The sequence below is a fragment of the Schistocerca serialis genome, chromosome 6 (genome assembly GCF_023864345.2).
Source record: "Schistocerca serialis cubense isolate TAMUIC-IGC-003099 chromosome 6, iqSchSeri2.2, whole genome shotgun sequence".
Taxonomy (NCBI): domain Eukaryota; kingdom Metazoa; phylum Arthropoda; class Insecta; order Orthoptera; family Acrididae; genus Schistocerca; species Schistocerca serialis.
In genome coordinates, this window is record NC_064643.1 from 394563116 (window position 1) to 394635204 (window position 72089).

Genomic DNA, 72089 nt, shown 5'->3' on the forward strand with positions numbered 1-72089 from the left:
TGAAAGCGGTCGTTTTTCGTTGTAACACTTCGCAGACGACTAGTTTACAATAGGATAGGGATTTGGGAAGGTATGTCGTCTATTCTTCACCCATCTTCTTTCTTGGTCTCAATCTTGCGAATCTTCAACTTCTGTTCTTCCTGCTTTTTCTCTGCTTCTTACTTGCTTCTTGGTTCTTCTCTGGGCAGGATATTGAAATATTTATTGATAACTAGTCGCTTTGAAGTTCTCCTCTTAGTAACAGTTTGATAAATTGTTTGGGCGTGTCATTTTTACTTTGTGGAAGTTTTCTTCAGTTTTGTGCATCAGCGTGCTGTTTAATAGCGGTAGTGTGACATTTACACATATTATTTTGCCAGGGGTGGCTTGCCCAAGCGGTCTTCTCGTCGGGCCGCTGAGTGGGGGCATTCTGGGTTTTACGAGCGGTGAAAGTCTGGTGTTTGCTAGTCAGTCCCAGCACCGGTCCCTTCTGGCGTTCAGAGTCCTGTCGTGTCTCTGCAGGGTTCCGCCGCTGTGTGGTTCCGCGTCCTGTCGCAGCGGGGTTCTGCTTAGCGGGCAGATTTACGGCCCACTTCCGATACAAGGGCCTTCTGTTGGTCTCGCTGTCCTTTCCCTTCTCTCGACGCTTCTGCCTTGTAGGAATCATGTCTTGCTAATTATGTCCTTTTCTTTCTTGATACTTCTCACGTTGAAACTTGTGGGTCGTTGCCTCTCGTCCTTGTGGGAGTTTTTACAATGGTTCTTACAAAAAGTTTTACTTATAATCATCTAACATATGTCTAGTATCTACATTGTTTTACGCCTTCCTAAAAGCTTTACAAATTTCGGCGCCCTTTCCATGTTACAATTCTAAGATATTTTGAGTCTTAACATCTACAAGAAAACTCAAATTGGTTTTTTATTTTCGTGTAGTGTCGTGGTGTAAAGCATTTTAGTATTTCATGCTGTTAGACTATCTACGCTTTATCCCTTCAACTTAATCCATGGTACTATTGGTGTTATTTTTGTTTTTGATTTTATTGAAACTACTTTCTTTTTCCCACCTTCCTCTTTCTTCATTCTTCTTTCTCCTGACGATCTTATCTGCAACATAATCTTGAAATATTGTGCTGATTATTTACCAGTAATAAAATTAATCTTCAAACTTTTAGATATAGCTCACATGGTGAAGTCCTAAGGTTTTGCCTGTTTTTGGGTTCATTAGTTCCACAGAATTATCATGAGCAATTCGGCTAATTATGACAGGTCCTTTGTATGCAGCATAAAACTTATGTATTTTATGTTTCTGTTTGCTGCAGAGATGGTGTGTTTTTACAAATACTTTCTGGACTACTGAGAATGTTCTTTTAATTGCTGTTCTATCTCCTCTTTCTTTTCTTTTAATGGCTGCCTTTCTGATGTTGGAGAGTGCTGTTGCTATGATTTGTTTGTGCTGTCTACGTGGTACAATAGGAAATCTAACATTTTCTCTGGTTATGTTTGGGGGTTCAATATTTTTAAATACAGTAACTGGAGGTAGTAGTGTAGTGCTATGTGGCATTTCATTTATTACTTCTTGAAAATCTTTAAGGTATATATCCCAAGTGTTGTGTCTTTTGCCTGCATATAATCGGCATAAAGTGCCTATGTCCTTCATAGGTCGTGCTGCTGGATTTCCGCTAGGTTTGTACTTAGATATGATGGGTTTCATTTTGTGTTGTTTTAACGTGTTCTGCCATTGCACTGATTTGTATTGTAGGCCATTATCCGAAATTATTCGTTCCACTCGACCTACTTGTCTGAGAAAATCTTGTCTAAATGCTTTACTTATAGTAAACCTGTTGCCCATTTTAATGGTGTCAAGGTAACATATTTAGAAGTAAGTTCGAAAACAACAAATATGAAAATATATCCAGTTTTTGTGCATGGGAGGGGCCCCATCAAATCTGTTGCAGCTATTTGTTTTAATCTTTTAGGGATTATTGGAAACATAGGAGGCTTGGTTTGGAAAGTGACGTGTTTAGCCCTCATACATTTTTTGCATTTGACTAATACTGTTCTAATTCGTCTTAATGGGATTGTATAGGGTAGCACTCTAAATGGTTTGTGCTGTTTTACTTCAAACTTGTACTGAAAGTGTTTAATACTGCCAGTCATAGGTAAAAAAACCTCTGCTTTATCTTGTAAAATACCCTCTAATTCTCTTTTACTATGTTCTGAAATGCCTTGAACTTCTTGCAATTTTTCGTCGATTTCTTTATGGACTTCTAACATGAGTTGAGGCGATTCCCACTTTTGTGCATACTATTCTAATTCTTCATCCTCTTTATCTCGCATCATTCTTTATTGTTTGTTTATGGCTGGTATTTCTTCTAATTTTAGCTTTTGCTCAAAGAGAAGTGTGACATTCCTGAATGTTACGCTACCTATTATCGCTCGTCTCTCATTTAAAAAATCTGCACCTATAATCAAATCTACAGTTAGTTTAGGTATAATCACGAAGTTGGCTTCGATCTTTTGACCTTGACATGAAAGAGTTAACCTTGTTTGTCTCGTAACTTCCGCAGCATTGTTTCTAATAGGACCTCTTACTTTAATCTTACATGTTTTCAGAACTGGCAATTCCTCATTGGCCTTACACTGCATGAATAAATTTTCTGAAATCGCAGTCAGTTCACTTCCGCTATCAATTACAATATTGACTGGGATATGCTTTACCATGGCCTTCACAACTGGTTGAATTTGAAAGGGTTGGTTCTGTTCTTCTTCTTCTTGCATCAACGAATCCTCCACTGAATCATACATGAGTCTTTTTAGGAATTTCCCTTGTGAATTCGAACTTTCTGTAGGATAAACTTCGACTGCTACTTCTCTCTCTTTTATTTCCTCTTCTCTATTTCTTCCTTCATTTACGCTTTCTTCAACATCCTCTACTTTTTTCTCATCCTCGTCTATCTTCTCCTTCTTCGTCGCTACTTCCACATAATCGCATCTAAATGCTCTAATTATCGCTTCATAACTTCCTTCATTATATACGTTGGGTTGTGTGCCCACTAGTAACTTATTTTCAACTTCTGTCGACTGCGCATTATCCTCATTGAATTCGCTTTCCCTGGTTTCCATCTCAAATAGCTCTGCAATACTCTCTACTTCGTCCTTTCCCCCTACATTCGTTGTGCATGCCTCTGGTAATTCACCTTCCTCGTCAGTATTCTCCCAATTAATTTCGTCCCAACACGATATTGTTATTTTCTTGTCTTCGTTTTCATCTGGTCCCTGCGGATTTGTTTCTTCCTTCTTCTCTTCTCGTGATAAGATTTTTACTTCTCTGTTCAAGGTGCTGCAATTGTCCTGGGTCGGTGCGTCATTCTCTTTGGCATGGGCGTTTAGCTGTCAATTTGAACGTTTATCGCGGTTTGGTGGTCTTACCTCCACCTCTTCTATCTGTATTCTCTTTTATTGTTCAGCTTGTTGATAGTGGTTTCTTTGTTGATGATTTGTCGGTCTATTGGTTCTCCAGTACCCGTTCCGGTTGTCGTTATTCCCTCTGTGATAGTTGTTGCCGTTCCTGGGTGAATTTAGTTATTGCCATATTCTCTTGTAAATCCATAACCGGTTCTTTGTTGAAATCTATTGTCGTTTCTTGGTGCGAAGTTATCACATGGTTCGTAATTATTGTTTTTTCGTACTGTGTCGGTTTCACGTGCGCTTCGTCTTTTTCTTGCGTCATCTGCCGAAAATATGAACTCTAGTTCCCTTAGAATACCTTTAAATGCTTCGACGTCATTGCCTCCGCGACCTACTAGTGATTGCTGGTATTTCAATGGTAGTTTCATCGCGCATAATTTAATCAACTCTCCGTCACTGTATGGTACATCTAAGCATTGACTTTTCTTTGCCATTAATTCGAAAAATTTCACGGGACTCTTCTCTCCTGAATTTTCAAAACATGGGTTCTGTAATAATTCGTACTTCACTCTGTTCTGTGCTTCGCTGGACCAATATCGTGAGAGAATCTTCTCTCTGAAATCTTCGTACGATCGGCATGTCGCTGCAAGATTCTGCATGGTTTCTGCGACTGTTCCCGACATGTGTGCACATATAAAGTCTAATTTATGTGCTAGCGTCCATTGTTCTGGTAATCCTACTCGGAATTCATCAATAAAAGTTCGTGGATGTAATGAGTTTCCTTCTCGAAAGTGTTGAAGTTTTCTGACTGTGAGGAAATGATCGTTGTCGTACTTCGTCATAGTTCCATTTGAAATTCGCGATTCTTCGCCACTTTTGTTTCTTATCATTTCTCCCGTCGTTCTCTCCGGTTGTGGTAGATCCATTGGATATTGTCCACTGTAACTTTCGCCTACCCTTGTGTAGTATCGTTGGAGTGGTACGCAATAATTTTCTTCCATCGGTTGTGAACGTGTAGCTGAATGCATTGCACTGTACTCTTCGCTACCTGGCTTTCAATTGTCAGGTATTGGGCCGGTATCTTGTCTGGCTAACCTTGGTGCTTCATTGCACGATCCAAACTGTCTTGAAACATACATTTGTGGTTCCGCATGTGTTTGCGATGACGTTTGTTCATCAAGAATTTCGAAACGTGTTTGTTGCTGTGCAGGCTGTCTGATTTCACGTATGTTACTTTCCGCCTGTGATTGGAATCACAAATGCGTAATATCTTCGTTAATTGCTTGTTTTTCCGGTGCTGTTACAGATACGGATGTGGTTGCAGACTCTGTGCTTGTTCGATCCTGTTCACTACGCTCTTCAATGGTTTGCAACAACTCTGTTCGCAATTTCTGAAATTGTCGCTTCGTTTGCGCTTCTATTTTGACTATGCGGTTATCATATCTTTTCAGCGCTGCTTTTGTGATACGTTTGTGTAACGCACTGTTTTCAATAATTTCACGCGCTGTACCTGCTGCTTGTCTAGTAATTACGTTTATCTGTTTCTCTAGTTTCTTGACTTCTCTCTGGGTGTTGTTACGTAATGTTTTGATCTCGTCCTGAATGTCATTACGCAATGTTTGTACATCCACTTGTACCTTGTCAATGTCTGTTCTCAATTGATTGTGACCTGTTATTAAGTTTCCTATCACTTCTCGAGATTCTTTTGCCTCGTCTTCAATATGACTTAGTTGTAACTGAACTTTTTTGTTTTGTTCTTTAATCTCACGCCTTTGTCTCGTGGTTTCTGCAATTTGGTTCGTCGTTTCTGCATTCTGAATTTTAATTTGTTTCGTAATTTCTTTATTTTGTCTTGTCATAGTTTCCGTCATTAGTTGTAATAATTCTGCCAGATTGGTGTGTCCTATTGCGTTTTCTTCCGACGTCCTACGCTCTGTGTTTTCGCCCAAGTGTTGGTTTCCAACCGATTGCATTGAACGAACTGTGCGGTGACACGTTTCTGCTCGAATTCCTTGTACTCTGTGGTGAGGGAGCTCGGATTACTTGTACTATGGTTTCTTTCAAGACGCAAGTTAGAATCCTCATCGACTGTCTCTCTACTTTCCTGCTCCTCTGTCGTATGCTGACTTACGTTTTCTATCCCTTGACGTACATTATCCTCGTTATGGTGCGTTATATGTCCTATTTCTCGCGATACTGCATCGTCTGTTGTACTGTCCTCAATTCTCTGTCCATTTTCACGCTGGGTCTCGATCGGCCATTGCTAATCTTTCCGAATCCCTTATTTTCTGTTTTAAAAGCAATTCACGCGCCCTACTTCGAGTCAACATGCGCTCATACGATCTCACGCGTTTGATAAACTTTCTGCACACACGACTTGATAATCCATTCACTTACTTGTTGGGTCAGAACCAACTTGTCAACGATGTATCCGCCACCTGTGCGCTTGCATTGAGGATAAAACTTAATTCCAACAATTTTTAAAATTCATAACTTAATTATGCTATTGTCTCTGCTAGAATGTCTCACTATCTATCGCTGCATCTACTGTTTTCGACTATGTATAACTTTAAGAAAAAAATTTGTTACTACGAAAATTTTTCAACAGGATATTTTTCTGACCTAGTTAGGCATGTGGTCGACCTTCAATCACGGTATTTTACCATCCTGGCAGGGTCGCCATTTTCTAACATTCTGCGTGGTGTCTGTTTGTTCTATATCGTGACTCCCTGCCACTTTCGCGCAACGACGCTCTGAGTGTGTTTTTTAGGGAATTAAATAGTTTGAACCTGGGACCTGTTGCTGGTACGGAGACGCCAGACCACACATGATATGTAGAGTTCAGAAGAGTTCAGTGAGACTAGCGATGATATAACCAAATACTTAATGATTTCAGCGTCAGCTCCGCTGCACTCCCTGTAAAAGAATCATAATACTAACTAAATTTAGTGGAAGGGGTTCAAGGCTTTCCTATTTTTAGCTAGCTGGTAAAATAACATCGAAAAAGCAGTTAAGTTTACCATTGGAAATTTTATTCTACTCACAAAACTTTGTATATAAATTGCACTATTGATAAAAACAAATGTTTTAATACAGGATGATAAAAACCAACTGCGTTCAACAAAAGTGTGAACGAATACATCCTGAGTGGGTTTCCAAGTTCTACAATGGATCGAAGGATGACCTATGCCACATCACATCTATAATCTAGGTTTAAATTAAGTTTCACAAGAGAGAAAACGATCAAAATGGTCTACAGTCACCCTCAATTATCTTTAATTACTTATCTAACTTGTCGTAAATTACAGTGGCTGATGTGGCTTCTCAATAACTATATAACAGAAAAATCATCGCGTTTCAAATATTTACTTCAAGTGCCAAATGTGAACACCATGAGCTTTAATTGACGATCGACACTAGTATTACGTAAATGGGGATGTAACAGATGAGACTTCTGCAGTTCTGAGTGAAGCCCTATGTGCACAAAAATGTGGCATCACGTGCGTTCATTACCTTGTCTTAACATGGGCTGGGGGGGTGGTTCTGATGTAACAGAGACGCGAAAAAGTCTCACGCTAAAACTTGCGGGTGGTGTGGCCCTTCTTGTGTTTTCGTAAGATCTATACTGTTCTTCTGGTGGGTTCTAGCTTTTAACATGGGCTGGGGGGTGGTCCTAGCGGTTAGCTGGTGCCGTGGGTGTCCATCCGTCCCTTATCGTAGGGCCTTCTAGCTTAACACGGTTCTGCTCTCGGCTTCTGTTCTCGTTTCTCCCCTCGGAACTGCGTCTGTCTCACGGTGGGAAGGTATGACATGCATTTAGGCATTCTTGTGTTAGTCTGTGGTATTCCATTTGCTCACTCGTTACTCGTATTACTTTGGTTAATTTAATGTCACGATTTATTCGGAGCTATGAGACGTACTACCGGATTTGCTTCTCATGTCAGGGTTTTCATGGAAGGTGTTGGATTTGCCTGACACCTTACATAGTGTTCATTTGATGTTCTTGCAATCGAGGGAAATGTTTGAGAACTGTGGCGTGGCAAGAGCGGTTGGTTGTATTAGTTATGATAGCAGCAGAGTCAGAGTTTGACCGTTCATTAGATTATGCCAGGATTATAAAAGAATGTGGTAAGATGTTCCAGTGTCTCTGTGCATTAAAAAAAAAACAAAAAACGATGCAATGTTCCTTTGGTCAAGCATGCATGTCCGAAAGAACAGGCTTCGTGGCGTTTACAGCCGTTATGAAATTCATGAAATGTGTTCGCCGTTGCGAATATGAATAACGATCAGCAATATTAAAGAATGACGACAGTGCAAATCTGTCCCGGACCGGGACTCGAACCATGATTTCCTGCTTCATGCGAGCGGTCGCCTTGACTGCTTTGCCTATGCATTCACGACTCACGGCCAGACCCTGACTTCCATGTATCGTCATTCCTGTGTCACAAGCTGCACTCGTACACACACTACATAATTCCCATACAGGGGAGGACATTGTAACTGAAAGTCGCTTCCTGGTATCGGCGAATAAATACGATGTAGCAGTGCGTGTGTTTTTAAGAAGAATGATGCAACGTTCCTTCGGACTCGCATGTCCTCCGCTGTAATGGAATTACATCTCTGTGACGCAGGAACCACGATATATGTACGTTTGTGTATGCTGTGAGCCTTGCATGGACAGACAAACTGCTCACATAAAGCGGGAAATCCAGGTTCGAGTGTCACTCTGGTTCAGATTTTCATTGTCGTCATTCCCTTATACATTTGATGTAAAAAGAAGTTTGTCTCTCAAAAAGCGAGAGAGAAAGTGGTATTTTGTAAAGTATCGAATCAATCAAAACTGCGGGGATCAAAAATATTTCTTAAGAAAAGGCGTTGTTTGACTTTTTTGCATTAACATATTCTGACTTAATCAAAAAAGTGTAAAATAAAGAATTCGGGGGAAGGGGCCTACAAACGCTTACTGGCGGCTCGAAAATCCTCGCACCAGCCCTGATTGTACATCATGTGCGTGACGATTTAGAGAACACGAACATTTGCTTTCTTATTTCACACCCCCAGTCATCTGATATACCCAATTTCCTGTACCCTCTCATGCATGTCTGGGAGCAAATCTTCCTAAGGAGTATCTGCAAACAGAACAGCAAAAGACAGAGGACGATAAATGTGGTAAGATCTTTCCGATGCACTGACAGCTGTAACCAGCGGAGCACTGATAAAAGAGAAGAATTATTACGGTCACAAACTGAAAGGTGTGTCATCTAAGTAAGTGTTGGCGCAGTTTAAACTTCAGGGACCCAGTTGCGGGAATAGTCGTCTGGTCAACAACAGAAGATTGCATATGGTTAAAGCAGTCCGCAAATCTGGCGACCACGGGACAAACAGCATCAGCAAACAAACCGGGCAGGTAAATTATACACGGACGCTCCGCGTGCTTCGGTGTGTGCAGCTCTGAAAACAAAAGCCGGGAGCGAGAGCGGAACGAGCCGGGGAACTGGCGAAGAGCGGAGTAGCGGCAAATGAAACTAATCCTGCGGAGGCTTACACTGCACCGCCGCTAGGGGGCTCCGTCCACTGCGAGAAAACAGAGGCGGGTTCCAGGGCTGGACCCTGCAAGGCAGCATGATTCTCATCTGCCTACTTCCTCCGCATCGTTCAGGTTATCGGTTTCTTCTATTCTTACTTCTCCACTCAGTTACTATACAGGCTGAACCAGATGACAACCAACAAATTTATTTTGGTTATTCAAGTATTTTGGCGTGAGGGACCCAGTGTTTCCCGTGGCTAGTTACAGATTACTAACAAAGTTATGAATTATATCACATTGACTCACTTATTAAGTGCCATACAGTGGTCAAAAAGTTTCGGGTTCGATCCCTAGTGAATAATAGGTTGCTTTTCTGTCATTTACCACTTCTTACCCCTCTATAATTGTACCGCTCTGTAAAACGTAAGGATAAGACAGATAAAGTGACATAACATACTAAAAACTCCGTGGAAAGTAATAAAAGCGTGGGAGAAGCCTCCCCGTCTTGCACAGAAAACTGAGGGTTACGCGGCATGAGATCAACGTTGGGCAAAATGGGGCGGGCTCCACAACACTAGGCAGTTGACGGATTAAGAACAGTCAGTGGGAGTCAATCAACGAGCGGTTATTGCGTACTGTGCTGGTGTATTTCATTAAAACACGATCCAGAGACCACACTTTGTGACTTCATATGGGGAGGTTCCATCGGGAAACTTGAACAAGAACCAAGTGTTAGGAGTACAACCCAGGAGTTTGGAACTGCTCACAGCATCGTTTCACGTACATAGGGAGCATCTCGAACCGCACTGCTGCCCGAACACTAAAGGAGGGGGAAGGGAGGGTGGTCGACAACGGTCAGCTACAGCAGCCGAGCAGATGGTCATTACTTTGTGCACAGGACCCACGCCAAGCAGCGGATACAAGTGCAACCACATTTAACAGCACTGGAAGGCCCACAATATCTCACTCCACAGTGGTATGGCTACAACATTGGATTGATTCTTTTTTTTCCTGGGCCCTTTGCCCGGCCATCTGTACGTTATGTTCCGTTGACGTCCGCACTTCGGCGACATTGTTTGCGGTGATACCCATAGCATATGGACTGAACCAACGAGAAGTGGCCTCCCGTGCTTCTCTCTGATGATACTGGATTCAGAGTAGTGACTCTGAACGTACCCTCGTATGGAACAGGCGCGAACACGTAATGCACCCAGGAAAATTGTTGAACGCGATCATTTTGGTACAACAACTGTTGTGGTGTAGGGAGGAATAATGCTGTATGGGTGTACTGAACTCCAAGTCCTGAACACGATACACTCGCCGGTCATTGTTAAAGTGACACTCTACTCCTTCTGCATACCGAGCGAGGTGGCGCAGTGGTTAGCACACTGGACTCGCATTCGGGAGGACGACGGTTCAATCCCGTCTCCGGCCATCCTGATTTAGGTTTTCCGTGATTTCCCTAAATCGCTTCAGGCAAATGCCGGGATGGTTCCTTTGAAAGGACACGACCGACTTCCTTTCCCATCCTTCCCTCACCCGAGCTTGCGCTCCGTCTCTAATGACCTCGTTGTCGACGGGACGTTAAACACTACTCCTCCTTCTGCATGTGCGTCTTTTCACGGGCTCGCTGAGACCGGAATTCAGTTGTAAGGATCAACAGGACCCTATTAAGTAGAGGACGATGGTTTTCAAACAAATTACAGCTTGAGCTTCATCTTTTCTTGCACCAGTTAACGTCGTTTCTGTCAATTATACTTTCAAAACACAGGAAATGACTGTACTATGCCACCATCAAAGAACGCAATATTAATCAGAGAGTAAGGCAGTAACCTTCAGACGAGACACGCACACTTTTTTTACAGTGTATTAATTCTGTACAGTACATTACAAAAGCAGATCTGTTCCCTTACATGATTTCTTCAAATTTGTCCACTGCCATGAAGGCCACATGCTGCACAGCAAAGTACCAGGGACTCTCTCAGACGCTCAAGTACTGCGATGTAGTCCCTATCGCTGGCAGAATAGATCCGCACTGCGGCGTTGTACTGCTCTTCAGTTGCATTCATACACCAGGTACGCATTTCCCCAGATTTCATCAGTGAATCTATTCAACTTGTAGAGTCTCACTATACGTCATCCACTGTTACAATCAGAGTTTAACGCGGTTCAGGTAAACCTGCGAACATAAAACGCTGACGGTATAGAAATGTGTGCAATCACAGGGCTAGTGTCAATCAAACGACTGTTCAGCATGGTGTACAATGTGTCAAAAGTATGCGTCTGGGGACATACAGTCAAACTTTCGGAGGCAGCGCGGGATAGCCGTCCTCCCTCGGGTATGGGTGTGTGTGATATCCGTAGTGTAAGTTAGATTAAGTTGGATTAAGTAGCGCGTAAGCTTAGGGACCCGAGACCTCAGCAGTGTCGTCCCATAAGACCTTACGACAAATTTCCAAACAAAAAAAATTTCGGAAAAAACATCATCCACCCAATCCCGAAGGTGACAAGGGTAGATAAGTACGAAAACTATTGCACATTAAGTTTAATGCTTATGGATCCCATCTGTTGACAGGAATAATATCCAGAGGAATGGAAACGAAAACAGAGGGTCTATCAGATGACTATCACTTTTGCTTACGGAAAAGTAGGGGTAGCATGGAAACTAGACTGGAGAAAAAGCATGACACCCTCGTAGGATATGTCAAATTGGGAAAAACGTTCGACAGTGTATAATGGTGCAAGGTGTTCAGGGCTTCAAGGAAAGATACATATGAAGCAATATGTACAAGAAACAAGAGGGAAAGCTGCTAGTGGAAGACCAAGAAAGATGTACTCGGAGTAAAAAGGGTGTAAGACAAGGGTGTGATCCTCCACTCCCACTGTTAAATCCATACATCGAAGAGTAAATGACGGAAATAAAAGATTGGTTCAAGAATGGAATTAAAAGTGAAGATTATAGAATACTAATGTAAAAATTCGCTGAGAATACTGCTATGAAGAAGAATTGCAGAACGTGTTAGAGGTAATGAACATTCTAATGAGTACAGACTGTTGATTCAGTGTAAAGTTAGGAAATCCGAAAGTAGCAAAGAGTAACAGAAATGAGACTATCGACAAATTTACCATAAAAACTTGGGAGAACTAAGTAGGTGAAGTTACGGAATTCTTTTACCTGTTCTACTGTTCTGACTATTTACGTTTATTCTGTGAAACTACTAATGCACTAGCTGCTTCATCATGAGTGGTGTCTGTTTGTCACAATTGCCGGACGGAACGCCGCACCCACCATGCAAATTTATTCTATAGGTTTGTTACTTTCAACTAACGAAGTGTTGGCCGGTGTGATCGAGCTTTTCTAGGCGCTATAGTCTGGAACCACGCGACCGCTACGGTCGCAGGTTCGAATCCTGCCTCGGGCATAGATGTGAGTGATCTTCTTTAAGTAGTTCTAAGTTCTAGGGGACTGATGACCTTAGAAGTTAAGTCCCATAGTGCTCAGAGCCATTTGAACCATTTTGAACTAACGAAGTGAAAGCAGATTGCCATAATAACATTGCTACAAACTCTCAAAACTACATTTAAATGCCCGGAAAATGTTCTCCCGTATAACAGTTTTACGCCTAAACAGTTAAAAGGAATTGTCATCCATGTAGTTTGGACGCGTGACCTACCAACTCACTCACATAATATCCGCGAACCCATCCCTCACAGATACGCTTATCCTTTGCTCCGTAGTTCTGTTGTTACTTTTCATTACTGTTTACGCATGTTTTACTGGGGACAGCAAATAGCACGGACTAAATCGCTGATTTGGTTGATACTCTATCGACTCACAACGTTTGGCCCCAATCTGAGTGTCTGGCATCTGGAGGTTTGGGTGTTGGAAAATATTTCGGCAAGGTAGGTAACGTGTGAACTCATGACAGAATAATTCACAGTAGGTGAACGGGATAGCATTCTATGCATTTCCACTGTTATTCGTGATTGATTTGAACTTGTCGTTTTGAACGATCAGTCAATGGGAAATTTAAATTTTATATGATATGCCGATAGGCATTGAGCTCTTTTACAGATTTCCGGTGTTGACGTGTCAGTTAACATTGACGCTGCTCGGTTTTTCTTTTATTTTAAAGCTCTCGCGTGGTCGTTACACTGCTTTGGTGCTGAAAAAATGTAAAAAAAACTCAGTTTTATTTAAATAAAAAGTACTTTCAGCTGCCAATATTAATTATTTTTCACCACCCAACGCTTCTTGCATGTGTAATTACCGAGCTTTCGTAAGAAATTATCAAGGTCAATTGCGTTAAATGCGTTTTGCTAAACTCTAGACAATAGCTTAGCCACATCTTAAAAGCCAGCCACCTGTTCTAAAACAATGGAAAAGTGTATTAGACCAACGTACATCTAGCTATTCTTCACTAATTCAGTGTATAATTTTGCAACGAAAGTGAGGCATCAAGAGCACCAAACAATAATTACTTTTACATTTTAATTTCTATAATAATGACACACACAGTCACAATATCAGGGATCGTCCAGGATTAGTTTACTGTAGACTAACTTGGAAGGTAGACCAGGTTTTGAGTGTGAAATACTGGCAACATCTAGTGGTGTACGACTAACATTTCTGGAATAGCCAGCAGTCAGCAACATCACACAGCAGGCTACAAGCGACATGGAGACAGCTGGGAATTGCAGCCACAACAGCTGCTAAGCCTTATCGCATCGCGCCGCACCGCGTTGCCGACGGCAGTGTCCGGCAGAGGCACATGACGAGTACTTAATTGTAGCAGCCACAGCTGTTACACACACACACACACACACACACACACACACACACACAGAATGGCACCTCGCCGCATCGGAGCAGTCTACAGCAGCAAACGCAGCAACAGCAGAGTCCTAGTCATAGCTGCATAAGTTATGTTTTGCAGCAGGTCTGTTATCTGTAATTTTGGCTCCCTTGTTATTCATAACAATAGAGCACCAAATCGAAACATCATCTCCTGATTGTGGATCCACGGCTAGCGGGAGTAAGCCTGTGATCACGAAGAGGTACGAAAAAATAGAATATACAGCTATGGAAAAAGAGGTTTCATGTGTTGATGTTTCTGACGGGAATTCTTAAAAAACAAATAGAAACTTCCAAGGACATTTTGAAGATTGATATTCGGGATTTAGATGATCGTATGGATGATTTAAAAATGAAATTTTTTGCTTGGATAGTTCACTGAAGTGTGTAACTGTAAAGTTTGTGGAAGAAGAACAGAAACTGCATACTAATATTGGGTGGTGAGAATGGCTCAGTTATGCAGATGTGCAACTCAGGGAATACGCCGGCTCTGACTGAGGTAGGCAGAAAGATTTCGGCTACCAAGGAAGTGGCCAAATCGTTACAGATAACTGACTACTGCTGGTAATCTAAGAGAGGAAATGCAAAATGAGGTGTCTCTTAATAATAATGAGATCAACGAGACTAACAAAGTAGAGACTATGGTTCAAATGGCTCTGAGCACTATGGGACTTAACATCTAGGGTCATCAGTCCCCTAGAACTTAGAACTACTTAAACCTAACTAACCTAAGGACATCACGAAACACCCAGCCATCACGAGGCAGAGAAAATCACTGACCCCGCCGGGAATCGAATCCGGGAACCCGGGCGTAGGAAGCGAGAACGTTACCGCACGACCACGAGCTGCGGGCTGTAGAGGCTATGCAGTGGAGGTACTCAATGTAAAAGGATCAAGGTTGTCGGTTTATATTCAGACAATTGCGTATCTATCTTAAATTCAAAGTTAGACCACTATTGAGAAAAACAAATGAGTACCAACCCAGGAAAACTGCAAGAAATCTTATAAATAATACAAATCCAAAATATATGAAATTAAAGAAATGTGGAACTACCTCCAACTCTGTTAATTGCCTTCACTCATTTAAATTGCGAATCCCGATAGTGGAATCCACATTATTTTTCGTAAGTCACTTACTTCACAGAAAATCTTCATAACACGAACTGCAACAATTATAGCAAGTAGCAACAACAGCCAGCTAAATAAAGATTGTGATTACTATAGGCTCTAACTACCAGGACACATATGGTTAGCAAAAAAAAGATTTTGTTGAAGAGCAAACAATATGTTTAGAAAATTGTACCTTATTCATGTGAGATCCGGTTCCAAAAAATTATGTAATTCAGAATGAGATTTTCACTCTGCAGCGGAGAGTGCGCTGATATGAAACTTCCTGGCAGATTAAAACTGTGTGATGGACCTTTGCCTTTCGCGGGCAAGTGCTCTTCCAACTGAGCTACCCAAGCACGACTCACGCCCCGTCCTCACAGCTTTACTTCTGCCAGTACCTCGCCTCCTACCTCCCAGGCTTTACAGAAGCTCTCCTGCGAGTCCGAGTCTCGGTCTGTCACACAGTTTTAGTCTGCCAGGAAGTTTCATATCAGCGCACACTTCGCTGCAGAGTGAAAATCTCATTCTGGAAACATCCCCCAGGCTGTGGCTAAGACATGTCTCCGCATTATCCTTTCTTTTAGGAGTGCTAGTTCTGCATGGTTCGCAGGAGAGCTTCTGTAAGGTTTCGAAGGTAGGAGGCGAGGTACTGGCAGAAATAAAGCTGTGAGGACGGGGCGTGAGTCGTGCTTGGGTAGCTCAGTTGGAAGACCACTTGCCCGCGAAAGGCAAAGGTCCCGAGTTCGAGTCTCGGTCCGGCACACAGTTTTAATCTGCCAGGAAGTTTCTGTTATGTAGTTATCAATAATTCCATTGCCCAAACATTATTAACCATAGATGCGTCCTCATACATTTCCTTGCGTATTTTCTTTTAAATGCATCATTTCACCTCACTTTACAATGCATCTCCTACCAACACAGAGTCTCCATTGAGAAAATCATGTCCCTACACTTCCCTAACCACTAGCTAACTGCTAGTCCGTCCAACGACAGAAAATCTTGCCGAGCGTGCAGAGCACTGTCAATGATATTAACACAGTCTATAGAGCTGCTAACATACAAACAGGCTACTTACACAATTTATAGATTCAAAAACATACAAGTCTGCATATAATGATACAGAGAACTGCAGAATACCTGCAGACTAGTTCAAAAAAGTGCATAACTACGATCTCTCAAAACAAGAATTTCGTTTTGATAATGTACTACAAATACAACCAGACTCAAAGCCCCCAACAGTAGGAGTATTCAGAGAAATTGTAAAGAACTTAAAAATAACAGATGTATCAAGAGAAGAAATCATAGTTGTTGAATCGTCGAAACACTCTAGTGTCAACATTACCCTATGTCTAACAATAAGTTATTAATGAAATTCGGACAATAAACAGCCTGAAATCAGAATGGGCATCGGCATTAATACATTCACTACGTAGAAAGACAAAGAAAATCCATCCTAACAATCACAAAGGGATCTCCCTGTTACTGGTGGCATATAAGGTCTTGGTATTATCCCCGGCACTTTTAAAAGGAAGCTGGTGGAATGTTCGACCACAACTAGTAGAGCAGCAAACAAAATTTAGGAAGGGAATGTCTAGTGCAGAGAAAATAGAAATGAGGATCATCAGACTCTAGAAATACGTGACAACTTCTGTTGATTCTAGAAAGGCATATGACTCAGTTGACAGAAAGGCAACAATCAACGTTGTAAACTAATTAGAACTCAGCAAGAAAACAACAGAAATAATTAAAGGAAGATTCACAAGAAATATCAAAAGTAAAATTTATGGGGGAACTGTGAAAACCGTGAAAAGTGAAACCAGGAGTATGACAGGGAGGTGGTCTATCACCTCTGCTTATTAACTATGCATTATAGTAGGTAGTAGGAGAATGAAGAAAATCCATAACACAAAAGGTGTTTAGCTATGCAGAAACCAAAATAAAACCACCATAGATTGTGTAACTTTTGCATATGAAACAGCAATAGTTATTGACTCACTAGATAGCACCAAAGGACTGAAAATATGGTTTGAAGAGGCCCATTTCTTGACAAATATCAATGAGAGTCTTCCAGAACTTATAGTTCATAACAACACAATATCTAAAACAATTTTTTGAAATACATAGGAGAATGGACAACAAACAACACAAAAGAAACATTAGCACAGAAAATAGGGCACATAAAATGGAAAGGGCAATTCAGATGACAAATATCATATGTAACGAGAAGTATCGTCCTGGAACACAAAACTAAGTCAATATCAGTAAGGCGGCAGAAACACGAATGTACAAGTATTGGTGATCTTGAAAAACGGGAAAAAGGAGAAAGAAGAATTGTATAGAAAATACAGGGACCCGGAAGTAATAGTAATGACGAATACTATTTAAGACTATACAGAGTAGTCTGTTTGAAAATGGAAAAGCTAATTGAAGTAATGACGAAAAGAAGACTGCATTTTTCTGATCACATATATGGAATGGCTAATAAAAGACAAAGCAGAGCTTCAACTCACTAAACAGCTACAAATGCGAACCCACATGGTTCACCGAAAGTGACAAAGATGTAAAAGACAGTAATCAGAATGGACACAATACATAACAGAAAACTTTTGATAGAAGCAACACAAAAGGCAGAACTTAAATGTAGAGAGAAGTCTGCCAAAGGAAGAAACTGGGTCTGGGAAGAAAAGGAACAACACTCCCGAAGGAAGTCTGGGAGCAACGAAAATTAAATACAAGATTTGATTTACTGTATCCTCCAAAAGGAGTATTCGAATAAATAAATATAAGAAACAGAACTGTGTCTTTCGGCAGAAACTGAATTGAAATATAATTTTATCGAAAATGTTCAGCCTTTCATAGATATTAAGATGCGAGAGGTGTGTGAGATTGCTTTGGTGGATATTGAGAGTTCCATTTCATGGACAGCACAAAATTTCTTTGAATATACCAATACGAATACAGTTGAATCTACAGTTGCAGGAGTGAGGATTAAAAACATTGCTGAAAATTACGGTAAGCCAGTAAGGAAGAGGGTGGTGTCAGATGTGAATGTTCTTGGAAATTATTTAGTTATTATTTTCCTGTGATATCGGCTTTCACCATAAGTTCTAGGCATAGATCTATTGAGTGAACATAAGGCAATATATTGACTGCAATGATCAGGTGCTGGAACTGAATATTAGAGGTATCAGGAAGAAAGTAAAAGTTAAGACTGCACTGACTGGGAAAGACTTTATGGCAACTGCTGAGTGACGAGCTAATAAAGAAGGTGTAGGGCAAATTAATAAGCAATTTGTACTTTTTTCTATAGCTGAGTGAGCTTTTATTGTAGCTACAACTGAAGGTTTATTATGTAAGTATATTTAGAGGTAAGACTTTGCTGGCGCAGGTAGAGTGTAGGACCATGCAAGGAGAAGCTGCAGTCAGTGTGCTAGTGGCTTGAAACACACAGTAAGTGAAAATTCCTTGCACACATTTTAAAATTTTGTAGGGGTCATTCTGATGTTGGGTATACTTTTGGGGATACTATTTATTACTGTTAAGTTTAAAAATTTTGGATGGGATGAATATATTTATGTGTTTTGTGAGATGAATACATTTATGTTTAACTTGTGAGAAGATAAATAATGAACTATTGAGAGTGACTGAGTAGTCGAAAAGCTACAACAGCTGCCATAATTGCTTGTGACATGTAAGGTGTGATTAGTTTAATCACCTAAAGAAAAGTAGGATTGTATATATGGTTGCAGCGTTATGTTTTGGTCACACATCAAACATATTGGTGTATGAGGTACCAGCTGTTAACATATAAGTTGATTTTGAGGACGTGGAGTGACGTGACTTCAATTTAGAAGCTTAGGATTTTAAGTTAGATTTTTTGTACATAAGAAAATATATTTTGTGGGGCTTTTGTTCATTGCGGTTAAGACTAACAGCAACTGGACTACGGAATTTCCGTCCAAGACGTAGGCTGCCATTAAAAACCACAAAATAAACGGTGCACGTGGGAATCACGGATAACTGAAGAATTGCGTCCCACTGTGTTCAGCTAGTAATCGTGGTTCTGCACTATCCCAGACGCTCGTCGTTGCAGTGAACGCCGGTGACCTGTGGGATAGACACCTCCACAGTATTGGTGTCATGTGGTGGTTAACCATCAGGTAAGACTTCAAGTCAAGGCTGGTAGTGACTGAAGGATTTCCGACGGCACAGTGGGACGTGAAGAACATCCTGCGTCCTCATGTGTTACCTTGTAAGCGACAGCACCGTGATGTCATATTTCAACAGGATAACGCTCATCTGTACTTGGAGCCTGTCTCTGTGAAGTGTTTGCATGATGCTGATGTGCTCCCGTGGCCAGAAATAATTCAAGATCTGTCCTCGATAGAACATGAGTGTTACTAGCTGTGAAGTCATCTACATCACAGTGTTGGTACCCAGTATATCACTGATCAGTTACAACAGTTGTGAGCTGCAACTGCTTTATGATACCCTTCCTAGATGAATCAAGGCGTACATGAATGCCATCCAGCGTCCAACGTCATACTGATATGTACTCATACTATCAGTGTCTTTGTGAATTACTCTCGATATTGTAATTACTGAAATAACATCACATACCGTGTCAACCTGTGAAGTCTTAACGCGTTTCCTCCTCTTGAGGATGATTCACCTATTTTGCCAGGCTGTACATTTGGACAGATATTGTGTAAAATGACGAAGTGCTAAAATTAATAGAAGTATACTAAAAAATCCATAACGAAAGAAGAGGCATGTTGAAGGACTACGACTACATCATTCTAAGAACAGTCTTCTTGTCACAGGGAGTTGTAGCAGAGCGGAAAAATAGGGTAAAATAATAGTGAAATAAGGAGACGCACTATAAAGAGCGCTCGATACAGCATTTGCTGATGCTCCAGACAAGTGTGCTTCAGTCACTTCAGTACGTTACATGGCACTTTTGGACATGTATCTGCCAAATGGGAATTACGTAACTTATTCATATGTTGATAACTCATCTAAAGTGTTTCTATGTCCACCGAAGAAGCTAAAAGCCAGCACTTCATTTAGTAATACATTCTTCTTAGTGACTACTTGGAAATTATCCATCATACAAGACAATAGGCTAAATCACAAAAATGTCTCAGTTTTACACCTATAAACATTCGACTTGCTTATAAATGTTCTTGTTTATATCCTCGTAGCTAAAATAGGTGTTCAAAATGTATTCGAATTCTTAGCAACTGATAACTGACAAGCAGACAAGTGGTAACTGCAAAGTACAAATAATGACGAAATCATACATTAAGCGCTCAAAATTCATCTTGATTTTTAATGAAAACTGTTACTGAAGGTAATCGTTAAACTGCTACTTGGTACGTACGCCCTCGGAACTTTAATAGTACACCTCTCCGTGATACGTAAAGTAGAATGCTTTAACGCTCAATGTTTGACCAGTCACGTTTCGCCTGTTGACGGGGGTGGGGGGACCGAGCCGCTCGTGTCCGGCCCCACACGACTCGGCTCGGTCGCGTACTCGCCCCATGTCTGATGTACGGATAACCAAGCATGACCGGTCACCGCTGCCGTCTCAGCTCGCCTCGCCATGGCTCGCTGCACTGTACTGTGCAAATCCTAACTCTCTCTGTCTCTCTCTCTCTCTCTCTCTCTCTCTCTCTCTATCTCTCTCTCTATCTCTTTCTCTCTCTCACACACACACACACAATTTATTTATCTCTGCCTCTCTCTCTTTTAATACAAAAGTAACGTTTCAGAGAAAGGGTACGTGACACAGCCAAATTCATTAAGCACTTGGAAAGTAAAATGATATTTCAATATCATCGCGGATAGAAGGTGAGTCTCATTTCCAAACAGAAGATATATTTTTCCTTCTATTAATGTAAAACATTAAATAAGTGCTGTCACTGTAATCTAGAAGACAACCATCTTCATAAGGAAAGCATACAAAGAACATTAAACATTTACAGACGGAACTTCTCATAATTTTCACTTGTTTACGACAGAAACCAAATTACAGTTATTGTTGATCAGCAGTAAATCACTAACGCGTTCCGGATTTAATTAGCTGCGGCGATTTGTTAGTGACATGCTGGCTTTACTAAAGCATCTTTCACTAGGTTCGCTTGCTGCTGGGATAGATAAAATACGTCTTGCAACTGCAGCCAGGCCGGGCAGACATGTTTCATGTCTGCACCGCCACTTTAAGATGTCATCATCATCTCCGGGGTGCATTAAAATGTAGAGATCTACTTCATCTGCTGCGGATGATCTGTTGTTCCTCCATTCCTTGAAAGGATCTCTCTTTCTGGTTGGTGATGGTTAAAATGGCTCTGATCTCCATGGGACTTAACATCTGAGGTCATTAGTCCCCTAGAACTTAGAACTACTTAAACCTAACTAACCTAAGGACATCACAGACATCTATGCCCGAGGCAGGATTCGAACCTGCGACCGTAGTGCTAACGCGGTTCCAGACTGAAGCTCCTAGAACCGCTTGGACACACCGGCCAGCTTGGGTAGTGATGACAGAGTACTTGAAGGATGTATGATAACAAAGAAGAGCGACAAGTAATACAGAAGTGAAGTGGAAATCATGGAAACGTTCCCGTAAAAACGAGGTGTTTTAAGTTAGTGAAATATTCAACGAATTATAACATTCCCGTTTCTCTATAATACACTATCCACTGACTATGCAAAAACGTTTATGTCAATGATTGCATGTAGTACCTGCGTAAGTAGCACACATTTGTCGCACATTGCTAAGAATTTCCTGTTTTTCATTTATTTCAAGCATATTAAGATCACGGAAAGACGGCCAAAGAAACATAGCAATTTTATGTCCGGAAGTGATCACAATCTTTTCAAAACGAAAGTCAAGGCTCGATCTTTAATCTTTTGTACCTCTTGTTAAAAAATACATATATGTTAGTACACATCAATTACGATAGTTAATTATCAATCTATTGCGTATCAGAATGAAATAGTGTTTTTAAATGCAGTAATTACTCACCTGACAGTCAGTGTCATGGACACTGGAAATTTGTTGCAGTTTGTGAAACCAAAGAAGAACTAAATGGATTGTCGGTTCTTTTTCGCCTTCTAATTCATCTGTGGCCTCTTTAAATGGTCTCATAAAATGAGCAATTTTTCCTGCAAGCTCATTATCATATCCTTGCAATCAGTAAGCGGAGTTCTTTTGCGACAGCAAAGCAGCAACTTCGTTATTCTGAGTGTGTAAGGATTCCAGCATAGTGTACAAGCTGTTCCAGCGTGTGCAGACCTCTTGTTTCAACGTTGACTTCAAAGATGAGCAAAGGCCACTTTTCTTAATGTACCTTACAATGCATTTTGCAGTATTTATTGTTGATGCGATGTTTGGAGCATGATTTAACAAGAAATTATCTTCATCGAAAGTAAGGCTAAATGTTGTATTTATACAATGAGCAGCACAAGGAATCCTTTCGTGATTTTCCCAATCCTTTATTACATTGGCACCCTGGTCGGAGACAAATACAAAACTGTGCAACATGTCCAGCGAAATCTCCCAATCAGCCATCTTCTCTTCAGTTTCTTTCATAATATTTACTCCCGTCTTCTTAACGTCCGGGAATTTTGTTGCAAATGAAACATTCTTCACAAGAGTCCAATCTATGTTAATGTAATATAGTGTAAGCGTCAAATAGTGCACCTGATTATGCTAATCAGTCCACATATCAACTGTCGCAGCACATCTTTTATTAATAATTTCCGCAATAACAGAAGGCATTATACTGTTTCGTATTGCATCAGCTTGTTCTTTGACATGTCTGCTTGTAGTAGAGGGATGTGTCATGAATTCTGCCACGTTATCTTCTCCATAATGCGCACCTAGATGTATTAATTCTTGGCCTAGTTCTCTGAAACCTTCACTGGAAACAGCATTAAATGGTCTCATATCTTTAGCACACATTGCAACACACTTTTCCGTGATACTATTTTTTATTACTGCGGGTATCCCTAAAGGGGCTGCATCTTTGTTAGGTTTCTTGCAGCTGTGTTTCTTTAAATGAGTGGTTCCCGACTGGAAACAGAATAATGTGGAGCATTTATGCATGATACGTACCCAGTAGACGCACTGTTTTCGTCTACAACTAACAATAATGTACTCCATACTCGGCTTTTTAGACCTTCCCGTTTCTTCAATGTATAAACATCGGTTTCAATCTTACGTCTTACTGCACTCTCTTCCTCGCACTGCATGATTACAGAGAGAGACATTACAGAGAGAGACACACACCACAAATGAGAAGCCCATACTGGCTGCAGTCTCACACGGATGATGACCCGTGTAATGAGTTTGAAGTTACGTGCTACGTATTCGGTCACGGCTTTTATGCTCGGTTACTAGAACTAGTGCGGACAGCCTATCCAGTTAGGGTAGTCTCGTCCCATCTCTTATTTTGTGCTCGCTTACTCGGTCATGCAGGACTCTTAACGTAAAGCGTCTCTTGCGACGACTCTCACGAAATTAGTTGAAAGTGTCATTAGCGCTCAATGTCTTTCCAAACGACCAAGCTGCATTTGTTTGGTCCTATCTCTGTTCTCTGTATATACTTGGTATGTAGGTGGTTTGTATGTACATGATTTAAAACTGATAAGGCGGAAGAATCAGCAATGATCAACGGCATGAGGATGCAGATGGCAATGGAAACCACTGCATTAAAGACAAACAATGTGTATCCACACATGTGGCCTGGCCTGTAACTGGAAAAAGTGTCATGATGATCTTTGATTATCTCTCCAGTGGTAAAAGACTTGGCCCCCTATTCGGATCTGCAGGAGGAGACTTCCAAGAGTGGTGACCATCAGAAAAAGTTTGAATAACCAACGAAAGGATAACGTTTTAAGATGCGGGGCGATGAATGTCAGAAGTTTGAACGAAGTAGGGAAACTGAAAAATTAGGAAAGGGATATTCTAAAGCTCTGTCTAAGTACAGTAGTGGTCAGTGAAGATCAATGGAAAGAAGACTAGGATTTCTGGCCATCTACATAGATGTTAATATCAACAGCAGCGGAAAATGGTATAACCGGAGAAGGATTCGTTATGAATAGGAATTTAGGGCAGAGAATGACTGACTGAGAACAGTTCAGTGGTAGATTTCTCATCAGAATCTACAGAAAATGAACACCAACAAAGATAGCTCAGTTGTGCAACTAACGTTACAAGCCGAATATAAAGAGACAGAGAAATTATTTGAGCAATCTGAACAGGTAATTAAGTAGTGAAAGGAGATGCAAATCTAACGGACATGGGGTTCAGAATGCTGTTGTAGGGGATGCAGTAGAAGAAAGGATTATAGGAGAGTATAGGCTTGGTACCAGGAATGAGAGAGTGGAAAGACTAATTGAGTTCTGTAATAAATTTCAGCTAGTAATAGCGAATATTCAAGAATCACAAAAGGTGGCGGTATACTTATAGAAGGCCTAGAGGTACGTTACGATTTGAGTTGAATTATATCATAGTCAGGCAGAGATTCCCAAAACAGATCTGGATTGGAGGCACACGCGGGAACAAACATAGACTGAGATCTCACTTTTGCAGCGATGAAGTGTAGGCTGAAGTTTAAGAGACTAGTCAGGAAGAATCGACGATCAAAGAAGTGACATACGGAAGTACTCGGGAATGAAGAGGTAAGCTTGAAGTTATCTGAGGATATAGATAGTGCGATAAAAAATACCTCACTAGGCAGTTCATTTGAGGAGAAATGGACATCTCTGAAAAGGAAAATCATAGATATTGTAAGGAAAATCATTGGTACAAAGAAGGCTACTACAAAGAAACTATTGGTAACAGAAGTACTTATGTTGATCGATCAAAGAATGAAGTACAAAAATGTTCAGCCATGTACAGGAATACAGAAATATGTCACATAGGAATTAAACAAATATAAAATGCAGGTAAGCTAAGGCGAAGTGTCTGCATGAAAAATGTGAAGAAATAGGAGAAGAAATTACTGTCACAAGGATTGAATCAGCATATAGAAAAGTCAAAACAGCCTTCGGGGCAATTAAAAGCAATGGTGGGAACATTAAGAGTGCAACGGGAACTCCACTGCTAAACGCTCTTTGGGGTGAAGACTTGTCTGATGACATGACAGAAGTAGAAACAGGAGACGGGGGACCCAGTATTAGAATCAGAATTTAAAAGATATCAGGAAGACTTGAGATCGTGTAAGTCAGAGGGGATAGGTAGCATTAAGTGTAAATTTCTAAAATCATTGGGGGAAGTGACAACAAAACGACTATTAATGTTCGTTTGTAGAATGTGTGAGTCGGGCGATATACCATGTGACTTTTAGAAAAACACAGTCAACGCAGTTCTGAAGATTGCAAGAAGTACAGGAATTATCGCAGAATCAGCTTAACGGCCGATCCAAGTTGCTAACCAAAATTATATATGGAAGACTCGGAAAGAAAATTGAGGACGTGAAAGCTAAAGGCGCCAGAGAAGCAGCTCTGACGTTGCAGGTATTAATAGAAGCAAGACTCAAGAAAACTGGATACACGTTCATTGGATTTGTCGACCTGGAAAAAGTGTGCGACAGTGTTAAATGGTGCAATATGTCCAAAATTATGAAAACGATAGGGGTGACTATAGGAAAAGACGGGTAATATACAATATGTACAAGAACCAATAGTAAGAGTGGAAGACCAAGTACCAAGTGCTTGGGTTTAAAAAGGGTGTGAGACAGGGACGCACCTCGCCCCTACTGTTGAATCTATACATCGCAGAAATGGAAATAAACGAAAGTTTCAACGGTAGAAAATTCAAGGTGAAAGGACATCAATGATAAGATTCACTGATGAAATTGCTATCCTCAGTGAAACATAAGAAGAATTACAGGATCTGCTGAATGCAATGAACAGTCTAACTAGTACCAATTATTAATTGTGAGTAAATCGATGAATGACGAAAGTAATGCGTCTTAGCAGGGATGAGAACAGCGAGAAACTAAATATCAAGATTACGGGTCACGAAGTAAATGAATTTCAGGAATTCTGCTACCTAGGCAGAAAAGTAAGCTATAAGGAACGGAGCAAGGATGACATAAAAAGCAGATTAGCAATGGCAAAAGGACCATTCCTGAGCAAGAGAAGTCTGCCAGTAACAAACATATACTTTAATTTGAGGAAGATGTTTCTGAGATTGTACGTTTGGAGCATAGCAGTGTGTGGAGGTGAAACACGGAATGTGAGAAAACCGGAAAAAGGAGACTCGAAGCGTTTGAGATATGGTATTACAAAAGAATGGTGAAAATTTGGTGGACTGATACGGTAAGAAATGAGGTTCACTGGAGAACCGGTGAGGGAAAAAAATACATGAAGAACACTGACAAAAAGAAAGTAAGTGATAGAACGTCTCTTAAGACATCACCGAATAACTTCCTTGGCTCTATTGGAGGCTGTAGCAATTGGAATGCATTCAGTAAATAATTGAGTACGTACGTTCCCAGCGCTACTCTGAGGTTGGCACAGGAGAGGAATTCGTGGGGGACCGCATCAAGACAGTCGGAAGATTGACGACTAAAAAAATAAAAAAGGAGGAATACCTATCCTATCAGAATTCATAAGCTTCCTCTTTAGAGGATTAACTAAATTCTCTTAACATTCTTCCAGTGAATATCCGACTATGAATGATTTTCATACAGTTAGTTTTATATTGAGTTTCTTTTTTAAGCTGCATCAAAAGGAAACTTCAGATTTTTCTTCCAAGAAGGCAGAGGCACAATAGAAGTATCGTTTGTCCTCAGTGCACTATTGAAAAAGCCAGCTTTAGCGTGAACGGAAAAAATTTCTTAGTATTCCTAGACTTCAGGCCAGACTTTGATTTGCTGTCTCCTGGAACAAACTAATGGAAAATCTAAGAAAGAGTAAACTAGACAATACAGACAGAAGACTAACTCAAGAGCTAAACAAAGAACAAACAGCAATGGTAAAGATAAGGTATTCCCAGATGGTACACTCAGATGGTATTGAGTTGTGGTTACTTTGTTGTGTGACACTCTTAGATTGGCTGCTTACTGGTGGTGGACTCGTACATTTGGACCCTGAGCGAGGTGGCTCTAGGGCGTTTTATTTATTGTAACAGACCCTAGTGTGTATATGCTGAAGGCCATGTTGTTCCTACGATGACGATTTGCCCGTGCTTTAGCAAGTGCAAAGAACTGCCCTGGCGTTGTTAAAGACAGGACACGAATTTTTACGGAACCATTACAAAAATGAAAGTATGCGGGAAAACTATTGTGTCAGGTGACAATTTCACCTAGGGATTTTTGTGGGAGGCGCGACGACATCACCTAAAGATATTGTGAGCTTTTTTCAAGATATTTAATCATTTAGATGAAAGTGGCAGTGGAATCTAGGTTTTTTGTTTCTTTTTATATCATTGCTGTACGTTAGTTGGAATTCCAGCTTTCGCTGACACTTGTACAACTACGACGAATTGAATGTACTAATTTTGAAATAAAATAAAACGTAAAAATAGCCAAAGTATTTAAAAAAGGAAAAATTATTTCCGACTTATAATTTCAAATAAATCACCTTTCTACGATCTATAATTTGGAACTGAGACTAAAATGTATTTAGACAGTAATAACTTGAAAAGTCGTGTAAAGTGAAGCAAAAATATTAAATATTTCCTATGTTGTCGTAATTGTGATGATACTGATGTCGTAAGTTTCATTGCATTACATCTATGTAGTTGGAAAGAGAAACTTAATTTTAATAAACATTTGTGGAACAGCGGTAAAATTGATCGCACCACGTATGCTACAAGAACATAGGTGACGCATTTTTTCATATTTTATTGTGAATCTAGTAAGGTTCCATTACTTTATAAATTAAATTACAGGTCTGATGATGGTCATGTGGTATGACCGAAACCGGTCACCTATGTTCTTGTAGCTTATATAGTGCGATCAAGACTGGATTTCAAAAAGAAAAATTTTTAGAAACGTAATTACTATTAAAATACGTTATCTAAAACCATAGCTTTTAATATCGCATTCAGATTATTAGTATTATTAACAATTTACATGTGAAGGGCTTATTTCAATAGTGGTAGAAGTCCATTTTTGTTCATTCTGAGGTACAGAGTCCTAAAGATAAAAGAGCGCTGAAAAATCTGCAGTTGAGATACCAGAAATATTCAACTATATATATTTGGATATTGAATATATACTTGAATATATACATATATACTTGAATACTAAATACAATTATATTCAAGTATATATATTTCTGGTATCTCAACTCCAGATTTTTCAGCACTCATTTAACTTCAGGACTCTGAATCTCAGAATAAATAAAAATATACTTGTACCATTATTGAAATAAGCCCTTCATAAGGAAAAGATACAAAAGCTAGTTAAAATTAGATTTGCTTTCATAATAGAAGATATAGAAAAGACGGTATAAGTAGTAAACTGCACTGCTGACCTAGTTTCTAACTTCATCGCTGAGACTGTGTTAACCTGACAGAACAAGAGAGCATAATTTTTGTTGGATTGAATTTGTGATAACTAAAAAGTTTACGTAAGCAATTCTGCTAATGTATATGACGTGCTGTCACAGAGTGAAGGTTTTTTTTCCATTATCCATCCTTATGTTAACTGTGAATGGGATTAGCCTGTATGGATGGTTTTCGATTTATAAATATCTGAATGGGATAAACCATTCGCACAGTGCGATTGGCTTTAAAGTCATTTAAGTTTTATACCTCAATGCAATAAAATCCATTAAGAAACAGATCATATTACCAAGTAGATAATTGCGTTGAACTGCGTTTTTTGTAAAGCGCTAGGTATTTGTTATTACTTCTGTATACTGTTATCCATTATCTTGAAATTCATGCATACCTATGAACTTTCCTTAAGAACGAGGGAATCTCTTTGATTACATAGTAAGAAGCGTAAATTACAAGCAGTGCTTTTACGTATAACATCTTACTTCTACAGTAGAACCTATGTCCAGATACGTGGCAGCAAAGGGTTTTACAAGATACACTTTAAATCGTATTTGATAAGTAAAATGACGCAATACAATGTCTAACGTGATGAACATCGATGGAACGACATAAGGGTGCGTATACTTCGCCATCTATTATACAGTTATTAAAATACTTACTCTAATGTAATCTGTTGTAAAGTTTCGTTCGCGGATTTCTTCGTTAGGAAACAGAGAATAAAAGAGTGTTTGTATGGAAATCCTTCCTATGAAGTGAAATTTTGAATCACTATTTAGAGTGAGAAAATGAAAATGAAGCTGGATACATTATTACGATATTCCGGAATTTTCTTAAGTCGAAGTTTTTGCTATTGATCAGTGGAATACTTGAAACAACGATGCGTCTACTTCGCCATCTATTATACAGTTATTAAAGTACGTACGCTAATGTAATCTGTTGTAAAGTTTCGTTCACGGATTTCCTCGTTAGGGAACAGAGAATAAAAGAGTGCATGAATGGAAATCCTTCCTATGAAGTGAAATTTTGAATCACTATTTAGAGTGAGAAAATGAAAATGTAGCTTGATACATTATTAAGGTATTGCGTAATTTTCTTACGTCAAAGTTTTTGCTATTGATTAGTGGAATACTTGGAAACAACGATGTGTTTCATACTACTTTCTCTTACTGGGGAGAATGATGATGTTCAAAGAGTGCTGCCAAGTTTTTATGTAGTATTTACTAATTTTCCGTCCTGCTAGTCGTGGTTAAACATATTTAACGATCATCGTTCAGGATTGAAACTACTAATGGATCAGTTTCGTACATATTTATCAAGTAGATACTAAACTGATAAAACTGGACAAATAATGGCTCACTACGAGGAGTAGAAGCTGCCGCTTTCCCCGTACAGTATTCAACGATATGGTATGAAAGACCTAATATATGGTACAATGAAAGTAATCTTCGCAGTCACTTGCAGAATATAGAGGTCGATATAAATGTATCAGCATTCGTCTGTTTTGGTGGTGAAATAACATCAAATAAAGGGATGAGTCAGTACTATCGTTACTTTTGCACACTTGGTCATGATGTTGTTGCTTGTTGCAAATGTGCCCAGTCACGATTCACCAGATGTCATCTGCTGATGGTATTCTGCAGTTCTTTCGATGGGAATGGAAAAGAAAAACTATGAAGCAGCGTGATCGGATCGTATGACCACGTTGTAATGTAATTCGAAGGGTACTCGTAAAGCTTTGTCACACCGGGCAGAATAAAATAATGTAGTAAATTTTTGGTTAGTTTGCAGGTAGAGGTCTGCTTTCCTGACACACATCTAAATCTTGCGCCTTAGGACCGAAGCATCTCATCATAGGAGCCAGCATATTGACAAAGTGGTGTGGTAAATTGTGTTCTGCATTTTAGGGGAAACTACGCTTTAACATTCCATGTTGAGTTTGAAGACTACGGCCACAAAAAATAGTACGTGACGTAAACCGAAAGATTGAATCATTTCTGTGGGAAGATCAGGGAATCATAATGTAAGTGCACCCTGCTGCGCGGACATCGGTGTATTACAACCGAGGCTTTAGGACGGTTACAGTAGACAAAGCGGTTTAGCGGTAACGTCCTTGAAAAAATGTCAAATGTCATAGGTATCTGGTCCGACCACTGCCAATAGTTAATTTTGAACAGAAATCATAATCGATGGTGGCCTGAGACTTCCAGCATAAGAGGTCACCCTCGCTTTGCCAACGACCTTGTCAAGAATGGCGGATTGGTGAATAGAATTTCAGGGAACTCTCTTGCCCTGGCGGAAGAAATTGCCCCCAAAAGGTGGTAGAATCAGCAATGATCCACAGTATGTGGAGGAAGATGGAAATGAAAACCACTGCATTTAAGACACCTTAGATGTATCCACGGGACATGTGACTCGCAACTGTAAATGGGTCATGATGATCTCCCCATGAACGAAATTTTCAGATTAATCCCCCATTTCAGTCCCCGAGAGGGGTTTGCCAAGCTGGATGCGACCATGAGGAAAACATTGAATAACTAACGAAAGGGTCGTAATCAACGAATCGGGGTGGAGAAGTAATAAGTTTGAAGGTGATACGGAAGTTAGAAAATCGGTTAACGGAAATGCAAACGTTCAGTCTAGATTCTAGATGGAGTGGGGGCCAGTGAAATGAAATGGAAGGAAAATAAGGATTTCTGGTCAGACGATTACGGGATAACATCAGCAGCAACATAAAATAATACAACGGGAATAGGATTCGTTAGGAATGAAAAGGTAAGGAACAATTCAGGAATAGGGTTATTCTTATCAGATTCGAGACCAAACCAACGCTGAGAAAAATAGTTCCAGTATATATATCGACGTCGCAAGCAGCAGATGAAAAGACAGAGAAAGAATGTGAAGATATTAAACGGGGAATGCAATATGTAAACGGAGATGCTGATTCAATAATCATTGGGGACTGGAATGTGGTTTTAGGGGAAGGTACGAAAGAAAGACTTAGAGGAGAATAAGGGATTGTTAGTGGGAATCAGAGAGGAGAAGGACTAAATGAGTTCTGCATTACACTTCAGTTGGTAATAGGAAATACAGTACTCAAAAATCGCTTTGAAAAGGCCTGGAGATACGGAAGATACCAAATGAAATGCAACGCGGTCAGACAGAGACTCTGAAAGAGATATTGAACTGTTAGGCACACCCAGGAGCAGACAGACTCAGATCACAATTTGGAAATGATAGAGAGTAGACTGACGTGTAAGAGAATGGCTGCATACTGAAGTACTGAGAAACGAGAGATGCGTTTGAAGTTCGCTAAAGATGTGGATGCTTCGATATGGACTACCACATTATGTAATTCAGCTGAAGAAGACTAGACACCTGTAAAACTAAGAATCATACTTGTTAGAAATGCAAACATAGATACTAGGATGCAAACTGCGAAGAAACCTTATGTAAAAGGTGAAATACTTCAATTGATGGAAGAAAGAAGGAAATACAAAAATGTCCAGGGAACGGCTGGAACACAGCAACATAAATTGTGCATCAAAAATGGTTCAAATGGCTCTGAGCACTATGGGACTTAACATTTATGGTCATCAATCCCCTAGAACTTAGAACTACTTAAACCTAACTAACCTAAAGACAGCACACAACACCCAGCTATCATGAGGCAGAGAAAATCCCTGACCCCGCCGGGAATCGAACCCGGGAACCCGGGCGTGGGAAGCGAGAACGCTACCACACGACCACGTGATATGGTAAATCGCGCATCAATCAAGCTGACAGGAAGGGCAGGGGAGTCAAGGAAATGGCTGCAGGACAAATATGAATAAATCGAAAAAAGAGATGATTGTCGGAACGAATGATGTTGTATATGGAAAAATCAAAAAAGCTTTGGCGAAATTAAAAGAAATTGTGATAACATTAGAGTGCAGTCGGAATTGCACTGTTAATCGCAGGGAAGAGACATGTTAGGTGGAAAGAGAACACTGAAGGTGAAGGCCACTACAAGGGGAGGGGGGGGGGGGGGGGACTATCTGATGACGTGATAGAAGGAGACACGGGAAATAGAGGATTCAGTATTAGAGTCAAAATGTAAAATAGCTATAGGAAACAAATGATCAAATCGACAGAGGAGACAGACAACGTTGCATCGGAATTTATAAAATGCTTGGAAGGTGGTTAGTACAGGATTATTAAAGATGGAATGAATAATTTATGAGACTGGTTATATACCATAACACCTTTGGAAAAATATTATTAATTCTATTCCGAAGACGACAACAGAAGATAAGAGGAAGAACTGTCGCGCAATCAGCTTAACAGTTAGTTAACACAAGTTCCGGACTAGGATATACGCAGAGGAACGGAAACAGAAACTGAGGATCACCGAAACGTCGGTCAGTTCGTCTTCAGGAAAGGTAAAGGGATCAGAAAGACGGAGCTGACGTTTCACTTGATAATGGGAGCAAGACTGAAGATAATCGAAGACATGTTCATAGAATTTGTCAACGACAAGAAATCTTGGACAGTGTAAAATAGTACTGCATATTCGAAATTCTGAGAAAAATAGGAAAAAGCTAAAGACAAGGACGAGTAATATACAGTATTTACAAGGATGAAATGCGCAGATTAGAAGAAGGTTAAGCAGAGAATCTTCAATTTACTCATTGAAGATAAATGACGGAAATAAAATAAAGATGTGGGAGGAAATTCTCGGTGAGAACGAATCAACGTCAGGATTCGCCGATGATGTTGCTTTAGTCAGCGAAGCTAAAGAAAAAGAACAATATCTATTGAATACCTACTTTCGAAGCAAAATAACCCATACCCAGTGGTACAAGGACGACATAATAACTATGCTAGTACAGGTAAACAGTGCATTCCTGGTCAAAAGAAGTCCACTAGTATCCGACACAGCCCTTAATTTGAGGATGAAACATATGTGAATGTACATTCGGAGCACAACATTTTGTGGTGGTAACTAATGAACTGTAATAAGAGTGGGTTGGGTTGGGTTGTTTGGGGAAGGAGACCAGACAGCGAGGTCATCGGTCTCATTGGATTAGGGGAGGACGGGGAAGGAAGTCGGCCGTGCCCTTTCAAAGGAACCATCCCTTCATTTGCCTGGAGCGATTTAGGGAAATCACGGAAAACTTAAATTAGGATGGCCGGACGCGGGACTGAACCGTCGTCCTCGCGAATGCGAGGACTGTAATAAGACTGGAACAGAAGGGAACCGAAGCGTCTGAGGTGTGGTGCTACAGAAGAATATTGAAAATTTGGTGGACTGATAGGCTGACTAACGATGAGGTTCTCCGCAGGATCAACAGCGAAGGGAACATAGAAAACACTGAAAAGGAGAAAGGATGGGACCAAAGTTCAGGTGTTAAGACACCAGGAAATAACCTCCATGATACTGGAGGGAACTGTAGAGGGTAGAAACTATAGAGATAGGCAGAGGCTGGAGTACGTGTTCTAAATAATTGTGGATGTAGGGTACAGATGCTACTTTGAGATGAAGAGATCGTCACTGGAGGGCTGCATGAAACCTTTCGGAAGGCTGATGATAGAAGAAAAGGTGTAGCCAACCGAACCAAGTACTGGGCGTGTCACTGAAGACTCCGAGACAAAAGAGGACAGTTAATATGGGAACATGTGAGCTCAACATCACCGAAACAAGCAAAGATCCAATCATCAGTCAGAAAGATGACACTGTGTTATGGGACTGCCATGGGATAGCGCCCAGAGATCGGGTTAGTAATCTGAAAACGGCCATCGGAGCCTGCTACCTGAGACATCTAACGAGGTTATCGGAGGGTGCGAAGATGAAGCGAGGTGAAAAACTGTCAAAAGTTTGAGTTTTTAGTTCACAAAAACCTCGTACCTTATTCTACCGGGAATACAGTCACACACACTGCTTCTTTGGCGTATCAAGTTTTGACTCATATCCGCCCCCGCCCCTCCTCCCCTTATTATCACCGTATTTTCCTAACACGGGACGCAGCGGCTTTTTCTCTGTCTTTGACGAAGAAACCATTAGGTCGCAGCTGCTGGCAGAATGATAACGCTGTGATGTACAAGGAGCAATTTTTCCTCAATCGCAAAAGCAGAGTTTTAAAATCAAGTCGTTCAATGTGCTGAAAATGTGTCATTGGAACGTCTGTATGAACAAAATTACACGACCACCAAGTTGCATGATGCAAAACTTGACTTTCTGCGGGTGTTAAGTGAACCTTGTGACTACCTTCGTATTTGATTTTGCATAACAAAGTCAGAACCTACAGACACACTTCTGTAGTTTGACAATTGTTTCCAAGACTGGATGCGAAGGATCTGGACACAGACGGGAGGGACAGAAGGCGGCGCCTGGCTTTGCTGCGCTGTGCCCCTTAACTGGTCACAATGGAGAGCTCTTAAGCATCCTAGTGAACGCGACGCCGGCCTCGGTCCGACATCTGGGGAGCCGATTAGGAGGGTGGCCTGGGCTGGAGGGACGGGTGGAGGCGGAGCGTGGCTGAACCTCCCCGCATTCTTGGGGGTGCGCGGCTCAATTTAGGAGCCAGTTAAGAGGCCGGACTCTGCGCTCCACTGCCCCCGGCTCACCCCCAGGTCGCCGCCTCCTCACGCCGTACTTTCCCTCAATATCTCTTTTTCCAGATCATTGCCTTTGATTACCGCACCTTTCGCTTTTCTCTTCCCCCAAAGAGAGGTGCCTCTTAACACAGACGTCAGGAGCGAGTGGAGCCGCAGATAGCCAACAAGGGGTGTGGCGGGGGTTTACCCCTTGCAACTCCGCTTCAGGCTGAAACTATTACTGTCTGGACCGACGTCTGAGGAACAGAAGTATTGCGCTTTCAAATGCCCAAGTACGTGTGTGTGTGTGTGTGTGTGTGTGTGTGTGTGTGTGTGTGTGCGCGCGTGTGCGTGCGTGTATGAATGTGTGTGAATGTGTATGTGCTAGCGCGTGTATGATTGTGCTTGAGTGTTTATGAATGTGAAAAAAAAGACATCGTTGCACCAAGCTTTATTTTAAACAAGTACTTTATTAAGCACAATTAGGTTTGATGCTCATTGTTAAGTGAATCCACAAACAACAACCCACTGTCGTCATACTGTATGCCATGTATGATCAACAGCACTGCCTACATTATAAAACTCTTAGTGTTACACATTATCGATATTTACAATGTTATTTCAATTGCTTTTTGTACTAACGTAACGTTATTTACGGTGACAGTATTCATAGTTAATTGTTATTGGTCCACCTCATTACAATAATGTAGTGTACTGTTGTTATCACTTCAGTCTGGTACCGCAGGTTCGAATCCTGCCTCGAGCATGGATGTATCTGATGTCTTTAGGTTGGTTACGTTTAAGTAGTTCTAAGTTCTAGGGGACTGATGACCTCAGATATTAAGTCCCATAGCGACCAGAGCCATTTGTTGCTATCAGCTTTCTTTTAATGTGTGCTGAAACGTTTTGTGTTTTGCCTTAGACATATACATATAAGATCTTTTGAACTTCTATATTGTCTACCAAGTTTGTAGGTAAGAGATGTAGAACTATTTATGTGACCATATCAACAATTGCGACAATTTTCGTGTCGTCGTTACAAATCACACTCTCCAATTTCTAAAGAAAAAGAGAGAAACTTATCTGTGATGCCGTTCCGTAAATATTAGTGTGATTACTATACGACGAAAGAGGTACAGTGTGTGCCGAAAACTTCAATGTCGCATGATTCGAACTGCAATTAACTTTGAGAAAAAAGGAAAGTCTGTGTAATGCTGATAGGGGACAGTTTGCAGCTGTTTTGTCGTGTCTCATACGTTAATCGTAAATGAATTCCTAATCAGGACTGTATAAGCTTAACACCTGTCTTTCAATTAAATATAACTAGCAATTCTAATGAATGATGTAGCGACTCCCAGACGAAGGCATCTAACTTTATGGTAATACCTTTTTCTTGATGGAGTTACTGCATGAATTTTACTGTTGTTAACTCGAGTGCAAGATGAGCCAAGCTGGCCAGGCCAGGTCAGGCCAATGATCCGATGTGAGAATGACCCTATAGGGACCGAGCGCTGCCTATTCAGAAGGTGAAGGTATCGGGCGAAGGGCCTCGCCAGTGTCAGGGCCCAGTAACAACAAGGCATCTTCCTCCCTATTTTGCATAACGATTTTCGCCCTGTGCGGTGTGGGTACAGGCCTACCGTCGTGGAAATACTTAATGTGGCATTCGTATATCTGCACTTGGTAAAAAGTCACGTTTTTTGTTAGCGTGGATGACTGGACCTCACAAATATCAAAGGAACTTCCTTTCGCGCCGAAGACCCGTACACAATAAATGTAATGCGAAGGACAGTCAGAGACAGATAGACTTCTTGCCATGCCATAAGAAGTGGCTGGACTGCTGCCTGAATATAAATTCTTTTCTCCTTTGGCCGTCTCTCTGTTGCCGCCGTACGTGAGGTGGACGAATCTTGGCCTAAAGAGTTGGAAGAGGACTCGTCGCTGGTTAACCTAAAGAAACTGAACAGTGGATGTAGCTAAGACGACAGTTTTTGAGAAGTCCATATGTTGAAAAAAGCACATCGTCTAAAACATTCAAACGGACTGAGAGTGGGATAGAAGCTAAGAGCTATGTACGAGTCCCAACCCCACGTGTGTTGCTGTTGGTTAATATTACAAAACTTTAGCATGGAGGGGAGATTCTTGACCTGCTAACAAATAGACAGCTAATCGGTACTTCGCAGTGTCGTGGTCTAGACTTCTCTAAGCCTGCAAAATAGACAACAAACTCAGTCGATAGAGAAAATAGAGGACACTTGATATCAGCGCTCGGTAGGGCACAAACTTCTGTGCGGTCCTTGGGAGAGAGCACATGACACTTCGTAGGGTTAGGAAAGATTTCACTCGGGTTCCTGAAGGAGAACATTTGACTTAGAGACTTCAGTTGATTTGTTACAGTCTATGGTGGAGCACAATGGCCACTTCGCTTCACATACTGGAAAGCTGACTATGGTGAGAGATCATAGCGTAGTTCAGCAGGCCTTTATCAGCACGTTGTTAGGGCTAGGCACATTTCAGAAGCCAACATTTTCCAGATAATCTACAAGCTAATCATTATTTAGTCCAAAATGTTATTTGCTTGTGTAATTCTTTCTTTCTTTTGGTAGGCTTAGGCAATCACTCCAACATCACCAAGGATTTAATTAACAATAGATCATGTATAGAGTACAGCTCCGTCACATCAAACTGAATTACCCAATCTTTGCCGAGGTATTCACATGTTGTATTTATAGTGACCCAAGGTAGCACTCAACAATTCTCCTATTCCCTTCGTTACGTATAACAGATATTTTCGGATAACAATTTGTTATTTATTTATGCCAACAGAGTATATTATAATAAACAGGGATAAATATAGAGCCCTGTTTTATTTCGTATTTAGATGAATACACTGGTCTGCTATCGTACGTGAATTTTGACACCACGTCTCATGCTTGCTAGAGTCACCCATTGCATCACACTATTTTCACTAAAAGCATGTGAGTTCATGGGGAGCCATCTGAATATTGGCAAGGCCAGTCAATAAGAATCAGTTTGATATTCACAGGGATATTTCGATGGCGCAGCTGTAACTTCACAATGCACCAACTCAAAACGTTTTTTTTGTGTAAGGTAACGAATAAATGTTTTTCGCTTTCCATGTGACAAGAGCAAAGTAGCTGAAAAAAGTCCTTTGCTTCTTCTTGGAGGGTGGTAGGAGCACAATAAAGAAATCGAAGAATAGAGTCTACGCAGGAAAACGCACAGTGTATGGCTTGATATATTAAAACGAAGTCATACTTGCAGATTCAGAGAAATTTGAGAATGCAATAGGGGAACCTACCTTCCTCTCACTCATTCATAAAAAACGGCACATGAACTTCACGTAAACGGGGAATGTGGATCTGAAGCAACATCTCGGCAGACCAATGAGAAGTGACGAAGATACAAAGAGAACTCGATAGAATTTCTAACGTCCACTAGAGAAGTCTATAAGACATAAAGAAAACTATGAATCCATTGTACAACAGAGCTGCTGGAACTCCAAAAGCATCAAGATTTTTTTATGTTCAGAGTGGAACTCCTTAACTAAATGTTCTGCTTAACGGCAGCTATTGAGAGAGTTGTTGACGTATTAGGACGAGTTTAGGCCGAATTGGAATATCGACAAGAAGAGAAATTAGAGCTAACTGAAACTTAACTGTCAGTAAATACTCTATTATAGTGTAAGAAATATTTTATTTGCATATGTATCTTTGTGCGTATCTTTGTATGAATATACTTGCAGGGATCCTATGTTGCACGCCGACTCACATCACCAAGTTGTCTAATTGGCTGATGATGATGATGGTGTGTGTCTAGTAGAATCTATGCGCAAATGCTGGTAAAATGTCTATCTGCAGCTCCTGGGCACGGATGAAAGTCAAGGAACTTGGGATCATAGCTTGATTCTGTTATCCAAGGCCCATGAACTGTAACATGTAAATAACCCTTTACATGGAAGTGGTAATAGAAATATTTTAATAAGTTACTGAATCGGGAGATTGTTTTTGGTTATGAAGTTCTATGCTATTGTTTTACGAAAGCTATTTTCGCGATGGAAAAAATTTTTGGACTCATGAGAATGACCCAAAATTTCCAACACAAGGCAAGAGAATTATTGGGAATGTACGTATCTGTATATCATGAAAATTATAAACTGGAAGTCGAAGGAATCCAATTTTGAAATCTGTACTTATCAGGCCGTCTATACTGTAGCTGCACGGATCCTAGTCCTAAATGGAAATATTGATGTCAGAACATTTTTGTGTAAAATGTTTTGAAATGATTTTAACAACTATTGTAACTAAAATAAAAGGAACCTTGATCCCTAGAGAATACAAATAAAACAAGATATGCCAGACGACATAAGAAAACGAACATGAACGTGAGTTGTTTCAGAGTAAAGAGAAGACGATGTCCTATTTAAGCTCTGAATGCTAGTGTAGTGATTTTGTTAGTAAGAGAAAGAGAAATCATGAATGCTTTGTGAGTGCTAATGGTTAACCAAGATTTGCACTTCGGTGAAAGGACAATGAATAATGAAAATCCATCAAATGTTCACTTATATTTGCTGAAATGTGAGCAGTGATCTACTTAGTAAATCCTCATGCAGATTCTGAAAAGGACTACTTTTTAGACTAAAGGTGATGCACTTATCACCATGGTAATGCTAGACACTTCCAAATTATGAACACTACGTATTCTGTGCCAATCATGGCCAGCTAAACTAACTCTGTATCCTCCTGCAATGGGGTTAGCAACGATTAGCAGTTGTCACATTCGAAGTACGAAAGTGTGTAAACACGGTGTTAATGAATTGAATGGAAATTAAGAATAAGGAACTACCATTTGAGGACGCTTGTAAATAGTGCTTGAGATGGTGAATTGAATGTGCTTGGTCTAGTACTAACAACGGGCATGACACCTTGAATAAATAAGTAGCTATATAATTTTACCGTGGAAACAAAAGAGAGCCGGCCGCGGTGGCCGAGTGGTTCTAGGCGCTTCAGTCCAGAACGACGCGACTGCTACGGTCGCAGGTTCGAATCCTGCCTCGGGCATGGATGTGTATGATGTCCTCAGGTTACATAGGTTTAAGTATTTCTAAGTTCTAGGGGACTGATGACCTCAGATGTTAAGTCCCATACTGCTCAGAGCCATTTGAATCATTTTTTAACAAAAGAGAAGAAACTATAATTAAATCTAATAATAATGACAAATACGAATTGAAATTCCTAATGGCGAAGCATGGACCAGGAATAATAAAAGTAGACATACAAACGAAATATCTCACAGTATTGTAAATTAAGAAAGCGATATACTAATTGTATTGTCATCCTTTCCATGGTAGAATAAGAAACTGTAGAAAACTGATATTACTGTACGTATTCTTCATATATTCAGCTACTGGGCAGACATCTTAGCCCGAAGCATAACCGTCTGTCACTGTGTCGCATGACCTGAATCTTGACTGCGGCGTGAGGCAACCCAGCGCGGTAACTAGTGGCATGACGTGACAGCGGCGCTTCTACATACGACGCCGATACTCAACGACGCTTTGTTCCTACTGACGAGGAAATACTGTATGTAAAAGATTAACTACATACAAACAACAACGAAATTTGAAACTGCATTAATCCATACTATCAAATATAACCTTGTTCACGAACTATTTCGTTACAATGCAAAAGACATTTTGATAATATAGCGAACTATTAATCATGAAACAATGAAATACAATTTCATTATGAAATTTCGAATAAACTTTAATTACCAAAGTTTCGCTACAACGAAAAAAACCAAAGTCAGAGACTTTTGCTATTTCATAATTAATGAGCAGCTGGTCCGCTACTCCAGCAGTAATTAAATAAATATCTTACTGTATTGTTATTGTAGTATATACCATTTATCAGAGACATTTTTAATAAAAGAAAACAATGTAATTGTGGGAGTTTGTGCATTCATTCCGAGATTTTGTGGTCTGTTTCTCTTGGTTCCGAGCCTGAATGGGTGAACGCATTAAAAAACAAACGTTGTCGGACCATAGTGAAATTTAAATAAATTTCGGACTACATTTCCACCAACATAATAAATTGTCAATTTACAAACCAGGCGGAAAACAAAAAGTAAATCTAATATTAATTTAACTGGAGGAACGTCATTTAAATTGTTACTCAAGTTGATCTGTGTAACCATAATATGTGTATCTATAACTTCCAGGATTCAGGGAGGCAACAAAACGTAAGAAATTAAATAATGTCACATTTATTGCTGGTTTATACTGTATTATTAAAATGTACGAGAGTTATCCAGAAAGTAAGATCCGATCAGTTGGAAACCAGAGTGACAACCAGAAACGTTTTATTTGCAACAGTTAGGCGGACCTTCCACCTACGTCTCTACATAGTCGCAACTCCATCTTCGTGTTTCGTCGTGGTGTTGTGTCAACTTTACTATATTCTTGTCATAGAAAGCAGCCTCCTGTGCTTTCGGCCAGTTATCTGCACTGGTCTGCAGCTCGTTGTCTGTGGAAAAATTTGGTCTTCATAGCTAGCGGTTCTTGTGAGAAGGAATGAGTCTCAGGGGGAGCCAATCACGGACTGTATTGTGGGTGATGAAATATTTCTCATCGGAAAAGCTGCAGGAGCGTCTTCATTTCCCCTGAAATGTGCAGCTGAGAATTGGCATGAAGAAGAAACTGCTCGACAGTTGTCTTATGTGCGGTGCATGACACAGGCGACATCTCTAACCTGGCCCTCATACTTGGCGGGAGACGCTATTCCCTACACAACTTTACGTGCTCACTGTTCACTCAGAACTGAAAAGAGCGACGCGACACGATCGACGGGCGTACTGGAGACACAGCCCAACACATCTGCGCCAAGCTTCACCGGAGTTTCCCAGTGGTTTCACATTTCGCGCCCGATCGGAACTTACTTTCTAGACAACCCTCGTATCCATCCAATTCTAAGATAAAAAATAAAATCGATACTTCAATAAGAGCACAAAAGCAAAGATTATTTAGATAAGTCAATAAATTCAGATAAATCTATCATCATCATCATCATTATCATTTAAGACTTATTATGCCTTTCAGCGTTCAGTCTGGAGCATAGTCCCCCTTATAAAATTCCTCCATGATCCATTATTCAGTGCTAACATTGGTGCCTCTTCTGATGTTAAGCCTATTACTTCAAAATCATTCTTAACCGAATCCGGGTACCTTCTCCTTGGTCTGCCCCGACTCCTCCTACCCTCTACTGCCGAACCCATGAGTATTTTGGGTAACCTTGCTTCTCCCAAGCGTGTAACATGACCCCACCATCTAAGCCTGTTCGCCCTGACTGCTACATCTATAGAGTTCATTCCCAGTTTTTCTTTGATTTCCTCATTGTGGACACCCTACTACCATTGTTCCCATCTACTAGTACCTGCAATCATCCTAGCTACTTTCATATCCGTAGCCTCAACCTTGTTGATAAGGTAACCTGAATCCACCCAGCTTTCGCTTCCATACAACAAAGTTGGTCGAAAGATTGAACGGTGCGCAGATAACTTAGTCTTGGTACTGATTTCCTTCTTGCAGAAGAGAGTAGATCGTAGCTGAGCGCTCACTGCATTAGCTTTGCTACACCTCGCTTCCAGTTCTTTCACTACGTTGCCATCCTGTGAGAATATGCATCCTAAGTACTTGAAACCGTCCACCTGTCCTAACTTTGTTCCTCCTATTTGGCACTCTATCCGTTTATATCTCTTTCCCACTGACATTGCTTTCGCTTTGGAGATGCTAATCTTCATACCATAGTCCTTACATTTCTGATCTAGCTCTGAAATATTACTTTGCACACTTTCAATCGAATCTATCGATATGTACAAAAAGTCTGTTGTTAAAACAATAGAAATTTTTTGACGGAATTAGCTTCTTCACGTTAATCAGCCTCGCTTGCTCTGTACCTCAATACAGGCGTAGGTGAGTGTACCTGGGGAATCTTGTACTTTATATGATATAGATAATATCTTGGCGCATTTACCAACACTGTCCACCATTAATGTGGAGACTTGTGTCAAGAAGGGTAATGTACATTGTTCGAAAGCAGTCAGACGGATCGCGGACAGCATCTTGCTGCTTGAGCATTGCTTTACGAATTGACACTGCATCTTCCAGTGCGAAGTCCGATTCTGTTTTACTACCACTATTTAAGATGGAAACTACAGTAGTACCTTTTCACAGTAAATCTGCTTATCGAACAATGCCACGGTTATCATCACCCATGATCAGTAAAGGTCGAGTTAATATTCAATGGTATAATTAATATTTTCAGAAGTTACAATGTAAATCCAATACGTACTTCACGCTGTCACTTCTGTGATGTGTTCTTCCGACGGTAAAGCCTTAATTTATGCACTGCATACTACTGAGTAGATTAAATTAACACTATCATTATTTACACTTCCTCACTGCTGCCAGACAAAGGATACGATACAATATTGTACATGCCTCAAGTGATGTGAATGTCAGACTTGATTAAAGAGCAACAATGAAGCATTTTGAATTGGTCCATCAGACACACTGTAATTTTTTCCCCTAAGTTAATTAGAAATTGAAGTTGTAAAGTACTTGTGGGTTCTTGGTTATCGCACGTCGACAATGGTTGAAGATCTTTTGACTGTGAATTCTTTGATTGACTTCATATTTTTCCTATGCACACTGGTAAACATGTTGTTGTAGTGTAAACAGATTTTTGTACGAGACTTTTTGGGTTATGTGTAGTGATGTTTGACTTCCCTGAGTTACTGCCTATATACTGCTTTTAAATTAAATATTGTTGTTATACTGACACCCCTTCTTATTCCATCAGTTTAATTTTTTAGGTCCTGACTATTGATGACTGTGCTAGGCACAGCTGCACATGGAAGGTGATTTGTATTTGACGATGATGACGCATGCAAATCCAATGTTTGTTATCACTGATTTTGAGAAAAGGCCACATCCCTTACATCCGAATTGGCTTTTAGATTCTCAACTTTACGTTAATTTTGGTGTGTTGTTATGTTTTCTGTTTCACTTGACAGTGAGTGACGTTCGAAACTAGAAGTATTTAATAAAACATTACTTTAAAATGCAGACTGGTGCAATGGTGTCTGCAAATTCATGGCACTATCGCGCCCTCCATGATAGGCTCTGATTGTGTGGATAAAAGGTGTTACGATAGGAAGGCAAATACGTAACTGTGAAACGTTCCCTAAAGTCAGTCTGCATGCAGAAGTTAACTGGTGTGCGTAGAAAATGCGCACCCTCTATTAAAGGAAAATAAAGAAGTTTAGACATAAAACTTTCACCGGTAATGTGGTCCTTACCTAGCTAACTATTCGCCTGTTGCGTGGACCACGTTTGCGACAACTCACTAAAATGTTACATACTGAAGAATTTTTACAGAGAAAATGCATTTGCTCTGTGAAAACGAGGGTACATGATTTCCATTTCATAACTAGGGTTTCTCTCTGAATCTACACTACAACTCCTCTTTTCATTATAGTCTTCTGTGCAAAGACTGGCGCAATGGAACTCTGCATGCTAGTCAACCCACTGCAAGCTTCTTCGTACCTGCATAACTAATGCATACTAAGTCCTTCTTTGCCCCCTCCCTTCCCCCCCCCCCCCCCTCCACCACCCTTTTGCCATACTTCCACGCTTCCTCCTATTACAAAACTGACGATGCCTCAGGATGTGTACTGTCAAGAGATCCCTTCTTTTAGTCAAGTTGTGGCGTAAACTTCTTTTTTCCTCACTACGATTCATTACTGCATTAGTTATTCTATCTATCCATTTAATCTTCATTATTCTTCTCTCGGATCACACTTCATACGCTTCTATTCTCTCCTTGCCTCAACAGTTTATCGCCCACGACTATTTCCGTACGATCCTGTACTTCAGAAAAGGCTATCTAACTCTAAACGCATATTCAATGCTAACATACTTCTCTCTTCCTGAATTGCTTTCTTACCACTGCCAGTCTGAATTTTATATCATCTCTACCACGGCCGTCACCACATACAATGACGGGATAAAGATCGCAACAGCAAGAAGCAGCTGGCCGACATAAACGAAAGCTGGTACGTGTTCCTACATCTGAAAGGTGATGTCTCTTCGTTTTTCACTATAGTCGCGCAAGAGTGGCGCTAGTTGCGTCACTATGACGATGAAAATCAAGTTTGTTTTAAATATACGCTTTAAGAGTCGTGAGCGTTAGTTATCTTTGAAACTGGACGTGGTGAGTTTACGTTAATTAAATATGCTTTAAGACGACTAAGACGCCGTTCTGACCTCGTCACTGAGTTTGAACGAGGTCGTGTAATAGGGCTACGATAAGCTGGATGTTGCAGAAAGACTTGTCAATAATGTAGACGTTGTACATGGTTGCTGTCAATGGTGATCACAAGAATGTTCGGTGGCTAGCAGACCAGACAAAGGATGACCACGTGACTTAACGAACTATTACAAAACGGGTACTTCAACGATAGCTCCGAGCCAGTCGACCTATAGCTACCATTCCACTGATCTCAAACCAAAACCACTTGTGGCTTCAGTTATGTCTAGCGAGAGTTCGTTGAAGGGAAGATGGAGCACTATTGTGTTTTCTGATGAAAGGTTTTTCTACCTCGGTGCCAGTGATGGCCGTGTATTGGTTAGAAGGAGGTCAGTTGAGGACCTGCAACCAGTCTGTCCGCATGCTAGGCACACTGGACCTACACAAGGAGTTATGGTCTAGGGTGCGATTTCGCGTGACAGCAGGAGCACTCTTGTGGTTATCCCACGCACCCTTACTGCAAGTACGTACGTCAGTCTGGTGATTTGAGCTGCTGTACACCCATTCTTGAATAAAATTCAAGGGGGTGGTTTCCAACAGGATAACGCTCGCCCACATACCACCAGGCTGTGCAGAGTGACTGCATGTTGCCTGGGGCTGTTCGACCACCGGATCCATCTCCATATGGGACATCATCAGATGTGAAAGCCAGCATCAGCCACCAAGAGCGTTATTGACCCACCAAGTGCAACCAACATTGAACTCCATCCTACGAATTGATATCCGGTACCCGAACAACATAATTCATGGAAATTTGTATGATTGCATTAAACACTGTGGCGGCTACACCAGTTATTATTGTATCAGCATTTCACATTTTCAATGGCTTACCTCGCGCTTGCATAAACTTGTGATCTTACAATATTAATCAGTTAACTATATTACCTAGACAAATGTATTCCTGAAATGTCATTATTCTATATTAATTACTTTTTGGTGTCTTTTTTTACCGTCAGTGTATTTTGGTTTCCAAGTGTCAAAATTCATTATGTACTATTAGTGCCTCGTCTTCTAATCTAATGCTATCATCACCATCTGATTGCTTCGACAACATTCGATGACCTTTGTTTGACTTCCGTTGATATTCACCTTAAAACTCCTTCAATTCCATTCATCTGCCCTTGTACGTTCTATGACGTCTCTGGTAGAATTACGAAGTCGTCACCAAAAACCAGAAAGTTTTTGCTTCTCCTTCCTTTTGCAAATGTTTCTGTGGTGTTGTTTAATGATTGCTCTCTTTGCAGATTGAAATCTGGTGCACGTTGCTACAACCCTGTCTTACTCCCTCATCAACTACTGCTCCCCATTTAAGACTTTCGAATCATCTAGCTGCTTTGTGATCTCTGTGTAAGTTGTGGATAATTATTCACTCCCTCACTTTTAATCCTAATGCTTTCACAGTCTCGACGAGTGTTTTGGAGTCAAAAGTGTGCAAAGTTTCCTATAAATATACAAAAGGTATAATTGTAGATTTACCTTGTTTCAGTCTATTTTCTACGATTGGTTGCATGGTCAGTATGGCCTCACGGAGTAGTTGAAGTCTATATTTTGTAATCAAGACATCACCAATACCCAAATCTGTCAACACCTATTACTTTTTGAATTGGAATTAAAATATTAATTGTCTCTCGCCCAGATAGCAACGTCGATTTCACCGAGGAAAGTATCAGCGTTATCGAGGAAAAGATGTTATGGTGCCTAGAAAATCACGATAGGCGGCACCATTCAGAGGCCACATCGTTCAGCAAGGTAAGACTGTACTCACCATAATCGTGACGCGCTATTGGAACATGGCTTTCTATTAATGGACTGAGCATCAGATGGCTCTAAGGACTGTTTAATGCTGTTGTCATTAAGAATTTCCGAAGACTTAAGGACATTCTGCTGTTATTCGTCCGCCAACGCAGCTCGCTCATGTATTTTGTGAATTACAAATGGTTCTATGGTAATATCATTGTGTACCAATAAACTCTGTGCTCACTGGTCGCAGAAACTCAAACAAGCGTGTACAAAACCATTCTTATTGAAGTGAGAGGATATTTCGTCTCCTATAATTTGCAAACCATCTGAAATATGCTTGGCGTTCAATAAGTAATGCATCACATTTTTCTTCTCTGTCAATTTCGGTAAAAAAGAGAAAACAGAAACGAACTGTGTTGTGGGACATCGTGTATCATTTACGCTTTAGCCGATATTTAGTTACAAGACGTTTCGATTGGTGGCGGCACTATACGTAGTCATCATAACGTCGTCTGTAAATGAGAGGTCTACCAAGCAGACAGCTGTCATTGAGTATCTTTTGGCGCTATAGCAGAGCATCGCAGATATTAAATAGGAACTTCAAGAATCGGGAAGCACGGTGAGTCGTTGGGCGAGGTGTCGTTGGGCGGTTCTAGATGCTTCAGTCCGGAACCGCACTGCTGCTGCGGTTGCAGGTTTGAATCCTTCCTCGGGCATGGATGTGTGTGATGTCCTTAAGTTTAAGTAGTTCTCAGTCTAGGGGACTGATGACCTCAGATGTTAAGTCCCATAGTGCTTAGAGCCATTTGAACCATTTCTTGAAGTCGCACGTACCTGTCCGATCTCCTACGTGCCGACCGCACACAGCTGTGGCTCATGCCGTGTTTAAACGTGTGGACACTCTAATTCGAGCTGATGGACGATTCACAATGAGACATCTCGCTTCACAATTTAGCGTCTCTGTTGGTAGTGCTGATTCACTCATCCACCGGTTTGGGTACTCCAAGGTATGTGCCTGATAAAGAGCAAAGAAGGACTTTTTGTACGAAGTCGCTTGAGTGTTACGAGTCTTATCGTGACAATTTTTTGCCGAATATCATCACAGGTGACGAAGCATGGGTTCACAATTTCGAAATGGAAACAATGCCATACCACCTTTCCTCTGGAGAAGAGGCTCAAAGCCGCACCCTCAGGAGGTAAAGTCATGGCGACGTTACTCTGGGACTGTGAAGGGGCTATTGTGTTCGATGTTGTTCCTCATAGACCAACGATCAATTCTGAATAGTATTGTGCTACTTTCAAAATACTGAAGAAACGACTTCAACGTTTTAGTTGCCACAAAAATGCAGACGAACTTCTTCCTCTCCATGACAACTCAAGGCCTCACACAAGTATGTGCACCCAAGACGAGGTCAGAAAACTTCATTGGACTGTTCTTTGACATCCACACAACAGTCCGGATCTATTACCTTTCGGCATCCATGTGTTTGGACTAATGTAGGATGCACGCAACGGGAAGCACTGCGTGGATGATACAGTAAAACATTTTCTCCGACGTCGACCAGTAGAGTGGGACTATGCGGGTTACAGGCTCTTTCGCTAAGGTAGCATAAGATCGTTGCAGGCGATGGGGTATTGGAATCCTGAATAAAACCAATTTGTTTTCAGACAGAAATGTGTTGCATTACCAGATGAACTCCCCTCGTAGCTTTTGTCTTGACTGATTCTCCCAACGATCTGAATAATTCCGATGTATGTCGTCTACTTTTCCAATATAATGTTCCGCACTTCACCTTTGCTTCCATCTTGTAGACCCTTCATGTATTCCTTCCTCCTTCCAGCCTTTCCTTTTCTTCTTTGCTTAGTATGCACTTACCACTCTTAATAATCATACAGGTGCCTCTCTTTAATTCAAACGCCTCTTTTATTTTCCTTTGCGTTGCATCTACCTTTCTGAAAACCACAAGTGCTTCTGTAGCCTTGTATTTCTCTTGTAATCATTCCTGTTTGGCTAGTTTGAGCAGAAAAATGGATTTTTTATATTTTTTCAATTTTTTTTTAAATTTTTTACCTCGGATATCACTTTTATTTAAAAAAGGTGCTTATTAAAATATCCTTAAACTACGTAGTTTGCATGTTTTGTGCGAGTGTAAGGTTAGATTGTATGGCTCTCTTGCCTCAACGAGTCTCAATTTGGTTTTCGTAAAGCAAATCTATGGAGGATACACCCAGTAAAAAAATGTTCAAATATGTGTGAAATCTTATAGGACTTAACTGCTAAGGTCATCAGTCCCTAAGCTTACACACTACTTAACCTAAATTATCCTAACGACAGACATACACACCCCTGCCCGAGGGAGGTCTCGAACCTCCGCTGGGACCAACCGAACAGTCCATGACTGCAGCGCCCTAGACCGCCTGGCTAATCCCATGCGGTGCACCCAATAAAGCTTTAACTATTGTTTATGGAAATCCCTTTACGTACGTCATTACTGTTATGATACAACAGGAGCTTTCGACCATCTATGATGGCCTACATTGTTCGCTCTGTTGCTGGCACTCCAAACTCCCAGTTGTTTCTACAACAGTTTATTGCAGTTACTGCTGCAGAGCGCGTACCGTAGGCTGCCCAACGGGAAAGTACAATGTTAGGGGAAAAAGACGACGAAAGCTTAGGCGCAGCCGTCTGTATGTTACCCCGTTTCCTGGCAGGTGAAGATTGTGCCTCTCTTCCAGATCTGCGAAGCAGTCAGAGACGTCTATTGTGTGCCGCCTATACTGGTGATGTCTTGGTGGTGGTGTCCGAAAATTCCAGGCTCAGAATACGAAGCATGACATGTTCTCACACGACTGCAGTTGTAGTGTGCCGTGAAAATTAATTATAGCGTGTCATAAGGCATCATTCCTTTTGTTGAAGGGAAAATTGTCAGTGACAAGAAATCCCACAGCAAATACGGAAAGTGTTCGCATTCGTCGTACACTTCCAACAAGATATTTACCGGTTCAGTTCAATGAGAGGAGAACCCTTCTTAAGAAACGTGACGGCTCAGACGCAGAGAGCACGAAATACAGTGAAGAGCCAAAGAAGCTGTTACACCTCCGTAATATCGTGTAGAGCCCCCGCGATCACGCTGAAGTGCCGCAACTCAACGTGGCATGGACTCGACTAATGTCTGGAGTAGTGCTGGAGGTAACTGACACTCTGAAATCCGCAGGACTGTCCATAAATCCGTAAGAGAACGAGGGGGTGGAAATCTCTCCTGAACAGCAGGTTGCACGGCATCCCAGATATGCTTAATAATGTTCATAGCTGGGGAGTTGGTGGCCAGCGGCAGTGTTTAAGCCCGGAAGTCTTCCTGGAGGCACTCTGCAGCAATTCAGGACGTGTGGGATGTCATTGGAATTGCCCAAGTCCGCCGTAATGCGCAATGGACATGAATCGATGCAGGTGACCAGACAGAATGCTTACGTACGTGTTACCTATCAGAGTTGTATCCAGACGAATTAGGGACCCCATATCACTCCAACTGTACACGCCCCACACCATTACAAGGCCTCCACCAGCTTGAACAGTCCATTGCTATCATGCCGGGTCCGTGGATTCATGAGGTTGGCTCCATATCCGTACACGGCGATCCGCTCGATACAATTTGAAACGAGACCCGTCTGATCAGGCAACATGTTTCCAGTCATCAACAGTCTAATGTCGGTGTTGACGGGAGCAGGCGAGGCGGAAAGTTTTGTGTCGTACAGTCATCAAGGGTATAAGAATGCACCTTCGGCTCCAAAAGCCCCAATTGATGACGTTTAGTTGAAAGGTTCGCACACTGACACTTTTTGATGGCCCAGCATTGAAATCTGCTGCAGTTAGCGGAAGTGTTGCACTTCTGTCACGTTGAACAATTCTCTTCAGTCGTCGTTGGTCCTGTTCTTGCAGGATATTTTGCCAGCAGCAGTGATGTCAAATATTTGATGTTTTACTGGATTCCTGATGTTCAGGCACACCCGTAAAATGGTCGTACTGGAAAATTCCAACTTCATAGCTATTCGTAAGTGCTGTGTCCCATCGCTCGAGCGTCGACCATTACATCGCGTTGAAACTCACTTAAAACTTGATAACCTGCCATTGTAGCAGCAGTATCCGACCTATCAACTGTGCCAGACACTTTCTGTCTTACATATGCATTGCCGACCGCGGTGCGGTATTCTGCCTGTTTATATATTTGAATACGCATGGCTATACCAGTTTCTTTGGCGCTTGAGTGTATAATAGACAAGATTGTTCACATAAGATCCTTTTCTTATAAACTCCCACTGTGTGCTGTGAGAGCATATCACAATGCAATCCTTACATCAGTACTGGAATCTGTGTGGGCTAATAAACTTTGCTATCAATGTTACAGTATAATCCTTATGGAGATGCAGAAAAACGGGATTGTACGATTAAGCGGGGCATTTGGAACTATCGTCACGTAGGGGTTATTGGTAACTCTGAGAATTTTTCCAGTGAATAACACTGTTACATACCAAGCAGTATGTCACAGGCTAGACACCGCGCATAGAGTTTCTGGATTAGAGCAACTAGCAAATTGTAGTAGCACTGGAGAACCGAGGAGTGACAACGAAATTATGATTCCACAGATATGCCCCTTAGGGTGAATAATTACTTACTAAACAATATAGACAGACTCAAAACGAAGCATTTCATCCCCAGCAGGGATATGAGTCACTTGTTCGAAGGCTATGCTCCATATCCAAGCTATCTACACAAAATTCAGAGGCGAACCATGGACTTACGTGACTGTGGGAATGCAGGTACCTTGGAGCATACTGTGCTTCAGTATCACCATTACGACACAGATAGGACAGACATCAGCTATATCATAATATTAGAGGATGTAGTAACACACAGATATGCCCCTTAGGGTGAATAATTACTTACTAAACAATATAGATAGACTCAAAACGAAGCATTTCATCCCCAGCAGGGATATGAGTCACTTGTTCGAAGGCTATGCTCCATATCCAAGCTATCTACACAAAATTCAGAGGCGAACCATGGACTTACGTGACTGTGGGAATGCAGGTACCTTGGAGCATACTGTGCTTCAGTATCACCATTACGACACAGATAGGACAGACATCAGCTATATCATAATATTAGAGGATGTAGTAACACACAGATATGCCCCTTAGGGTGAATAATTACTTACTAAACAATATAGACAGACTCAAAACGAAGCATTTCATCCCCAGCAGGGATATGAGTCACTTGTTCGAAGGCTATGCTCCATATCCAAGCTATCTACACAAAATTCAGAGGCGAACCATGGACTTACGTGACTGTGGGAATGCAGGTACCTTGGAGCATACTGTGCTTCAGTATCACCATTACGACACAGATAGGACAGACATCAGCTATATCATAATATTAGAGGATGTAGTAAAGGAATCTGACAGATAACCCGACAAATAGTAAATCAAAGCTTGAGATAGTGATATATTATCAAATCATGACACATAAAATCTAGGATGTAAGAGACTAGGTGGGGTATCACACAGGGAAGTAACATCAGGAGAGAATAGCATAGAAATACAACCAAACTAAGCAAGCTCAGCTGGGAGTAGGAACAACGTGAGAACAAGGGTAAGAAGAGGAAATGTGCACATGTCTCATTGGTCTCAGTCTCAGCAACCAAAGGCACTGGTGCCTGTAGGAGCCAACACGATACGATTCCCCTGGGTTTCACTTAGAGGGCGTGGGTGTTTTATTACACCTGGCATACTTCACGATGAGGACTTCATTGTTGATGATTATGGCTCAGTATAAAAAAAATACCCCATGAAGTACAAGAGCGTAGTTTGAGCAGTGTAAACCTACAAATAGTTGTAGCAAATTTAAGTTTTAATAGTTTTCTTAGTGCATGTTGTGAGGGGACACAAGGATAAATCGCTGCTGTCCATAAACAGCTGGAAGCTATATTGGCGACAGTCAACAAGCTTCTGGCCAATGCTCAAAGGTGCAGTGACATCAGGGTGCCAGTGACTAGGCCTGTGACACCTTTGGTGTGTTGGAATGTGCTGGTAGCCTGGTTGACTCTGTGTCTTCTGATAAGCAAAATCTCACTGGTCCATCCTCATCCGAGAGTAAATGGCGGGCAATAGTTGGTTCGCATGTTATTGAGCGGAAGGTATAGGACGGAATCGGCCACACGGCTGGCTCCTTATGCCTTAGAAACAGGTAAGAGATCGTGCCCATAGTTGATGATACTTTTGACCCAGAATTGGATGCCCATTTCGGACATGTGCAGAGTGTGGGTATACGAGTCATTGGTAGCTCGAAAGTAAGGCGGGTGAAAGTACCATCAGGAAAGAATACCAGTGTTCACTCAGCACGTTTGCCAGGGGGTCTCGTACATGATACTAGTATGATGCAGGCTCTGCCAGTACATATTGAGCGCACACGGTGCAGCGAGCTGCTGATAGTGGCACATGTAGGCAAGAATGAAACCTGCCGCTGGGGTTCTAAGGCCGTCCTTGGCTCCTTTCGGCGGATGGCTGATTTGGTGAAGACAACTAGAGTGTCACGTAAAGGGCAGACTAAGCTGTCTATTTGTAACATCTTTCCCAGGGTTGATAAAGGTCCTCTGGTTTGGAGCAGAATGGAACGCCTAGGGGCTGAGACGATTCAGCGATGGTATCGGATGCGACCTCCGCTATCGTAAGGAGAATTTAGGGTTTCTCTTAATAGGCCAGACGTGCACTACACGCAAGAAGCGGCTACCACGGTAGCACTGTACATGTTTCGCGCATATTAGTTCTTACGTTACAGAAAGCCCCTCTGAATCAGAGGCGAATTGCCTGCCAAAATGGAAGTTACAGCAGCGACGATATCCTCACAGAATGCTCGTCCTCACAGGTCGGTTATAGAGAAGAATATAATATTAGTAAACTCTAGGAGCATCCAATGAAAGGTCCCAGAATTAATATCGCTTATTGAAGGTTATAAGGCCCACATATCATTAGGAACAGAAAGTTGATTGAATCTGGAAGTGATGGGCCAATCGCCAAAGGTGACGGCGTATTTGTTGCAGTAAAGATTCAAAAAATCTAGCGAAGTTAACACAGATTCAGAATAACACTTACTCTGAGTGAAGTTAAACATCAAATGTCGGTCTAGAATCGTAATCGGAGGCTTTTGTAAACCAACTGGGTCAGAAGCTACAGCGGTGGATCACTTCAGATAGAACTTACATAATATTACGATAGTTCTTCTGATCATCCTGTTTTAATGGACGTTGCCTATAACTTGCCAGGTATAGATTATGAGAGTACTGCAATCGAAACTGGTTCTAGAGACAGGGATTCGTGTAGTATTATTCCGAATGCCTTCTCCGAAAATTGCTTTTAGAGGATGGAAAACTAACTCGCGAGGGTAACGTCTTAGATTTCCTAGAAACAAACAGAGCTGAGCATATCGAATCACTTAACGTAGTGGTGTGTCTAACTGTCGAAGTGTGAAGTAACACATTGGCGTTGCTCAGTAAGAACTTCAATCGATGTATTGCAAAAGCAGATTCTGCTGTAAGTGTTGAACACAGATAAGGGCTACTTGATTCCCAAACTATTACCAGAACAAATGACCATCCCGACCTCTAACTTTACTAGTATCGCGTATACACAGTAACGTATGGCACTAGGGACTACGAACCACGGAGGTGCCAAATTCTATTGTTCTAATGAAACACAGCCGTGTGTTTTGATTTTTTTTTATATATCTCAAATACAACGTGTTTGGGCAACTCAATATTGAAATCTTCAGGCCCCATACCCTATTATGAAACTTGAATCGTAAATCCGACCGTTATGCAACAGATTTCTGTGAACGAGTGACACTGCCAGAGTCAGTCAGTGAGACAATGACAATTACATACAGATCGGTACTTATAGACCACAAATAATCCTGGTCCAGAGATATATACACGCAAGCTTTGCAAGTCCTTCTTAGTCTACGAGCGCAACTGAGTATATTGCTCACTAACTTAGTATACGGAGTAGGCTGCTGGTCATCCGATGCTTGTGGCTGGAGATCTACTCGATTTGGAACTCGGCCTTCCTTGACATTTGATTGCCTCTATAAACGGCATTTGGGGCAGTTTTCTTACAGATGGTAAGTGGCAGGGGCGCTTTTTACCTCCAATTTGCAATCCATATGCGTGAATTCAGCGGTTTCTCAATGCGTTTGACAACTTAATGCTCAAACGAAAGCGGCTTGAACTATACGCCTCACTCTAAGTTACAAGGTTTAACGCTACAATTTCATATACAGTATGTTTTTTCCACTGTGTTCAAACTCTAGGGACTGATCGATGAGACGATACGGAACAAAAAAGATATAGTGAACTTATGTCCGGAAATACATGGTTTCCATGTTGGAGACCATTTATTCAGTCATTGTTACAGAAACAGTGGTCCATTACGGGCAGTACCATGCAGCCACAGTTACATTATGTGTTTCCGTGCACCTCAACGCATGCGTGTACGCTGGGTAGTGTGTTCTGCTTTACACTTTCACATGGGCCAGGCTGCAACCGGACAGTGTCAAAGGAAGCATGAATACGCTGCTCCAGTGTCTCCACGTCTGGAATGAGCTCTGCTTACACGATGCTTTTGAGACGTCCCTATAACCAGAGAGAAACGCCGACAGTTCCGGCCTGTTAGATGACGTGGAAGGAAGACTGGTCCCAAAGTAGAGTCGCCAATTATCCCGGGGCACACATTTCGGCTGCACCGATGCTGATGATTCGCTGAGATTCAGCATACTACCCCACAATTGACAATCATAAAAGTTCAAGATACCACTCCGCGTTAAGGTGGCCTCATCTGTAAATAGGATGGATGAACAAATCCCGGAATCGTGGTTGCCTGTTGAAGGCACCAGCAACAAAGTTCAGTGAGAGAGCGGCCTGAGCTGGCGAGGAGCGCATCGCTGCCGTTGCGCGCTACGCTTACTCGGCTGTTGAGAGCTCGTGAAGAGGTTTTTGTGCTGTGGGCGCCGCGGAGAGCAAATTGTCGTGCGTTGTTTTCACAACGCGTGCAGATTGTCGTGTTCCGCGCCTCGCAGCATGGGAAAGAAGGGTGCGTAAAGGAAACCTACCGCTGCGAAGGGTCCTTCGGTTGTGCAACTCACTGAGTCTGCCGACCATGCAAGGAACTCCCGAGAAGACGAGTCGCGGCATGTCCCCCCTTTGTGCAAAGGCGGGTGGACAGCGCTGTTTGACACCATGACGAATTGCGCTCGGAACGAGGTGGTCTACGAGTCTGTCGACACAGACTCGCTGATCTGCGTTCGAGCTGCAAACGTGGCCGACCACAGGGCGATCAACGTCGCAGAGGCCGACCACATCGTCGACGCGCCGCCGGCGCGTGAGAAGGCACCTTCCGTAGGAAGGATGAAGACGACCGAGGCACTCCTCAGGGGGTTACCCTGCTGCTGTGATGAGGCAGCGGTCCGGGAAGGGCTGCTGCGAGCCGGGTTTGGTAATGCAACCGCAAGGTTGCACAACCGGACCAACACGAAGAGGGCGCCGCTCTATGCCGTGACCGTGCAAACGGTCGACGGCGGAAGCGACATCTTCGACTTGCGGAAGTTTCTGGGCTTCCCGGTTACGACAGCGGCTTTCCCGACCGCCATGGACCCTCAGCCCCAGTGCTTCAGGTGCCAGAGCGAGGGCCTTGTTGCGAAGTATTGCCGCAACGCGGCGCGGTGCGTCAAGTGCTCAGGCGAGCACGACAGCCGCGCCTGCGACCGCGGCAGTAACGTTCTGCCGACTTGTGTCCCGTGTGGCGGCCCGCACGTCGCCAGTTGGCGCGGTTGTACAGCTTTCTCAAGCCGCAACCGTACCGGGGGCGGCGAGGCGGCCGCGGCCACACCGACGCAGCGGCAGAAGCGAAGACGACGTCGGAAACGGCGTAGGGCGCAGAACAGCCCGGCGCAGCTGAGGGACGGCGCAGTAGCAGCTCCACCTGCCAGGGGCAGGGACGACCGCTCGGAAACGGGCAGCCAGGACGCAGCTCGCGCTCCCGTGAAGAAATGTGACCTCGAACTCGGCACCGCCGTGAAGGAGGCCACTGCAGCCCTCAAAGCCGTCATGGCGGCGGAGAGGGCTGCCTTCGCAGCCGCCGTGGCTGCAGAGAAGGAAGAGGCCTTGAGGCAACTGCGAGCAGTCTTCGCCCAAGGCCTCAGCGCAGTCGTACCTGCGAACACTACTGCGACCTCGCAGGAGGACGTTCGCGCGCCTATCCCAGCGGTTGCCCCAGCAGCACCGCAGGTGAAAGGCGCAAAGAACAAAACCGCCGCCCCAGCGGAACCAGTGGCGACGCCGACCGCTGCGAGACCGGCCCCTCCAAGGGACCGAGAAAACATAAAGGCAGCCTTCATCGCACGAGAACGAGCGAACGGCCTGCATTTCTCCGACCCTGAAGCGATGCAGCTCTCTGAATAAACGGAGCTGCTCGAAGCTACACTGCAGAAGGCCTGCGCCGTGCAGTAGAGGAGGACGCTGTACGGTAGCCGATCGCCGCCGTTCTGCACCAGCCTGATGAAGCTGCACCAAGTCACTGACGACAAGGCGCAGCAGAGGGCCTAACAGCAACGCATGCGTTGCCGCGCCGAACTCTTATATTACAGGGAAGAAGCCACTGCGGCCGGTCCGGGGGACTACAAGCGTGCCCAGCCGCAGCACCCAGACTGACCCAGGTAACGAACACGCAGCACATAGGTAACGATGCACGATACCTCACGCTAACCTTACCTCACCTTGCATGCTCTGTCGCAGCTAGCTAGCCGCTACTGCCCTTACTACCCGTCCTACTGTCGCAGAGGTTTTTTTCCCTAGGCGCTGGCCTTGGCACTTTTTTTCCTCTGCCTTTACAACCGCTACCCTTCAATCGTTTTCGACCACTTCTATCTCCTGATTGACCATGTTAATCTTACCCAGACGCATGGATAACATCACAGCCCGCATCCTGATTCAAAAACTAACATGTTTACGGAGGTGACAGTAGAACTTTTGGTTTGGTCACCACGTTGGTGTGGGCGTGGAGGGGCCCCATCCTTTTCCCAAAGTTCAGTCTCTGTCGTCTATTGTGGCCTTGCGGTCATCGGCTGGTTCGTATTTCTTGATTCAAAAAACTTTAACAACAGGCGAATATTTTGGTTTATTTTATTTTATATGTCAAATGCTACCAGTTTCGGCAAATCAATATTGTCATCTTCAGGTCCCACACGCTAATGTCGTATTAATAGTCTTATCGAATGGTGCCATAAAATTATACAACATATTTCTGTGACGGATGACACTGACTGACTCGGTCAGTGTCACCCGTTAACGGAAATCTGTTGCATACCGATCGGATTTACGATTTCCGTTTCAAGGTACCATTCGATAACATTGTTAATACGATAATAGGGTATGGGGCCTGAAGATGGCAATATTGAGTTGCCGAAACTGGTAGTATTTGAGATATAAAATAAAATAAACCAAAAGATACGGTTGTCTTATTTATTTATTTAATCGTATGGCTAGGGACCCCGTCGGGCAGACCGGTCTTTCAATTTAACACCACTTCGGCGACCTGCAGTCGACGACGATAATAGGATGATGATGAGGACAGCACAACGCCCAGTCCCTGGGTGGAGAAAATTCCCTGATCGAGCCGGGAATCGAACCCGGGCCCAGAGGATTGACAATCCGTCACGCTGATCATTCAGCTACCGGGGGTGGATGCGCTGTTGGTAAAGTTTTTTTGAATGAAGAGTGACAAAATTGGAAATTCTGTTGTTAGTAAGGCCTGCACACGCTTCAAGTGGTGAGAGTAGCAGCAATTGTCATGGAGATCGTTCCACACGGTCGTCTGGCTTACCCTGTACCGGTGGACCAACTGCCTGGTACTGACACGGCCGTCGCCTTCCACAGTATTAATGGCATTTTCCTCCACGTCTCGTGTTCGACCATTTCGGCTACGTCCTTCATGATTTCCTGCTTCCTGAAACGATCCTGTCTGAGACCAACGGTGAAACACTGTTGCAAGCATTGAATGCTGTGGTTGTTGTCGGCGGGGAAAGTTCTCCAAACACAACTTTGCTACCCCCCCCCCCCCCCATTGCCATTTGCCTTTCCGTGAGTAAACACCATTTCAGCAAGCCCTCGTTTCGAATACGGAACCATTGTGTGTAATTCTGTATCACATCCACTACTAGGTGAGTCAGCAGGAGAAGTGAATGGGACACAACATTACCAATTGCTCCGGCAAGAGAGGGTGCTAGGGCATATGAGGAACAGTATCAGCCTCTAAGAAGAAACCATGCATACTGTAATTGTGGCTGCATGGTACAGCGCGTATTAGATCGCAGTCTCTGTAGCAAAGTATGACTGATTAAATGGTCTCTAGCATGGAAACCATGCATTTTCTGACTAAGTTCATTAGACCCTTTTTGTTCCGAATCCTCTCAACGATCAATCTCTTAGAGTTTGTAGACAGCGGAAAAAATCGCCCTGTATAGTTGATCTTTTTACTGCAATGTTGAATAAAATAAATAAATAAATAAATAAACTAAACAAATAAATAAATAGAACCAAGTTTTCGGCCATGCCTGCTGTGGCTTATCCCTGGGCGGGTTGCCCAGTCTGTCCATAAGTTAACCTAATAGAAGGCCACTGCAACTATGGCTCAAAAGCTGGTTTTACACATTTAATAATAATTAATTTTCAACATGACACTACCCTACATTCAGAAAATCTTTAAACTCACGTTCTACATTAATAGTACAATTTTGGCACTCATGAAAGGGAACACTAATTACACTGATTTTGAGATTAATGATAATTTACTTGTAACTTAGCTACAAAGATCTGAGTAGAAAAATAAAAATTGCCAAATCACGCAATTGTTTGATCCTCATGGTCCAGTAGGGTATCTAATTTACACATTACACAAATCGTCTCAGGACCTCACGGTGTCAAAATAAAGTATTCCTGCTATGCAGATCTGTTATCCAAATTCTGTGATATAAATTAACAGTTGAAGCCTGTAGAGGGGACAGGGCAGGGGAGGATCGTGGTGTACCTTCCTTTTCCTGGCACTTCTTACGTTGTTGTAGGAGCTTCACCGACAGTTTACTCATCGCACGTTCCATCTGTTCGCTTGAGAAGTATGCTCCAACTGAGCGTGTATCTTCCGTCTGAAGTAGGCCGATGAAAATTAAACGTAAGATAACGCTAAAGACGTTGGTACTCAAGAAGAGGTAGATTCACCACATTGAAATCACTAGGAAACTGCCTGATACGTGATCGATCGAGGTGGGACAGTGGCAGCACACGGAACTTCCATTCGGGTGGACGATGGTTCATATCCACGTCCGGCCATACTGATTTAGTCTTTCCGTGATTTATACAAACCTCTTCAGGCAGATGCCAGGATGATTCCTTTGAAACCGCCGATTTCCTTCCCCATCCTTGAAAAGTTTCGAGTTTCTGCTCCATCTGTAATGATCTCTATATCGATGGGTTATGTTCCTTCCTTTTAGTCCGATACGTGACCTGCGGTAGCCTGGAGGACAGAGTGAGATTTTAGCAGTAGAATATGTTCTGTTGCGTTGACTGTTCATATCAGTGATCTGCCACTGACAAACACACGTTCAGAAGCAAATACTTGGTGCCGCAGCTGGCACAATCATAATTCTTCGTTTCCTGGTTACTAATTACTTTTGCTAACTGTGGTGTCACCGTCAGACACCACACTTGCTAGGTGGTAGCTTTAAATCGGCCGCGGTCCATTAGTACATGTCGGACCCGCGTGTCGCCACTGTGTGATCGCAGACCGAGCACCACCACAAGGCAGGTCTAGAGATACGGACTAGTACTCGCCCCAGTTGTACGGACGACATTGCTAGCGACTACACTGACGAAGCATCGCTCATTAGCCGAGCAGATAGTTAGGATAGCCTTCAGCTAAGTCCATGGCTACGACCTAGCAAGGCGCTATTAGCCTTACATAGCAATTGATAATTATCGTCTAAAGCATGTCTCAACAAGAACGATGTATACAACAAGGATGGATTAAAGTTAAGCATTCCCAAAGCAACGTACTTTTCTTTATAACATTCATTGAGCGCCCTGTTTCAGACTTCACGATATTCTGCGTGAGCTTATAGCGTGCATATCGGCCCCTTCAGAATAACACTGTGTCGGCACTTCTGTCGACACATCACATGGCGACGAGTTAAAAGAGGGTCTTGTTCTTTCTACTTGCTTACATTTACTTGTGTCATGGCTTCGCCACATTCTCCAGATGTACTGTCCGAATTTTATCGCTTGCAGAATCAGCAGACGCAGGCGTTATTGGATGCCATTGGACAGCTCATCCAGGGTCAACGTGCCATGCAAACCGATGCGGCAGCCGCCGCTTCACCGCTACCGCAGCTACAACATGCAGTTGCACCGCCGTTTCGCAACTTTGACGCGGCGCAGGAAACATGGACCGAGTGGTCACGCCAATTTGGATTTCATCTCGCCGCCTACAGAATTCAAGGTAACGAGCGGCAGCCTCATTTATTGTCGTGTGTAGGGGTGCAAACGTACCGTGTGATAGTGAAATTATTTCCCCGACGCGACGTAGCAACTCTGTCCTACGAAGAAATTTTGTCTGCTTTAAATGCCTATTTCAAGGAAACAGTTAATGTAGTTGCAAAAAGGTATACTTTCTTTCGTACAAAACGTACGGCCGGTCAAACTAATCGGGAGTGGGTTGCAACATTGCAAGGCCTTACAAGGGATTGTGCTTTTGAGTGTGAATGTGGACTCCCTTATTCAGATACAATGGTACGTGATGCAATTGCACAGAACGTTTCTGATGTTCGTATACGGGAGCAAATTTTGAAACTAGTTAATCCCTCCGTTCAGCAAGTGATAGACATCTTGGATAGACAAGACACGCTTGACTTTGCTCAGGAATGCAGCTTCGCCAGCCTTGTGTAACATTAACCGGCCCGCCGGTCGCGCTGCACGGCCCGGTAAACTGCCCTCGCACACGTCCGCGCAGCTGCCGCTGCGCTCTAAACCAGGTGTGCCGCGCCAGCATACAACTGCAGTGAAATCATGCCCACGGTGTGCTACTAGACATTCGCGTGAAAATTGCCCGTCACGCCAAGCTATTTGTTTTTACTGTAATAAAAAAGGACATGTTCAAAGTGTTTGCCAGAAAAAGCTCAGATCAGACAATCACAACCATTCCAGGCCTTTTGCTTCGCGCCGGAATCGAACCAAGAATACTCAGGCTCGTGGACCTTCACCCATGGACATTCATGTAGTTAATTCCACTTCGTCCAGTGCCACTGTCTCTAACAGTGACTGTGTTCGTCCCACACAAAGTGTGCGTCGACGTCGCCAGAAATCATGTCAATTAGCAAGTGATGCTGTACCTGCATCAGTTCCAATTGCATGAGACAGTCGCTCTTGTCGTCAGCAGGACAATAAACTTTTTGTAGATTTGGACTTTAATGGCAAGGTCATACCATTCCAGCTCGATACCGGAGCTGCAGTCTCATTACTCAATCACGACACGTACAAACAACTGGGCAAACCTCCGTTGCGTGCCGCAAATGTTAAGTTAAATAGGTATTCAGGTCAGAATATCCCTGTGTTAAGACAGTGCACTCTTCTTGCAACATACAAGGGACAAACAAAACTTGTGTCATTTTACGTTCTTCGTTCTTCTTCTGCAGTGAACTTGTTTGGTTTAGATTTATTTCAGTTGTTTAACATGTCTATAGTAAATCAGGTCCTATCTGTGAATCGGACTGTGCCTTCAGACAGTGTTTCTCGTCTATGTGAAGAATTTGCAGACATTTTTGCACCGGGCCTTGGTTGCGCTAAGAACTATGAAGCACATTTGGAACTGAAAGTAAACGCGCAACCGAAATTTTTCAGAGCATGCAATGTTCCCCACGCATTGCGTGATGAGGTCGCAAGAACATTACACGATTTAGAATCACAAGGTGTAATTGAACGTGTGCCAGCTTCTCTCTGGGCCTCACCCTTAGTAATTTTGCCGAAACCTTCCGGAAAATTGAGACTTTGTGTAGACTTCAAGGCAACAGTGAATCCACAACTAGTGATTGCAACTTTTCCCTTACCCCGCCCGGAAGATCTTTTTGATAAACTGTGCCCGGGTAAATACTTTTCGAAGTTGGACCTAGCAGATGCGTACTTGCAAATCCCAGTGGACGCCGAATCCCAGCGCGTCTTGGTGGTTAACACGCATCTTGGTTTGTACAGATTCAAAAGACTGCCATTCAGGTGTGCATCCGCCCCTGCATTGTTTCAGCAATATTTAAAAACTGTTTGTGCGTCGGTCCCTACTGCTGCGAACTATCTGGACGATATTGCGATCTCCGGAAAGACAGCAGACGAGCATTTAGCACACCTACGAACATTATTTCAGGTATTGCGACAAAATGGTCTTCGCTTGCGGAAGGACAAATGTGTGTTTTTTGCTCGTGACTTACCATACCTGGGACATGTAATCAATGCCCAAGGCATACATCCGAGTCCAGAGCACCTCCGTGCCATACAAGATTTGCCTTCGCCGCGGAATTTGAAGCAGCTACAGAGTGTGTTGGGTAAAATTAACTATTATCATCGCTTTCTGCGCAATGCCTCTTCCATTTCAGCTCCGCTTCATCGCTTACGCCGTACAGGTGTTCCGTTCGTCTGGACGACGGAATGCGAACGCGCCTTTCGCCAGTTGAAATCGGCGTTGCTTTCAAATACTTGCCTTACGCCATTCGATCCCCAGAAACCCCTTTTGTTGATGGTAGATGCATCGGATTTCGGGATCGGTGCTGTGCTTGCGCACAAAGATGGGTCGCGTGATCGCCCTATTGCCTTTGCGTCCAAATTGCTCTCGTCTGCGCAAAGAAATTATTCACAGATAGAGAAAGAAGCTTTGGCTCTCGTGTTTGGTGTTACTAAGTTCCATGATTTCTTGTATGGTCGTCACTTTACCATCATCACAGACCACAAACCTTTGACGTCGCTTTTTCATCCGAACAAACCTGTACCTCCGCGTACAGCGCAGAAATTCATTCGCTGGTCTATTTTCCTCTCGCAGTACCGCTACGATATCTTGTATCGGTCTACTGCTGAGCATGGAAACGCCGATGCGTTGTCCCGTTTGCCTGTTGCTGAGGATAGAGCATTCGATTCTTCTGAACTTGCTTGCATGTTCATTGATTCGGAAACCGATGAAGTGGTCGAATCGTTTCAGATCGATTTTCGTCGTGTAGCTACAGCCACAGCTGCTAACCCGGTCCTTGCTACCGTTTTGCGTTTTGTTGCTACGCAATGGCCTTTGTCAAAGTCTCGGATCGAGGATCCGTTGGTTCGCCGATTTTTTGCTCATAAGGAGAGACTTTTTGTACGACGCGGTGTTTTGTTGTTGCGTTCTGATAATGATCAGTCCAGAGTCGTGGTCCCACGTTCGTTACAGTCCTCTGTCTTACGGCTTCTTCATCAAGGACATTGGGGTATAGTGCGAACGAAACAACTTGCTCGTCAGCACTGTACTTGGTTCGGAATCGATGCTGCGATTACGAATATGTGTTCTTCTTGCATGGCGTGTGCCGAACAACAATCCGCACCGCCGCGGAAAGTCTTTGCATGGCCAAAAGCCACTTCTCCTTGGCAACGCTAGCACATCGATTTTGCTGGTCCATTCTGGAATGCTCGATGGTTGGTTCTGGTAGATGCCTTCAGTAATTTTCCTTTTGTTGTCAGGATGTCTTCCACGACGTCCTCTGCCACCATCCAAGCGTTGTCTGCTATCTTTTGCATTGAAGGTCTTCCACAGACTATTGTTTCCGACAATGGCCCACAATTCATGTCCGCGTAATTTCAGTCATTCTGCCAGGCCAATGGTATTCAACATCTGACATCCGCGCCGTTTTCGCCTCAGTCAGACGGTGCCGCTGAACGATTGGTCCGGACTTTCAAGTCACAGATGTTAAAATTGAAAGAGTCGCATTCTCGAGAAGACGCGTTGTTGCTCTTTTTGTCATCGTATCGCTCTCAGCCGCATCAGGTTCCTATGCAGCGGCAGACTTCTGCTTTTGTTCCAGGCGACGTGGTATTCTATCGCAACTATCGAGGTTCACGGCGTTGGCTCGCAGGGCGCATTCTTCGCTGCCTCGGCCCCGCGATGTATTTGGTTTTGGGGGCCTCTGGTGAGGTGCGTCGGCATCTCAATCAGCTGCGCCTCTATCGTCGCACGGGTTCTGCCGCTCCCCGTCTGTTTTCAGCGACGGTGCTGTCCGGTCAGCGCCCTGGGGACCCATTTACTGGCTCGCCTCATCTCCAGGTGTTACCGACGATGCCTTCCATTTTGCCCCATGGCGACGCGCCGCTGCCGCCTCCGCCGCCGCCGCCTGTCCTCCAGCCGGCGCCGCCCGCAGTGGACGCTTCGCTGCAGCCGTCACGCGCCTCCCTGGGTCACGCGCCGCCGATCGCATCCCGTGACCAGCTGTCCTCCGCCATGTAACTCTTGCCCGCTCCGGACCACATGGCGTTTTCGCGCGTCGGGTACCCCGACGCAATGGAGGTCGACCCTTCGGCCCCTCCTGACTCTTTCCGGGCGCATACACCGCATGTTGACGTGCACCGTGGACTAGGTTTTCAGGCGTTTCCTAGCTCCCCTCGGACCGAATGGCCGGGTGCGGGTGGCACAGCCTCGCCTGTTGTTAGGCTCCCCACTGCGTCGCATACGTCAACATGGGGTCTTCCCCACGGCGGGCTGAAGTCTTATAACACTACCGTTCGCCGATTTGCGGGGGAGGAATGTGGTGTCACCGCCAGACACCACACTTGCTAGGTGGTAGCTTTAAATCGGCCGCGGTCCATTAGTACATGTCGGACCCGCGTGTCGCCACTGTGTGATCGCAGACCGAGCGCCACCACAAGGCCCCCAGGGTCTCAGCATTCGTTTGCTGGGTACGGGCTTGGCGACCCCGGGGTTCCTGAGCTGGGGACTGGTAAGCGCCGCCAGTCCCCTGTCACCGTAACCTCTAAGCATACTTCAACGACCACCGTGCGGCGCGGCGGTGGAATGTTGTGTGTCTCAGGGAATGGGGATCTTGGCTTGACCGCCTGGATCGCGAGGATGGAATAAACCTCTATAAAAAAAACCCTCAATCTCAAGGTGTGCTGCGCGCTGATGAGATGCATGGCTGTTGAGGTGGAACAGTCGATAGCGGGCAACCTCTGGGGAACCTGCCGCACCTCAGTTGTATAAGGCTTACCTAGGCACGCGGGGCTCTGTCTAGGTGGACTTCTAGTTCCCTAGCTGCTCGTGGGACCGAGATGGATCCTTCGAAATTCTCTTTTCTTCCTCCCAGCGGAAAGGGTGGGCCGCTGGAAGGTTCTAACACCCAGTCTCTTAAGAGGGCCCGTGCAGTCAGTCCCCCTGACTCCGGCGCTTCTTTGAAATGTCCAGTCTTAGGTAACAGAATGCATTCTTGTAATCCGAATGTGTTTCTCATTGTGAAACGGAAGGAGGGTAGTTTCGAGAAGGTTTCGCCCTTCTATATACAAAAGGGATTGGAGGGAATCTGTGGCTCCTTAAAATCGGTGAAGCGCTTACGTAATGGGACCTTGCTAGTGGAAACTTCCACTTCCCAGCAAGCAACTAACCTCCAATCTGCTAAATGCCTTGGAGACTATGCCATAGACACCGAACTGCACAGCACCTTGAACTATAGCAAAGGTGTTGTGACATGCCGGGATCTAGCTGATATTCCCAAGGAAGAACTGCAGCGTGAGTGGGCTCCGGAAGGTATCGTTGATGTCCAACACATCATGAAGAGGGTTGATGGCACTCTTGTCATATCTGACTCCTTTATTCTGACCTTCAGTAGCACAACACTTCCTGAACATGTTAAAGCTGGCTTCCTTCGCCTTAGTGTGAGGCCTTATTTCCCGGCCCCAATGCGCTGTTTCAAATGCCAGCGTTTTGGGCATACCACCTTAGGCTGTAAAGGCGAAGCGACTTGTGGGAACTGTGGTCAGGCTGCTCATGAAGGAGTTGGTTGCTCGTCTCCGGCTAAATGTCTTAATTGCTCTGGGAACCACCCTGTTTGGAGTAGGGACTGCCGCATATTTTTGGAGGAACGCAAGGTCCAGGAAATAAAAACGACCAAGCGTATCCCCTATGATGAGGCCAAGAAGATTTATAAGTCGATGCAACCTCCCACATTTGCTACATCTTTTGCATCCCTGGTACAGAAGCCTACTCCAAAAGTCGATGCCTCAACGCAGACTGAGGTGGTGAGCGTTGGCACTAACACCTGTTGCTGTCAGTGCACTTGCAACGCAGCCAGTGTTCAAGAGCCAGTAGCCCCTACTCGAACGGCAGACAGAAGTACAGTGGCGGACTTGGTCCAGCCCCTCGCGCCTTCAACAGCTGAGGTTGTCCCCAAGCCCAGTGCGCCACTTACCACTCCCACATCCGCTCCCCCAAAGTCCACCAAGCCACAGAAAGCTACTGTGCAGCAGCAACAGCGGGTCAAATCCCGTGGTAAACCATCTGACCATGCGGATGTTGTTTTACGCGAGGCTTCATCTGACTCTTCCCCAGAGTTGATGGAGTACGATGTATGTGTGGGGCAATCACCTCGTCCCACGCCTGCCCCTCCACCTGCTGCGGTCTCCCCACCCCGTCGGAGAGACAGGGTGAAGGTGCTACCCCCGACATAGATGACTCCCATACTCCAGTGGAACTTGCAAGGGTTCAGGACGCATGTGGAGGAACTTCGTCTACTTTCTCAGGGTCGACCATTGTGTCTCTGTCTCCAGGAGACGTATTTCCATCCATCATACTCCCCTGAGATACGAGGCTATACACTCCACAAAAAGGACGACCTGCATGGAGAGAGAGCTAGAGGAGGCGTAGGTATTTTCGTCAGGACGGACTACCATTCCTCGCCTCTCTCACTTACGACGACTCTACAGGCCGTCGCTGTGTCCGTGCACGTGCGTCATCCATTGACTGTATGTTCACTTTACTTGCCCCCACATGATGCTCTTGATGAAGCGGCCCTCACCGACCTTCTTACACAGCTCCCCCAACCATTCATTATTTGTGGTGATTTTAATGCCCACAATGTGCTTTGGGGCTCTGCAATTACCTGTCCCAGGGGTAGAGCAATTGAGAGGCTTCTGCTGTCATCCTGTGCCTACTTGCTCAATGGAGGACAGAGTACTCATTTCTGCACGGCGACTGGGTCGTTCTCTGCCATTGATCTCTCGCTTTGCTCTCCAGCTCTTGCCGCTAGTGCTCACTGGGAAGTGGTCGCTGACTTGCACGGCAGTGATCATTTCCGAATCTGGATTCACCTGCCAGATGGCGTGGGCCCCGAAAGGAGACCACCACGATGGGTACTCAGTGGAGCTGACTGGACACTTTATAGCCAGTTGGCCCAATTCGAACACTGTGCGAATGTTGAGGTGTGGGTGGATCATATTACCAAAACGGTCCACCATGCCGCTGCGGCATCCATTCCACAGTCCACAGGCCACCGGAAAAGGCCACCTGTGCCTTGGTGGAGTGACGAATGCCGCTCTGCAATCAGGACCAGGCGTGCGGCTCTGCGGCGGTTCAAGTGTCGGCCGACTGCTGAGAATCTTGCAGCCTTTCGGGTGGCGAGGGCGAGATGTCGCCGCATTATTCGTGAGAGCAAGAAGAGGTCGTGGCAAAAGTTCCTGAACACCGTTAATCGTTCCACCAAAAGTTCCATTGTGTGGGAGACCATTAGGAGAATTTCTGGCAGAGGAGGGAGGTGCCCCATAGCTGCTGTAATGAATAACGGCACTCTCCACACAGATCCGCGAGACATTGCCCAGACTATGGCAGCATATTTTGCGACAGTTACTGCAACAACCAGTCAGGATCCAGGTTTCCAGCGCCATAGAGCGGTTGCTGAGAGGTGTAGTCTGAACTTCCAGCCCACCTCTCATGAAGTTTACAACTGCCCTTTTTCTATGTGGGAGCTGGATTCTGCATTGTCTGGAGCTCGTGACACTTCCCCTGGTCACGACAGGATCCATTACAGTATGCTATGGCACCTCACAATGCGCAACAAAGATATCCTCCTCGCACTTTTTAATGCCATTTGGGCGTCGGGTCACTTTCCTGATGCGTGGCGTGAGGCAGTTTTAATCCCTTTTTTAAAACCTGGGAAAGACCGCTCGAGCCCAAGTAGCTACCGTAGTATTGCCCTCACTAGTTGCATAGGGAAGACCTTGGAGCGGATGGTCAACCGCCGCCTTGTCTGGATGTTAGAATCCCGGCAACTACTTAGTCGCTATCAGTGTGGGTTCAGGAGGTTTCGTTCCACCTTCGATAACCTTGCCCTCCTGGAGGCGGCTATCCAACAAGCTTTCCTACGCCGTCATCACCTTATAGGTGTATTTTTCGACATCGAGAAGGCCTACGATACCACTTGGCGGCGTCTCATCCTGGAGCAGCTTCACGAATGGGGTTTTCGTGGTTGTCTTCCTCCTTTTATTCAGTCTTTCCTCTCGCCACGATATTTTAGATACCGAATTGGTGACGTCCTGTCTGATCGCTTTGAGCAGGAGAACGGTGTCCCTCAGGGTAGCGTTTTAAGTGTGACTCTGTTTGCCATCGCTATTAATCGCATTACGTCCATGGTGAAAAGTCCTGTCCAGTGTTCTTTGTTTGTGGATGATTTCTCTTTGTTCTGCTCTTCTTCAAGCCTTGCAACGACAACTCGTCAGTTGCAACTTACGATTAGGCGTTTGGATGACGGGCGCTGAAGAGTGGATTTAAGTTTTCCATCGAGAAGTCTGTATGTGTTCTTTTTAACCGTTCTCGTTCGATTTTCACGTTTCCTGAGTTGCGCTTGAGGGACACTATTCTTTCTTTTAAGGACACGGTGAGATTTCTGGGGCTCATTTTTGACTCGAGGCTCACGTGGTTACCTCATCTTAAAGACCTGAAACGGCGGTCGCTTCAGGCTTTAAGCATTTTAAAATGTCTTAGCCACAGTACATGGGGAGCTGACAGGACTTGTCTGCTCCAGTTTTACAGGGCGTTTGTGCGATCTCGGCTCGATTATGGGTGCACGGTGTATGGGTCTGCGAGGCCTTCGTACTTAAAGATTTTGGACGTTGTCCACCATGAAGGGCTGCGGTTGGCCACTGGGGCATTCCGAACTAGCCCCATACCAAGTCTCTGTGCAGAGGCTGGTGAACCGCCACTTCATATGCGGCGACGGCTACTTACGGTACGCCAGGCGTATAAAACTTTGTCCACACCGTACACACCTGCATACCATACCGTTGCTCAGCCTCCTCTGGCACCGTTATTTCATAACCGGCAACGTGCGACGCAGCCCTATGGGATTCGCGCACAGGATTGACTCGCTGCAATGTCTGTGGCTGGTCTTCGTGTTTTACGTCGCGGTTGTAGCAGATCTCCACCTTGGCTCCTCCGGAGACCCAAACTTATTTTAGATTTGACTCGTTTTAAGAAGGATGGCACGCCAGATTTTACATTCCAATAACTTTTTTTTTAACATTTTAGATGTGCATCACGGTTTCACTGTCGTTTACACTGATGGCTCCAAACAGGAGAATTTCCTTGGCTGTTCTGTGGTGTTCCCTGACCATGTTACCCGGATTCGCCTCCCTGCTGAATATACCGTTTTCGCAGCGGAGCTCCACGCGATCCTGACTGCACTGGAGCAGATGCATCGTGTTCGGGGCGATCGATTTCTTCTCTGCTCCGATTCTCTTAGTGCCTTACAATCGCTGCAGAACCTGTACCCGACTGAAGAGATGGTCCAGCTGATACATAGCCAACTGTACTTGCTCCAACAGCGGGGTAAAGAGGTATCCTTCTGCTGGCTGCCTGGTCATGTCGGCATATGGGGCAATGAACAGGCTGATCGGGCTGCCAAGGAGGCCTGCAGAGAGCAGGATGTGGTCCAGTGTCCTATCCCCTTGCAGTCAGTCATCGCTGCACTCCACAGGAAGTGCATGGAGTTGTGGGAGGACGAATGGCTGGCGGTGACGGCCAATAAACTGCGGTCGGTAAAGTCAACCACTCGGCCATGGCGTTCCTCCTGTCGGTTGCTCAGGCGGGAAGAGGTGGCCCTCACACGTCTTCGGATCGGGCACTGTCCTCTGACGCATAGCTATTTATTACGGCGGGAGGATCCTCCGTTTTGTGATGCTTGTGGTGTGCACATCTCTTTCCGCCACATTTTAACAGACTGCATTTTATACCGTGATGCAAGGGCAGAAGCACAAGTTGATGGTGATCTGCCCCGTGTTTTAGCTAATGATGAGACGTGTGTGTCTAGGGTTTTTAAGTTTTGTGATGTGTCTGGACTCTGGCCTAAACTTTTAGGCTGGAGGTTTTAGTGTATTGCAGAGTGGCTGACTCCTCCCTTTTTTTCCTTGCGGTCAGCCAGCCACTTCCATCTGCTACATTGTTTTAGCCCCCTCTCTCGTTTTCTTCCTGTGTTGTCCATGTTTTACTGCTGACGCCCTGCTTCATCCCACGCTTCGGTGTGGGTGAGCACATCTTTTCCGATGATTGCTTCCCGTGTTTTCTGTTCCGTTTTATGTAAATATTCTGTGCTTTTTTTTTCCTTGACACCCATCTCACTATGATACTGAACGGGCGCTGAAGACCTTGCTGTCGGGCGCCCACAAAACCCCTCTACTACTACTACTACTACTACTGCCACCACAAGGCAGGTCTAGAGATACGGACTAGCACTCGCCCAGTTGTACGGACGACATTGCTAGCGACTACACTGGCGAAGCATCGCTGATTAGCCGAGCAGATAGTTAGAATAGCCTTGAGCTAAGTCCATGGCTACGACCTAGCAAGGCGCCATTA